This window comes from Abramis brama (genome assembly GCF_963993115.1).
Source record: "Abramis brama genome assembly, chromosome: 11".
NCBI lineage: Eukaryota > Metazoa > Chordata > Actinopteri > Cypriniformes > Leuciscidae > Abramis > Abramis brama.
This window is the reverse complement of record NC_139973.1, coordinates 33,949,077-34,021,165: the sequence shown is the minus strand read 5'-3', so window position 1 is coordinate 34,021,165 and position 72,089 is coordinate 33,949,077. Positions and strand designations below refer to the sequence as shown.

The window sequence follows — 72,089 nt, the reverse complement described above, 5'->3', positions numbered from 1 at the left end:
GTACTTCTTTGGCAAAGTATGTCCCTTGAATCATCTTTCATGCTAGAGTGGGTCCTGTGGTGAGAATTCAACTTTCTAAGAAGGAAGTGTCTGGATGTGGCAGCTCACAGTTTGAGGTCTGTAATACCTCAACTATCCATTGGCAGTTGCTAAGCTGGTGCAGGACCCCCATGGAAATATGAAATATTGACAATGAAAAATCTTTGCTTATGGGCAAATAAATAAATAATTAGGCCTAAATTATGTATTTGAATTGCATATTACATTTCCATCCATTTGGATTACGTGTTTTTAACAAACCAATAAATGCATATTTGTCAAGTCACCTTTATTTAAATAGCGCTTTACACAATACAGATTGTTTAAATGCAGCTTTAAAGTGATAACAGGAAAATAATGCATTTCGGCTGTTGTTCAGTTGAAGTCAGTTCAGTGTTGATTCAGTTCCATTGTAAAGATCATCAATTATTAAATCAGTAAAATTAATCTACAAAGCAGTTCTGCAAAAAAAACATGTCATTGTCCAGCTCAGTTCAGATCTCACACAGCGGCGTCAGTACAGTCAGATCAGTAATATTGTTGAATATTAAGTGTTTTTTCAAGTTTTTTTCAGTCATAAATAAATCAAACTGTTAAGAAACAGGTACGATTTCTGTATTAGTATTATTAAACTGACTGGGTTTTAAATACACAATAACCAGGTTTATATATCTATCAATAAATCCAGTTTGTTTTAATCTCATACATTTTAACTAATTCAATATCGCTTGTTCCACAGCCAGCCATATTCTAACCATGTTCATATTTTTTGACTAAATTTAATTTTCACAATGAACAGGTTTATGCTGATTCTAAATGATTTGAAATTTTCATGCATGCAATAAATATGATTATTTAAGCAAAATCAAATAGATGCAAATAGTTCAACTTTAAAAGAAATCTTACCCATTTCATTTATGTATGACTGACAAATAATCACAACATTAAGTTTATAGGGTGTTAAAACTAATTCAAACGGGTGGAAATTTTATTTACGTTTTAAATACATAAATCTTACATTTAGGCCCCAAAATTCTTAGGCAAAACTATTTCCACTTCTTTGATGATGTTTTAGTGTTGATTTGAAATGAGTTGAAATGTTTTTGACACACACTGTTCAGACAAGTGCTTGGGTGGGGATGAATCTGTCTTTAGGCCTGTTGTAAATGCATCATGCTTTAATTAAATTAAAACAATATATTTATTTGCCAAGGGTGATTTGATGTACACCAACCTATTAAAAAAACAAAACAAAACAGTTTTAATGCAGCTCAGAGATGTGTTTTCATAATCCCTACAGGCCCTGATGTGTTTGAATGTTTATGGGAATATGTAAAACATGGGATCAGGCAAACTCATGTTGATATGTTCCCTCTTGTGAATAATCTGCAGCTCTGGATGTGAATCGATGCTGCTCTGCTTCATATTTTTTAATTATGTCACACAGTATTGGTCTCGTATACTGTATCATTTTAGGTTCTCTCCTCCCTGCATGCCTGGGATTAGCCTATTGATTCTTCAAAAATAATAATTAAGATATGAATTAAGATAGAATTACTAGTTATGAAATGCAGTTACAAATAGGCTTGTTATAAGAAAATACCTTAAAATAATTTTGAAAATGTTCTCTTTTTTTAAATTTGTTGTCATAATCCTCACTAAATTGAGTTAGATCTGTGCAGGAAACAAGCAAAAAAACATCTCAAATGTATTTTGAATTATGTTTGTAACATATTCAATTTGCAATGTTTAAAACTTTATTCAATATATTCTTAATACCTTGACATTGCACTGATCTTGTTTTAAGGATTTTTTTTTATCCAAGGCTCTGGCCAAAATTATGAAGTGTCCTCTTCTAGAGAAATATATACAATCTTACAATCACTATTTAGATTTGAGTTGTTTCAAGAATATCAGAGCGATGTAACAAGGATCAACAGAACTGGCTGGCCATCTCATGAAATGCGTCTTTATAGCACGCATTGGTTACACTTTATTTTAAGGTGTCATTGTTATAGTGTAATTATGTATTTAAATACTGAGTAATATTAAGCAACTACATACTTACTATAGGGTTAGAGTAGGATTTGTTTGAGGGTTAGTTGCATAATTATGCATAATTTACTGTTATTACTATGTAACATATGTAACAAGGACACTGTAAAATAAAGTTTCCCACGCATTGTATTTATCGTGCAATTTATATGCGAAAATTAGTTTTTACGTGCATATGATACATGTGAACACTTGTTATTCAGCAGTTGCAGAGAGAATGATTTAATCTCAGATGAATTTCAGATTACGCAACTGTTTCGGAAAGTACTTAAGAAACTCACTTAATTAAAACAAGTCAAAAGCAAAATACATGCATCATTGCAAAAACCTGATTTGCAGAAGATTGAGATTGTTTTGTTGGTCTCCCTTTACCAAACAATGTCCATCACCATAATTTAGTCATTACATGCATTTCAGTTGAAATGTAATACAGTTCTCTGCTGTTTAGAGGTAGGCCTATGTATCTCTGTTGAAGCCAGTTGCTATATTGTGGTATATGTAGCCTACTTCCTCAATCGCTATCAAGTCAAGATTCACTATTCTCAGTGGAAATGAAATTTGCATAATTTCCCACCATGCCGCAGGCTTGTTCACATTTACCTGTTTATTTTTGGTGGAGTGGGGCCTCTGAATGTTTTCTTGCAGTGCTGAGGCTGAAATTATCCTCAGATTTAGGAGGAGAACCTCTTCATGGCTTTGCATGTGAACTCACTGGAAATAAGTTGAAATGACAATCTGGAACATTTTTTGGGGGAGATTTGCATTTTTCTGTGGAAACATTTTTCAGAAGGCAATTTGTGGATTTAAAACAATTCCTATAACATCAGAATGTATCATTCACCCCATTGCCCTATGAGTTCATGAATGAATACATTCATTAAAATTTAATTTGCGGTATAACACGGAATGCCACAGAATTGAGCAAAATTTGGATAAATTAAAAGTAGGGCTGTAAACTTAATCAAAATGAATTATTATGGACTAGAGTCTGTGAATATTAAACCGCAAAAATACACCTAATTTAAAAATGAAGTCTGCTTGTTTTGCGTGTCTGTGTGAATGAGCAAAATTTTCATCTAATATATAGGATGTTGCGCTTGTGGTGTTTTCAGCATCTGCCATCTCAATGTATGCTATATGAGGACATGAACACATACCCTGCATGAACACTCATGAAGTGACTCCGGAGCTGAAGTCCATGAGTCTCTGGCCTTGTCCCATATGGCACACTTCATCTGCACGTTAGGTCTTGTGGACATACAATGGCTGCCACGCATCAAGGTTCTTCCCTGGCAGCCTTGTCTATGTTGTCTTTGTTTCAGGTCTCTATGTTTGTCTTGTGTTTGAGCACATGACTGTCTTTGTTTGTTTGCCATGTGCTCCTCGTGTCCCCCCTCCTTGTTTCCATTACCACGCCCCCTCGTTTAATCCTCCTCTAGTCCTCATTTCACTAATTGTCTTCACCTGATCCTCATTTTTTGCTTAGCTTTAGCTCTTGTGCGTAGTTTGGGTTTTCTTTTGTTTTAGAATTGTTTTTTTTAGGGCTGGGCGATATATCGCATGACATTGTTAGGCGTATTTTGTCAGTAAAGCCGGTTCCTTGATTAGTAGTAAATCGCCATCACCTGCTTTCAGATGAGCCATATCGCATTAATTATCACAGGCGATACGTCCGTGATAATTAATGCGATATGGCTCAGCTTGTCAGTGAACTACGGCTCTGTGTTGTAAATGCCGCTCCATCTGAAAGCAGGTGATGGCGATTTACTACTAATCAAGGAACCGGCTTTACTGACGAGATGCGCATAACAATGTCATGCGATATATCGCCCAGCCCTAGTATTTTTTGTTATTTTCTTATTTTATTCTTACTTTTCTTTGCAATTCCAGTTTTTTATTTCTGGGATCTTAATTTGTGTTTTACTCTATTTTCATTTGTTTGCTTTAGTTATTTTATTTCTTTCATTTTTGTTTCTCTAGTCATTGATCTTGTCCGTTTAATTTTGGTTCTCTTAATTGTTGCTATATCTTGTCTGTCTTGAGTCTCGTCTTGTGCGTTCCTGTCCTGTATCCTGAGTTCCCTGGCCAGTGACTCTTAAAGGAGAACTCCGGTCAGTTTTAACATTGAGTTCATTTTTTTGTAAATTCGGAGTGCTGTCAATACAGAGAACATGACAAAAATCGGTGTTGCCTACACCGTGTTATCCTCTTTTTAAAATTTGCAAAAGTTGACTTCAATGGGGCAAGTTTTAAACCTGCTTTTAGCCTCTTAACATCCTTGATGTGTCATTACAAGTGCACAGCCATTTGAGTGATTCCTTCAGAGTGAACACGGGTGAATCTGACTGCAGTAGATGTGAAAGATATGAATAAAAATGATGTTATTTCAACCAGCGCACATACCTGTATTTACATCCTGTTTTCGGTCGAAGTCCATAGTAATCAATTGTCGAGTTCACGTGTGTGTAACTAAACCTATGCGCTCGACAATTTTACAAAAAAATGAGCTCAATGTTAAAATTTAAAGTTCTCCTTTAACTGCCTGACTGGTGCAGATCTATAACTCCAGTTTCAAGCCTCTGGGTCTGTGAGCCTCTTCCTGGTGGCAAGACTGGTGCTACACCTGAGATCTACATCAAGCTACGTGTTCCTGCTGGTCTTTCCTTAGGAGCTGCCTCTATTGTACTCCCGTCATCGCCAGCTTCCTGACGGTCTCAGTGGTCATCCGTCCTGCCTGTCGTTGTGTCATCTGCCCTGCCCTAATGTTTGAACTGTGGTTCACGCTTCACTCTCCCTGCTGTCTCAAGTCTTCAGTCTTGTTAATAAAACCCCCTTGTCTGCTCATTTGCATCTGGGTCCTATCTCTTGCAGAGTTGTGACAGACGTGTCCGTTGAGTCCATGCATTGTCATGCATTTATCATTTTAGGTTTCAGAAGCGTGCTCACGAGTTAGTATTTAGTTCGTATTTATGAGACAGTGAAGTCGTAATCACAGTGCTGTGCATTCATTACTTTGGTCAAAGTAAGATGAATGTAGTTTTACTACAAAAAATCAGAAAGATTTTTTTATGATGAATAAAGAATGCGCATCAGGCGTGTTTTTGCTTTGTTTTTATTCAACACATAAAAGTGCTGTAAATTGAATTGTTACTGTCGTATTTTGTACGTGCGCTAGTTTTAGTGTAAAAAAAATCACTGTCCATATTTTCACTGACATGCCCGTAAACTCGTAAACGAAAAGCCCCGATATACTCACAGCGAAGTTAAGGGGTAAACAAAGGGGTGCAAAATTGTCCAGAAAGTTTGCTTTGGCAAGCTGTTTCGAACTCCTGATTTTGTTCAGAATGATCAGTTCTTTCTTCGATTATATATATTAAATATTCAAAGTATATTGGGGCCTTAAGGGCTTGAAGAAAGTTTAGAGTTGCCCACTTTTAATTATGACTTTAATGTTCCTTCAACTCGTAAATATGATATTTCCGACATGAGTTGACCTCACCCGATCCTTTAAAATTGCCTAGACCAAAGGCCTCAAATTGAGCCTTTAGAGTCGACCTGTCTCCAAAGCCGTATCCCTTTATTAGCTATTCTCATCATATTCCCTAAAGCATTTCTAAGTCCATTCATCCCTCTCTCCCTCCCTCCCTCTCCCCCTCTCCCGATCATCTTCTCTCTCATTAGTTGTGCGGCTCTGACAGCGGTTCATAAATCTTTTGCTGAGAGAGGTGAAAGAGGTGAAGCTGAGGATGTCTCTGCACCCCTCCCACCTCACCTGCTGTTATGTAGCGAAGTGTCAGGTGGTCCCAGGAGACACACATGTTTTTATCTCTGTGCTCAGTTGCTGAATGAGATGTGCTGCATCAGTCAAGCTGCTGCTGTCCTGCTATTAAAGATACGATGTGTAACTGTTAGCATGGAGCCGTTGTTGCCTGAGGGAATTCATGCTAAAAAAACGTCTCGTGAAAGTCTCGTCTCTGAAAGCACAAGGGGTGGAGCCGTTTGAAGGGAATGTTGTTGTTTGAAAGTGTCTGCTTTTGTTACAAACGCTCATTCGACAGCTGGATGTAGATTATGCCTTAAAGGCGGTGCTCATTTATTTGTTGAGATAGTGGGATGCTTCTGATATGGATACAGACAGGGTGATGTAAGTCTTCAACAAACTCGTTCATCAGTTTGTGGAAACAGAACTGACACTCTGTTGCCTTGGTAACCATAGATTTCAACCCCCTTTCCAACCCAGCACTCTCTCACACACTATTATACCAGGGGTGTCAATTATTTTTATCTGTATAGAGTGCAACAGTCGGGTTCCAAAAGTAAAAACTCCATTCATTTTCTCCATAGGGAAATTGATTTTTAACGATAACGTAGAAACATTTAAAGACAGCCTTACTGTTAGCTACAAGGTTGTTAATCAATGGCCCGCATTATTTCAACTTAATTTTAAAATAATAGTGTTTAACAGTGGAATTTGTGGTGAAAACTACATTACCTGTACAGAAAATTCCACCAATCTTTAGATCTCTTAAGCTCCGCTAACTCCCGACCGTAAATGACATAAGTCGGTCTCCCTATGCTCTCAATATACTTAAAAATTCTTAATATGCATATAGTGCAATAAATATATTGATTATGTATATAACGTATAACATTTTTAAATTAGTAGTTTTATATTTCTCCATAATTTTTTATTTGACTATGCTGTTCACAATGATTCATGGGATTGTAGTTTTTTTCCCTCCAGCAAGCAATTTTGCGTTTAAAAAAGACGTCTAATAGCCGTCCAAACACAGCCCAGAGTCCAGACGTCTAAAACAAGCCAAAATTTGGGCTGTCAGTGAAAATTTTGTAGACGTCTAAACCATATAGCCCAATAATTTTTTTGCTGAAAAAGTGGGCGGGCACTAATGCACTCTATTTTGTCCTTTTCTCCTATGACTGTTCTAATAACGTACTCAGTTCGTAACGTCGGTTCCCTGAGATAACGGGAACGAGTATTGCGTCGCTAGACGCGATGGGGAATTGCACAAGCCAATTGGCTGAGCAGTGTAATCTGCACAAACCTATGGCGATGCAGCGTATCTGCGCGAACCAATCAGCCCACCAGAATGGGCGGAGCATCCGTCCATATAAACTGGCTCATCTCGTCTCAGGGAACCGAGGTTACGTTAGTAACCGAGTACGTTCCCTATATCAGTATGTTTCACTTGTCGCAAGACACGATGGGGAACCAGTCCAATCGTTGATTGCAGAATGACAATTGTTCTAAGGCCCTAGCCTAAGACACTCGATATAAGGGCCTTAGAGGGCCTTAGGGCTAATCAAGGGCAAGGTATTCACCCGACTATAAAAAAGGGGCTCAGACCCTGAGTCGGAGCCTCCAGGGGAATACTAATGGACTGAGCTCACTCTGAGGTCAAACCCAGCTAAATAGAGAAGACTCGTGCTTGAAGTGTAGGAACGTCCGAGTTGTAAAACCTGGCGAAAGTGGACGGCGAGGACCAGCTGGCCGCCGCACAGATGTCGCCAATGTATACGCCACTGACCATGCCCAGGAAGAGGCCATGCCTCTTGTGGAGTGAGCTCGCACAGGCCATTGCAATGGCGTCTACTATCCAGCAGGATAATCTTTACTTTGTGACCGGATGCCCTTTGTGCGGCCTCTGAAACACACAAAGAGCTGCTCTGAACTGGGCAGAGCACTCTATATACTCTTATAGGGCCAAACGGGGCAGAGTAAGTGTAATTCTTGCTCGTGTGTTGTATAGGTTTGGGTGATAGGCCCATACTATTGGGAAGAGGAAAGTGCTCTCTTTTCGAGTATTTTTGTTTTTTATTGTGTTCTCTGTAACAGCGGTCAATAATATATAATATAATATAATATAATATAATGCCGAAAATGCCTTTTATGCCGAAATGAAATTTAAAATGTCATGTAATAAAAAGGTATTACAGAGTCTTGAAGTTATCCTTTTTTGATGATATTTTTTCATAGATACTGTATGAGCCTACATTAAGGATTTAGTAAGTTGGATTTTGAAATGTTAATTTTAGTTTAATAAGTGAAATTTAAATCATTTCAGCTCACTTTATAAGGTTGATAGGAGTCTGCAGATTTTGAAGCTACAGGCAATGTGTTCTGACATGATTGTTATGATTGTTTGTGTGTGTGTGAGTCTGTTACTCCCTAGGCTCACTGTCACCACATAACATCTACTTTATAGTTGCACAAGCCGCTAATATAATTCAAACAGATTTTAATGTGATTGAGGGCTTGTATCTGAATACACATGGGACGTGCTAATTGGTTGCCATGAAGTATTTATCAGATAAACGAGAGCCAACAGTCTCCCCAGCTGGTGCAGGCTTGTCGACTGTGGGTTCGCCTGAGAAATGTGTGTTTGTTAGATCACACTGTGCTTGTGGGAACTAAAGGAGACAGCAGAGATTCTTGAGTAGCAATGTTTGCAATTACAACATGCTTGATTGTGTTACACCTGCACATGTGCATATATGTGTACATTTGTGTGATCATACTGTAGTTTTCTAAAAAGAGGACACAGTTTTTCATATACCTTTTTCTTTTCAAGCACCTTTTACCTTTTTAATGGTCAAGTAAAAGGCCTTTTCTAAAAAATGAAAAATTCTAAAAACATCCCTCTTCGGGTTGTGGTACACACGATTCTTTTTGCTGTGAAATCCATAAATTATGAAATCTAAGCATTTAAATATAATCTTACTAAGACATACTACTGGAAGATATAGAGTGACTGATTTCTATTGCCTATGCATTTTATCTAAGTGGTCTGCTGGACTGTTATAACGATCTCATTTACTTTACAAGCTATCAGAATTTTATCTTTTTGGCAATATAAACGGGCCCGGTTCCAGAATCAAATCACTGAGGGTGCTTCTGAAATTAGTGAGGGTCCTCTAGTAAAGTGCAGATGTAATGTGTAAGCAACGGCTCCACCATAAAAAGAACAGCAATGTACAGTGAGACATTTAAGATTATTTATACGAGTCATTACTTTTACAAATAATTGGAATAGAATTTCAAAAATATTTTGTTACGAATATTAGTCTGCATTTACGTTGCTTAATGCGTATCTATTTTGATATGCCATATTTCTGTCCCATGCTATGTTTATCACTGTCAAATCATTGCAATTTCGAGAGTGAATCCTGCATTCATATGTATATGTAGATGTCACTTCAGAAACTTTGCAGCATGTAACTGGCCATCGGTCCTCTGAGCAGCATGAAAAACAAAACTTTTATTCAATGCATTATACAGTATAGCCAATAAAGCGAGCAAAGTACACTCCCTTTATAAGCACTAAAAAGTTGTCATTCATCTCAGTTGATCGATACCTCACAAAGTTCCATCAACCGGTCCTGCATATTATCAACAAATGCACCAAAAGTACATTTTTGCTCAGTTTGGACCTCTGAATAACATTAAGGTGTTTTTTCCTCTTAAAGTTTATGCTCCATATTATCACTATATTTTACTATATGAACCATTTTTTTTGTAAGGGTGTCCGGCGTTCTTCTTCCAAGTGATGAAGGTCTTCAAATTTTCTTTTGTAATTCTTTTGTGAATTTACATTTTTGTTTGGGCATTGAACAGTACAGCACAGCTTTGGTTCTGTGCTTCTTCCAGACCTCCCGCAGTTAAACGTATCATGTTCTCCACACCTGGTGACTTTAGGAGCGCTAATGGGGGTCATAATCACAGCAGAGTGTGCAGAACAGAGTCTGACACCTGGACCACATCTCGCTCCCCTTGTCCTGCTTCCAGGTGAGCAATTACAGGACCGCCGGGAGCCTCTTGACACACACACATTCTTAATCCAGCTACTTCTTATTCTCACACACACTATCCTTCCATTACCGGAGGAGTGAGTGAAAGAGAATGCTCTATCAGTCTGTCTGCCAGCCGAGCGATCCATCATTTATATGGATGGAGACAGGCAAGGTGGGAGTTTTTTCCCTAGCTCTGTCCTCTACAGTTTGAACACTTTCCTTCTGCTACTGTACATCTGTTTGCCCTCTCTGGTCCGTCCTTCACTTTGCCTTTTTCATCACAAACCTTGGACAGTATAGGTCCAACGATCTATGGATTTTCTGTTTACGCTCTTTTCACTCTTAGGTTGTCTCTCCTTCTCTTACTTTTCTTTTTCTCGCCATGTTTACCCAGGTTTTACTTTTTCTTAGTCCTGCCTTATTTTTACTCTTCTTTCTGTTCTGTATATATTTCCCTCTCTTCAATCTTTACCTTAATCTATCTCTCCCAATTTTGCCTAGAGGAAGAAGTATCTCATTTTCTCCCCATTTATGATAAAAGTGAGGATGTATTCTTGGACAATATTAAATATTAATTCACAATGTGTATTAATAATGCATTATTAATATCCTGTGATGGCAAAGGTCTTCTGTGGAAAATTTATCAATTTACCTGGATTATTTTAGGTTATATCCTGAGGGAGTGGGGATCAGTGGAACACCTTTTGCAGGATGACAAATGTCATGTTCTTTTCATAAAAATTTGCTTTATTAATGACACAAACTCCTGGTTTTGCTGTAAGTGCATAAAAGCTCAGGATAAAAAGGGTAAATGGGACACACAGAAAAGGTTCTTCAGATTATTACAATTTTCTTTACACAAAAAAAAACAAAACAGTTCTTTTAAGAACTGATCACTGAAAGGTTAGGGAACCAAAAATGGTTCTTCAAGGGCAATGCTGTGAAAAACCTCTTTTGGAACCTTTATTATTAAGTATGTTGTTTTTGCAAATATTTCCCTAATTCATTTTCAATTACCTGAGCTTGCAGGTTCAAGAGGAATATTCATCCGAAATAAAGGGAATGAGAATTTGAACAATGCTCTATCCAGAGGTCTCACACTATAGTTTATCCTTAAACCCCACACGGAGGTATTTCATATCTGGGGGAAACTATCTCTTAACATTCCCATTTTTTTAAGTCGTCTGGTGCAGGACCAACTCTGAATTACACAATTTGACATCTGCCATCTTCACAGTTTTGAGTCAATTTGAGCTGTAATGCCATGTGACTAAACAGCTGTACGAAAATGACATCATGACAGTGCTGATTGGCTGATGGTAACACAACAATGCACCTTGTCGCAAAAATGAGCTGTGATGTGAAAGGCAGCAAATAAACATATAAAAGTCATGCTTTTAAGAACCAACAAAAAAAAACTGGTTTGCACTGACAAACAATGTAATATATATCTAAAAAAATTGTTGATATTAAATAAATCAATGAAAATATTAGGCTTATTTATATTATGTCCATTTACATAGGTGTCCATGAGCAAGACACCTAACCCCAGCTGCTCCCGACGAGCTGGATGGCGCCTTGCATGGCTGACACCGCCGTCGGTGTATGAATGAGTGAATGAATGGGTGAATGTGAGGCAATATGTAAAGCTCTTTGGTGGCCATAGGTCTGTCGAAAGCGCTATATTAATGCAGTCCATTTACCATTTATATTATAATCAACTCCAGCACCTTTTTTTCATATCATATGATGTTTTATTTACAAAGTTCTGGAGGAGCACGTTCAGATAATTAACCTAATTAACATGGAGGAGCGCATTCAGTCAATCAACTCAATTTACAAGATAAGAGGTAAATATACAGCAGAATTTCCTCTGTTCCATGACTGTTTTCCAGCATCCCTTCACCACTCAATCTCCTCACTTCTAACTATTCATATCCTAACCTGGGATGGGGGAGTACTCTGAGTTCGGGCCAAATTCCGAGCTCGGAGCCCTCCCCAGCTCGGACAGCACGCCAAATACGCATATCCTTTACTCTATATAATTATATGTAAGTGTGAACTCGTAAAAAGTGAATTGGTGCTGTATTATAGGCCTATAAATAACATTGGACCCCATTGACTTTCACAGTAAGGACAAAAAAAACTGAGACAATTTTTTTGTGTATATAGACTTCACATTGTTAATGCATATAGGCATTTTGGGTATGTGATATAAATGATAACAGAATTTTCATTTTTGGGTGAACCACCCCTTTGATGGGCTACCTGCTATTTTCATGGATGTAAACACCTGATTTATACTAAATATTGTTCTATATTTGTAATGGTTCCGGTTTTCCTGAAATTCCAATAAGGTTAAATGGGGCATTCCATTAGATTCCTCCGTTGGTTTCCTGCCTGAAGAGCGTATTTGAATATCTGTGTAAATGTGTGTGGAAAAAAAAAATAGGTTCATATGTCTTTGTTCCAGTTGACAAGTACCAAAGGGACCATTCAAAGACAAGTCTTTCTGGAAGAAGCTCAAACAGTCTAGCTTTAGTTACAGCTGGAGAGAACTATCTGCAGAGAGAGAGAGAGAGAGAGAGAGAGAGAGAGAGAGAGAGAGAGAGAGAGAGAGAGAGAGAGAGGAGAGGAAGGGAGGGAGGGAGATAAGAGACCGAAGTGCTGAAAAGAGAAAGGATGAATGGAACAGGACCACATGTTGGGTTGATGTGACAAGCATGCATCACCAGTGGCTCATTCTCCAGCGCTGGTGTTCGGAGTGACAGGAAACCGGAAAATACTTCTAGATTAAACGGTAATGTATATGAACACAACATAAACACAGAGTTTGATGTTCTACCTACACTTTTTTAGAATCAGTCTAGCTACTGGAGCCACTAGACTGAGAATTGTGGTTGCGTGCAATATGTGTTCATGTGGGAATGAAGCAGTGCGTAGATAGCATGTTTCGTGTGTTTATGTGGTGTTTTGTTTAAACCAGGACAGCTGAAACATCAGTGCGTTCCAGTCTCTCATGTGTTCTCATTCTTTCTTTCTCTCTCATTAAAAAAGCAGCTGTAAAGTTCCCTCCTCTATTCTGAATCACAATCCATCTGCCCAAGGAGCTTTAAACATCTGTGTACAACAACCATCAACAGCGGTGTGGAAAACAGGAGGCTGTTGAAGGTGACTGTGAACATGTTGTCGATCTCAAACCGGAACCTTTTGGGCTGCACAGACCTGGAGTGCCATGGAACTCTTCAACTGGACCATCAGTTCCGTGAAATAATCGATGTCGCATTTGAAAAAATAGTCCTTTAATGGCCCTGAATGGGACGACTGCTGAACTCAGATCCTCTGGGATATCGACTGAGATTTTGAAGGACAAAAGCGCTGAACATTGGCTCATGGAGCAGAAGGTGTCTGCAGTTCTCAATAACTCAATGGATTTCAATTGTAGTGAAGACAGAAATAGGTCGGTCGATTTGACCTTTAACGGCCAGAAGAACTGGGTGGCTCTTTTGATTTCGCTGGTCATAATCATCACAGTGACAGGAAACATTCTGGTCATCATGGCAGTGAGCTTGGAGAGGAAGTTACAGAATGCCACCAACTACTTCTTGAGGTCTTTAGCCATTACAGACATGCTTCTGGGTATCCTTGTAATGCCAGTAGCCATGCTGACGATACTCTACGGTGAGTTTCTTTACATTTTTACATATCATCATTTGCAGTAATACACAACAGAAGTCTATGGGACAAGGCATTTCCTCAAAATAACTGTTAAAACAGACAAAGTTTTGAAAGTATAGCCTAAAGACATGAACATTATTCATGTTAACATAAGGCTAACGTGATACAATGGATTACTAACCTTGCGATGCAAAGTTGTGTTCAGTCTTTCAACTCCCATCATTCAATTTTAAGCCAACTAATATGCACAAGGATAGCACAGAGAGAATGTTTACAACAGGGGTGCCCAATCCTGTTTTTTGAGATCTACCTGCCTGCAGAGTTCAGATCCAGCCCTGATCCAACACACCTGTCTCTAATTATCAAGTGCTCCTGAAGAACTTAATTAGCTGGTTCAGTTGCGTTTGATCAGGGTTGGAGCTAAACTTTGCAGAAAGGCAGATCTCCAAGAACACGACTTTATGTGCAAAACTGCAATAACGCATGTAACATTTTGCGAAAAAAGCACCGTTTCCATCCAGTTGAAGAGAACAAAAACGTCACTTCCTGATAAACTCACTAAGAAAAATGGAAGCTGATGCAGTAGGAGAAGCCACTATATATAATAATGTTTATATATATAATATATTACTCCAGAGTGTGTGCAGACGAAATGCAATAAACGTGTTCCTGTCTTGCTTTCTGAGGCGGATGCCTGCTGTTTGGGAACGCAGTCGTATAAGACAGTTCTGGGAGGACGACAGACATTCTGGCAACTCGGCATTTCAGAATGACCAAAACAGCTTTTTAGATGCTGTGCAATGAGATCAATCCACTGGATGGTCCAGTTATGCCGTCCCATTGCAAAGCCACATGTCTTTTTCGATGCACATCGAGGAAATGATTCGTAAATGTGTTTCAATCATAATCAAATTTTTTTTTACCCGACTCAGTTGAGCGCATAAGGTTTTTATGAGCGTTTTTAGAATTTATGCGCATCTTGGCATTTCTAGGTAATGTGTAATACTTTTTGAATAAACATATTAATACTATTTTAACCAAAATAAGCACCAAATATCCATAGTTAAAATAAAAAATGTTGTTTTTAAAATTAAAATCAAGCAAAGATTTACTTAATTTTACATTGTATAATAATAGTGGGTAGAAAAAGATACACTGTCAAATTAAGGACAACTTTTTTTATTCAATTTCGGAAACAACATTTTGTCTGTCACTATTTATCTCACACAGTATATCACAACACAAGAGTCCAATTGCATACACAATAATAATTTGTTACATTTATATAGCGCTTTTCTGGGTACTCAAAGCGGGGGAAGGGGGGAATCTCCTCAACCACCACCAATGTGCAGCATCCACCTGGATGGTGCGACGGCAGCCATATTGCACCAGAACGCCCATCACACACCAGCTTACTGGTGGAGAGGAGACAGAGTGATGAAGCCAATCAGTGTATATATATGGGGATGATTAGGAGGCCATGATGGACAGGGGACAATGGCCTAATTTGGCCAGGATGCCGGGGTTAAACCCCTACTCTTTTTTCCGAAGGACATCCTAGGATTTTTAATGACCACAGAGAGTCAGGACCTCGGTTTAACGTCTCATCCGAAGGACGTTGCTCTTTGACAGTATAGTGTCCCCATCACTATAATGGGGCATTAGGACCCACACAGACCACAGGGTGAGCACCCCCTACCGGCCTCACAAACACCTCTTCTAGAAGCTGTCTATTTGGGTGTCCTTGGCAGCAAAACGTAAAAAAGAAAAAGAAAAAAAGATTTAAATAGCTGTAGTTCAAATAGTAATTTTATTTTGTTTTTAGCATCTACTGCCAAAAATATCGGGAATGCCTGAACTATTAACAACATAGGCGCATTTTCCTTTGTTTTTTCAAACAGGGAAAAATCAACCATAATTATTTTCTGCCATAATCAACACAACAGCATGGGTGATGCCATTTCTTAACATAGATAGATCATAATTCTGACCTCTGTTATTGTCGACAACATGCCCCAGATGCTGTTGAGAGACATTAAGTTGTTTAGAAGCCAGATCATTCCTTTAAACAACACAAGTTGTGTCAAATGGTTTTTTATTTGAGCTGTTTTACAGAATCAGCACTCATTAGATGTCTCCAGTGAGTTTCTTCCATGTCAAAGGTGTAAATTGCAAACTTTCTTGTGTTATAACATTTGTATCTCTGGAAAAAGATGTATAAACAATAATTAGGCCTCCATACATTTTGCTGGAAGGTGATTTATTTCAGTGGATAATGAGTGTGTGTTGGGCCGTCTGGTGTGTCCTAAATTAGTCTGCTTGTATTCACGCATGGGGAGAGAAATCCCTCTTCCTACTCCTTCCAGCGCTTTGATGAGAAATTAATTATGCAGTAACGATGCTGCGCTTTGGTGTGTGTTTATGCAGCAAAAATTGTTATGCTTCCTATTTGATGTACTGAATAGTTTGACCAAAGAGAATAAAACACGCCACTCCCTGTTTCTATCAGACGTATGTGTTTTTTTTGGTGTTATGACAGCTGGCGTCGTATGGACAGAATTCTGATAACACACAGCTAAATTATTTATTTAGCTTCTTTCTTCTTTTACTGGTGGAGTTGATCATTTATAGATCAGAATCTGACATGAAAACCTAGACAAAACAAAGTCTGCCTAAAGCACTCATAACACATTGTTTCTAAATCAAACATGCAAACACGCAATGCAGAACTCATTGTGAGTGACAGCAGCTACAAGATCCTGTATCATCTTTTGCCCCCTGAAACAGGTTATTCCCGCATGATGTAATGTTATTATATAACCGGTTGAGATCTGTTGAATTTATATAGCCTACATGAAACTCCAGGCACTGATAAAAACAGGGCTCTCTGTTTCAGCTGAACCTGTTCTGAGAGTTCTGGGAGATTCTATGACTTCACAGTTCGAAGCACACCATTGAGTGTGATGGTGCTATTGATGACTTCCACTGTCTCATCAGCACCCGAGAGTCTTCTTTTCTCTCATCTTTATTCCAGAACACATTTCTTTGTGTTTAGATTCAATCTGTAGACACAGTGGCTTCCAAAACATCATGTTCTTTGTAAGTCAGCAAACTAAAAGGCTGATTCTCATGAAATACAACACTTTATTTTGCCAGTGACTACTGGTACCTTCCTTTTTCAAGATTATTATTGGTGGTAATGGACTTGAAGAAGCAAAACATGTTTTGGATATGAAAAGTTCAGATTAACAGTAGTTATGTATTAGCACAGTTGTGTGTCAGCAATTACTAAACATCTCAGTTCTTGCTCCTGTATAGTGCAAATTCCATTTAAAAGGGTTATTTAATATGTTTACTTTTTATTTTACCCTGAGGTCCAATTATGATGTAAGTAAAGGTTTTGGTAGCACTTCATTTTACAGTCCTGTTCCCCATGTACATACTATGTACTTATTATAGTAATTACAATAAATGGGTAATAACTATAGGTACTAACCCTGAACCTACCCCTAAACCTAACCTTAATGCATGTAGTAGTTCTTAGGTTAGTACACTGATGTCCCGTAAGTGCACATACTGTAAAATAAAGTGCAACCAGGTTTTTTGTATCCCGAACACACACTTTACAACTTTTCACCCTCTCTCTGACCCTTAAAATTAAAAGTCTGTTTTTATTTAGTTTGCTGCTGTTCCTTAAGACTCTTTTAAGACCATTTGAATGCCCTCTTTGCCCTTCCATGAATGTTTGGAAGATTTAAAATGTTTTTGGAAGAAGTCTCTTATGCAACATTATGATGTAAAAAGAATAAAACAATATTTAAGATTCTGCACTAGCCTACTTGTAGGTCACTAATCAAAAACAAGTAAATTTGTAGTTCTGACAATGTGAACGTCCTGTACAAAAAAGTCAGATTTACTTGCTCCATGAAGGATAAATGTTGACCAATGAATATTCAATATTATATGACTGTAACCAATGACACACAAGTATTTGCTTGACCCGAATGTGACACTTTTTGTGTCTCTTATGTGTTAGGTTACACCTGGCCACTCCCCCAGGCCTTATGTCCTATCTGGATCTACCTGGACGTTCTCTTCTCCACCGCCTCCATCATGCACCTGTGCACCATCTCTCTGGACCGATACATCGCCATCCGTAACCCCATCCACCACAGCCGCTCAAACTCTCTTACTAGAGCCAGAGTCAAAATCACAGCAGCCTGGACCATCTCTGTGGGTAAGTTCAAGATCGCTCAAAGCCAGTAGGAAATTGCTTTCCAGCTCATTTCTGAAACGCTAAACAACTGAGACTGCATCTATTAGCACTGGTATGCCAAACCATAGCACCAAGCTGTCTTCTTACTCTCATTTTTGTCTCCATCTGTCTCAAGTTATCTCCATGCCTGTCCCAGTTCTCGGCCTGCACGATCACTCCAAAGTCTTCCGGAATGAAAGCTGCCAACTGACGGACAACAATTTCGTTCTGATTGGCTCTTTTGTGGCGTTCTTCATCCCGCTCATCATCATGGTCGTCACCTACTTCCTCACCATCCGTGCTCTGCAAAGCGAAGCGACTTTGTGCCTGGACCAACTCGTTGTGCGGCCAAAATGGTCGTCCACTATACTCCTCCCTCGTGGCTCGCTCTCCTCCGAGCGTCTCTTCTCGCGTTCGTCTATCTGCCGTGACAGGGCTTCCAGCAGTCGCTCCATGCAGTCCCTCAGCAATGAGCAGAAGGCGTCTAAAGTGCTTGGCGTGGTCTTCCTTCTGTTTGTGATCATGTGGTGTCCATTTTTCGTGACAAACGTGATAGCGGTGGTGTGCGGCTCGGCGTGTGACGAAGATTTGGTGGGGGGACTGATGAACGTGTTTGTTTGGGTGGGTTATCTGTCATCGGCGGTCAACCCTTTCATCTACACGCTCTTCAATAAGACTTACCGTGCCGCTTTTGCCCGGTATATGCGTTGCCGCTACCGTGAGGAGAAGAGGCCTCTGCAGATGATACTTGTCAACACCATCCCTTCTCTGGCATACAGTACCTCCGGGATTCCCTTGAAGGTAGAGAACTCATTAAGGAAGAGGGCAGAGGGCAGCCGGTCTGGGAGCATCTCCAACACAGATAGGTCAAACTCTGGAAACACACAAAACAAGCAGGAAAGGGATGAGGTAGTAAGCCATTTGTGAGACTAGAGCCAGACTCCAGAGGGTTTTTAATTATGGCTCACATCAACAGACCTTAGAGACTGTCTTTTTGAAGGTGTAAAATCTTGAAAAATTAAGTCTTTTATTTTCATGTGTCCACCTGTGCAGCATAGCACAGTCAGCAGATGGTACTCCCTACGGCTCAAAGCCAAAAGAGAAGACGGATGCTTTAAATTGTTCCAACAGCAATAAAGTTTCACAACTCTCTTTGTGGGACTAACCATAAATTTCTGTTTATTTTGTACAAGATTTGTAAAAAAAACTCACTGTATATGTTTACTTTACACAAATATCCACTGTATGAATGAAATTTTCTCACTTTATCTTGCCTCTGGTGAGGAATAGTTTTATGTTCATTAATTTATTATAGATTGTATTGTGAAGACCTGTTCATGATATGTGGGTAGATTAAATAAATCGTACAAGGAAGATTTGATCGCTTTCTTGAGACAGACTGGTTTATGGTCTGTTCAAAAGAATGGGATTTGGCAAACGAACTCGCAAACAATTCACCTCGAATCATTAAATGCCATCTGAATGAAAAACAAATGCAGACAAAGTGAAGGGGGAGGCCAATAACAGACCAACTTGAGACACTGAGGAGTGTTAAATGAAAGTGTCTAAACAGCATTTGATTTTTAAACTTGCCAGACGTACAAAACACTTTGTTCTCAACAGATTTGTTTGGACATAACATGGCAATTCTGGTGGGTGAGTGCCTTGTGTCAACAACCTTGGCCACTTCAATTCAGGGCTGTGTATCACCAAATAATTTTAATTACCCTGCAAAAAAAAAAGCAGCAGCATGAATTCCATGTTGGTCCAGGCAGGTTAAGGCTGGTAAGAGCTGTTATAGTGCTGGTCTAGGTGGACCAGCATGGTCATGCTGTTCTCAAGTAAAATTCAGCTTGTGAAGCTGGTTTACCAGCACTCCCACTCCCCATGCTGCGGACCAGCAAGCAGCAGCCGGCATCCCCATGCTGTTCCCAGCATGCAAAACATGCTGGTGACCAGCAATGCTGGATTTTCAGCAGGGTAGTCTGGAAAGGCTTTTTAAATGACTGCATAATTATATTGAGTATGTAAAAACTTATAGCCTTTATACTATATATATGGAAAAATAATTATGATATACAATGATGGATGATTTTTGGACTTCATTTATCATTCTACCAAATGCCAGTGTGTGTGCACTGGTTGAATTTGTAGGTTGCATTTTCTGTGGCTACAGATGTCATTGCTAATTAAAGACAATTGAAATTTCATGACAGTCATGTGACTGTGATGTGAGAGGTCAGATTATCCACTCATCTAAGCAACGCAACACAACGTGGACATATACTTCTCTGACTCTAAAGCCAATGTACGGATCCACCTGGTGTACAGTATGGGTAAGGTAAGATCTGGCGTAGTAGTAAATCTCTTAGATTTAAGAAGCTTCTTTGGCCAGCACTTCAGACTGAAGATAGGCCATAGGTTTGAAAAATGTGATTCTTTGTGTCAGAGTCACTATTAAATTAATGTTGAACCATAAAAGACACTCTGAGACCCTTTACAAAAAGTACTGTGGTGGTACTTTTATCACCATATTTAATACCATGCAGGTACTTTGATAGGCTATATAACAGCCATGGCCTACAACAAAGAATTCATATAGCTTAAAATGTGGTATGTCTAATTTACTCTAAGGTATTTTAAAGGATAAAGTATATAGACGTTTATTTACCTTTTAATAATGTAAATAATCATGTGCAATTATTCCGTGGGTAAATGAGATCAGCAGTGCCTCTCATTAGCGCCAGAGATTTTGCAGCACGCATGCGCCCTAGTGGAAAACAAAAATACTACATCTGCATCATGTCTCGCATGTTTTTGACTTGCTCGCCGATGGTTGGCGCTTTGTTGCATTGCTCGAGTCGTTATTAATTCACTTTTAAGCTCTCCCAGATTTAATTTTTCTCTTAAAACGCTAGCAAGAAAAACCACCACAGAAATTTCCTAAACATTTTACTTCTCTACATTAGCTATGCTATGTCTATAGGTTGATTTCGAGTGATTTTATCTAACTTTTAACAATTTTAAGATGGAAATTTGTGTAACGAATGAGAATCCCTCAATTATCACATTTATTTTTAATCAAAATGACTTTCAGCTTTGCTATATGTGAGACTAAACTGTTTATAAACTGTTTATAAGTGACTATCTGTAAGCGACTGTAGGATAGTAGGCCTATTCGGAATAAAAACAAGCACAAAAAAAAAAAAAAAAAACTTGTTGTTGGGGCTAAAGAAAAGTAATTTACTGACCGTCAAGTTGTTGTCCCAAACCTGTACGTTCTTTCTTCTGTTGAACACAAAAGAAGATATTTTGAAGAATGTTGGTAACCAGAAAGTGACTGAACCCTGACTTCCATAGTAGGAAAAAACATACTATGGAAGTCAATGGAGTCTGTCAGCTGTTTGGTTACCAACATTCTTCAAAATATCTTCTGTTGTGTTCAACAGAACTTAACTGATCCAATCAAAATGCAGATTATTTTTGTGAAATATGTCTGTACTTTTATTAGCTTCAAGATTACTTAGTTAATTAATGAAATAATTGTAATCAAGGCAGCCTTTTTGGTGTCCTCGTTTGGACCATTGGGAGGTCTACAGTGAAGTGTTGTTTCAACTGCCAAGTTTTGGAAACACGTGGAAGTCATGTCGTGAGAGTGGTGTGCTTTGCTCGGAACTGATTTATACCATTTATTTGTTTTAGTTTTGCACTCGGTAACATCATTAAGTTTAATCATTGACAGTAAATGTGACGGGTAAAGGTTTGCCCGGCCGCGGTGGCGGGTGCAAAATCCATAGCGCGCGATGACACGCGGGGCGCAAAACCTGCGGAGATTTAAATGCGCACGGAGTCACGGACCGTCACGCCACAGGACAATCCTTTCACTCAACAGCAGCGATATGCCACAAACTGGCGCTTTTTGTTTTTCGGTTGTTGGTTAAAGAAGGGTAATCTAAGTCTTAGGTCTACTGGAACACCGCTACAATGAATAAACTCAGTCCTTTCAGTAATCTCGCCAAGTTTATCTCAAAGTCGTCTGATAATGGGCCAGTCAGTGTGGAGAAGCTCTGCATGGAAGACTGCAAACCTTTGTGCCGCTGCGAGCCGGACCTTTGCGTTTGTTCTTCCCCACAAAATAGTAAAGATGGACTGAAGGAGTATAAGGTTAGTTTCATTCATAACAATTACATAAAGTTTAATTAAGAAAAGAAAAAAAACTAAAAATTATTGTGTTTATTTTTTACAGTACATATTGTCTGTGTAGCCTATGTAGGCTATTATACAGTTGGCTAAAAATTTGGACTTAAGCTACACAAAAGTGTGTGAATTTCATTTGGTTATATTAAAGTGCTAGTAAATTTAGAAGTAACTTCTCTTATGCTTTTTGGCCATTAATTGGTCTTGCAGTGATTTTTGTGGATGTATGAAGTCAGTTGTCCTGAAGTTAACAGGCTTTCAGCATATGCCTCAAAATATAGACATATGCACAAAGTGTCAATTCTTTTTGTTTTTATTTCAAATAAATGTATTTTTATTTTAAACATACATCTATATTAATTTATTTGAGTTATACATTTGAAATGCTTAGTTTGAACTAGTGTGCTATCTTACTTTTATCTTTTATTATGTAATGCCAAGATTTGAACTAGGTGGCCATAGATAATATAGGTTATATATTTCCACTTCTTGAATGAGCGTTAACTTCTAGACTTTTAAATCTGTATCTATTAGTAGGTTAAATGTCCAATTCAATGACATTAATATAAATACAAATAGCAAGTAAAGAATGAACGACAACAATTGTTGCCACTGTAAAACCTTTTACAGTCTTGACTCTTTTGGCCACAGAGAAACTTTAGCTCTTTCGATCTCTGTTGCATAAAAAATGCATAAAGTACAAATAAAAATGGCACTTTGGATCAAATTTGATCAACACTCAGTTGTAATCATGTAAAAGTCATTGAGTAGTAAAATAGGTGGAGTAAATTCCAAGTCTTGTGATTTGATTGTTCAGTCAGACAACCTTTACTAATCTGCTCTAATACTTCTCTGTGTGTGTGTAGCAAGTGCTTTGTTGTAGAGCCTCAGATTTAGAGCCAGTTTATTGGGTTCATTTGAGTGTTTTCACTAAGAATTTTTAATAAATGTTTAAAATGCCTTGAAGGTAGAATCACGTCAATGATACAAAGCGACACATTATATTTCTCAACTGGTATGTAATATCTGTAAGCTAATAAGTTGATGCTCAGTTTCTCTGTTTGTTTAGGAGAAAGGAAGTCCACGGGAGGGCTGGACCCCTGAAAAACATGCTTTTGATAATCTTGGTTATGAATCAGAGGGCCCCGCTGGACTGAAGCGCAATTTGGGCCACCAATTAGTGGTCGAGGAGACTGAGGTGAAGATCCGGGTGCAGGGAATGACATGTCAATCATGTGTTCAATCTATTGAGGAGCGCATTGGAAGTCTTCAAGGTGTTGTTGGCATCCAGGTGTCTTTGAGCGATAAAGAAGCCTCTTTGAGGTTTAACCCTGCAAAGGTTACACCTGAGGATTTGAGAAAATATATTGAGGATATGGGGTTTGATGCTTCACTTCTGGTCTTGCCAAGCCAGCTACAGCCTTTGACGACTGATTGGTCTGAGGTGACATTGGGTGTAGAAGGGATGCATTGTGGGTCATGTGTAAAGAACATAACAGACACCTTGTCGAGAATGTTAGGTGTGAACGCTGTGTTTGTTTCACTGGAAAAAGGAAGTGTGGACCTTAGATTCAACCCATCTCTGCTAACCCTGGAGACAGTTAAAGGGTTCTTAGAGGAGATTCCACCAGGGAATTTTAGGGTTTCCATTCCTGGTTGGAACTCTACATTGAATTCCACGAAAATTCCACTCCAGAGTGTCACCATTGGAATTGAAGGGATGACATGCAACTCTTGTGTTCAAGCCATAGAGGGAATTGTGTCCCAGAGAGCCGGGGTACGCTCCATAAAAGTTTGCTTACAGGAAAAGAATGGAATTGTGACATTTGACTCCAGCGTGACCTGTCCAGAAGAACTGCGGGCAGCAATTGAGGACATGGGATTTGAAGCGTGGCTGGATCAAGGTAGTGAATACATATTATAATACATATCTCACACAGTGAAGATCATCTTTCTCACAGGGACCACTAATAGATATCTTGTCTAGACAGTGGCTTCTTCTCTGCCAGCAAAATCTGTCCAGAACAATGGTTTCCTTGGTTATCACACAGGTTGCCATTCTAGAATAACATGAAGTGTACTTGAATGACTCAAACCCAGACATGGCAACCTTTAAAAGGGAAAGTGGGTGAGTTAATCGGATTAAAGAGGCTTTAAGTAGACTGCTCTCTCCCTCTCTCTCTCTCTCTGAAATATTCATAACTTTTTAACTTTGATCCCTAAACATAAAGCCATTTAAAAAAATATATTCTGTAGGATATATATATATATATATATATATATATATTGGAATACATATTGGAAAATATATATATATACACACACTATAGCAAGCTACAAGCAGGTTTATTATGTTAGAGACTGATTTTGTTTGGCTAGCCACCATTTCTATCCCACATGTAACAGCGGCTCACTTCACTGAACATGTCACGGATTGATGATGTAAAACTCCGGACGAGTCTTCTTGTGTGCATCTGTTTTTAATGCGTCTTGACTGCCGTACAGTTTGACATTAATATCAACTGAAATCCTACAGTGTGACATGGCTTTCAGTGGGGATCATTTTCTTACAGTATAAAGAAACAGTCGTAAAGGACTGTTATAAATCATCCAGTGTTTACCCGGCTTTAATGGTGCTCCAGACAGTCATGTAGTGTGAGAAGAACAGCGATCCAATGACTTTGTGCAGTGTACCATCATAAATAAACTAAAACATAAAACTTAATAAAAACGTATAGACATATTTAAAACAACAAAACAAATAAAAATGACAAAAACACTTAAAAATTTAAAATTAAAATTAAAACAAAAATATAAAAATAAAATCTAATTCATAATATTAACAAAAACTATAATAGTGCATCAATGATAAAATAACTGGCTAAAAGAATTAAAAAAATATATATTCTTCACTTATGTTCAGTATGCACATTAAATGTCTTCCATACTGTGCACAATTATTTATCTCTTTCAAAGATTCTGGAGTTTGTGAAGTTCCATCAAGCAGTCAGATGTCAAGTGGTGTGAAACACCTGCCCTCACAAGGCCACACATCCAAATCTTCACTAAGTGAAATCACCAAAGATAACCTCTGTGGCTCAGAGGAAAGAGAGACACAGAAATGTTTTGTTCATGTGACAGGAATGACCTGTGCATCCTGTGTGGCCAACATTGAGAGAAACCTGTTGAAACATGAAGGTAAAAATGGCATTCAGGATTAAGAGTACTTTTTTGAACTGTATTTAAATAGCTATCAGTATTATATAATAAGCAACAGTGGTTTGATTTGTATGTGTATTGATTGTCTAGGTATTAAATCCGTATTAGTCGCCCTGATGTGTGGAAAGGCAGAGGTGAAGTATGATCCCAGGCTTTTGGACCCAGCACAGATCATCCAACTTATCTCTCGCTTAGGGTTTGGCGCCTCAGTGATGGAAGAGAATACAGTCCAGGATGGTGTCTTGGATCTCTCTGTGAGTGTCTGGCAGTGTTATTAATATAACTTAAAGCGATAGTTCACCCAAAAATGAAAATTCTGTCATTATTTACTCACCCTCAAGTTGTTCCAAACCTGTATGAATTTCTGTCTTCTGCTGAACACAAAAGAAGATATTTTGAAGAATATGGGCAAACTTGATGGACCCCATTGACTTCCATATATAAAAAAATGGGTCTAAATATGTTATTCTCTTTAGATATTTGAAACTGATATATATTAAACAGATATTGTTTTTTGTATTTAATATTTTTATAAAAAATTGTATCACAAGATTCTCAAAAATGTTGTTACCTCTAAATTATTAGTCATTTTTATTAAAACAATATGACTAACAGCCATTATCAATTAAATTGAGTCTTTTTTACTTAAAGGCACACTGTGAAGGAATTGTGTTTTTGTCAAACAGCGACCCCTAGAGTCGCTATGGAATACTTGCACTGTCGTAAATACCCCTCCACCCCCCCACCTCCCACCCTGTACACCGGTACCTGCATCGGGCATGGAATAGGCACAGATAGACTCCGAAGACATGATTATTGCAATTTATCATAATAGTTTGCAAATTGTGCTCGTTACACTATTTACAACCTCTACGTTAGGCTTATTTATGTCCTGATAATTATGTGAGATATTAAAAACTGTTCTCATGATAATCGCAAGAATCAACGTCAACAGCGTCGTCTGATATCCCTCAGGACTACGTGATAAATACACCTCACAACACCTGAGGTCAGCTGGCTGCGGTTGCCAATAAAACGAAGAAGAAGAAGAAGAAGAAGAAGAGGTCAGCTGGCAAACTAGTTCGTGAGGCAAGCTAGGCAATAAAACATAACGCAAAAAACACGTAAGAGAAACGAGTGTTTTTTTAGCAAGTCTGTTAACAGCTCTGATAATCGAAAGCTAGCTAGACATATGTGGAAATTATTGGACTGGTCTAATTATCAGCAATAAATGAATGAACAGCATATAAAAAAACATACTGCAAGCGCAACAACATACAACATAGAATGCAAACAAGAATGCAAACAAAATTTATTTACTGGCCACTTCATGCGTTTTCTCAGATCGGATAGCTATCTGATTTATCAAAACGATTCTATTTACACCTGGTCACATAAATGTGTTTTTGCGAAACGGATTTAAAGGCAGGGTAGGTAGGATTTATTAAAAATTAAAGATCCAAATTTGTTAAAACTTTCTATATATATCAATACATAATTAAAATGTAAGAACTCTGAAAAAAAGAGTATAAAAATCAAGTGACTCTAGACCGTTTAATCTGTATTAAACACAGCTCATTATTTCGATTCGGGACGAATCAAAGGATTGGCTTAGGCGACTGTCACTCTCTCGCAACCATGGCAACCACCCTTTTGCCACACAGCACCTACCCACTTGCGCGCGACCGTTTGATTTGAGGAGTGCGAGAGGCACGGAACCTGATCACACCTCCGTCCAGTAGATGGCGGTAATGCACTATGTTTGCAAGCTGCCAATAAAATCTATCGAAGAAGAAGAAGAAGGCACTGAACCTAGGAATACCAAAACAATGGCAGAGAAAGAGCAATCTAAATTTACAGTACCGGCATATGCAGTTAGTGAAGGCAAACCAGGCAAAAAAATGCCCCTTCCCCTCCGCTTGTCTCAGGTAAATAATGCGTCCTCTAGCTCAGCGGTCGGAGTCGCGCGTTCATGTGTTTTGGGGACGTGGCTTTGGAAGAAGCACAGAAATGAGGGGGTGGAGTGAATGGAAATAATGAGATGTCTTTAAAACAGTCGTGAGAGGTCTACAGACACTCGATTTTGATACTTTCTTTTTCAGAGTACTTACATTTTAATTATGTATTGATATGTACATAAAGTTTAAACAAATTTGAAAAATAAAATTTTTAGACCATTTCTACCTACCCTGCCTTTAAATCCGATCTTCAATTCCCGCGCTGTATGCAGATTTAATGGAGTGCACGTCACCGAAAGCAACAGATATGAGCTGCATTTTATTGATCATCAGCTAAAATTTCTAAATCAAAGACCGCAATAAGAGAGACCAGTAACAGCCCTGGTAAGATCATTTCATTTCTTTACTTTTAATGATGATGACTGTGTGTTAAGCGTCTGCGACTTACTTTCACTTTGATTTGCGATAGTTTGCACGTTCTCTTGATGAATAGCCTATGCTCAGTTGCTCATCTGCGGTGATGCGTGTTCCAGTAGCGTCGTCATATCTGTCTATAACATATAGCCTATAACACGCTCTCACACGTTTTTATTTTTAGCATTTTTGAGAGGAGTACAATTTACATGATGCATTTACACTTGTCCAGTTTCGTCTGGAATGCGTCTCAGACCTCCTCCTGAAGTGGTTTGAGCGATCGGATTCAAATCCGTCTTGAATGCGTTTCGGAGGGCATTTACACCTGGTCTTTTCACGATCGGATAGCTATCCCATCTGAGAAAACGCATGAAGTGGCCAGGTGTAAACAGCCCCATGACAAAAACATGCGCACGAAAGCCGAAAACAAACGCTGGTTGGCCTCTCACGTCCAAATTTGACGAAGTGGTGGGGGAAGTGACGTATGCCGTAAAGCAGTCGAATTTTGTAGTTCTTTTTGTGCTCTGGTTACTACCCGAACCCCGAAGTTACATAGTGCCAGTAAAAGCGATACAGACCCCGTCAGGCTATGGCAGACGTGTCATTCAACCTATTGTAAGTCGATGTACCATCACAAGGGTCTTGGAAATATATTATGAAGGTTGAAAAGTTTCACAGTGTGCCTTTAAAGGAACAGCTTTCACTTAAAATATATTTTATACATGGTTGTTTGAAACACAAGAAGAATATTCAGTCATAATAATATAATTTATCGATATCACACAAATTAAAACTAAGTGTATTGCAGTCTATGGGTTTTTTCACCCTCATATATCTGCCAAATTTCAAGTCATCTTTCCCCAATAAATGTATTCAAACATTTTTCACTGCTTAAATTAAAAAGTTATTGTATTTACAGGAAACATGATCTCCACAAAAGGCAAAACATTATATATTTGGTGACACTTTATTTTACAGTGTCCTTGTTACATGTTACATGTACTTACCATAGAAATAATAGTAAATTATGCATAATTACATGCAACTAACCCAAATTCTAATCCTACCCTAACCCTATAGTAAGTACATGTAGTAGCTTAATATTACTCAGTACTTAAATATATAATTACACTGTAACAATGACACCTTAAAATAAAGTGTAACCATATATTTGAAAGAAAAAGTATAAAAAACAACAACAACCTTTTGTCCTCTTTATATATACTGTATATATATATATCTGATGTAGAATTCAACTAAAGTATGGTTTGATGTCAGCAATTTATAGGCCTCTGAGCTTGTTTCAGTCTTGACTGATATTTCATCAGGTCACCGGTATGACATGCGCTTCCTGTGTCCATAACATCGAGAGCAGACTTTTAAGGACAAAGGGAATTCTGGAAGCCTCTGTTGCTTTGGCGACAAACAAAGCTCATGTGAAATTTGACTCAGATTTGGTAGGCTCTCGAGATATCGTTCGAATTATTGAGGTAAACTTATATTTATATTATTGACAAGCATGAGTTTTTTATTTAACATTAGTGTCATTTTATGAATTTATTGTTGTTATTCCTTTTCGTTCATTTTATTTGTCAATATGTCACTCTCTTCTTTTCCCCCTTTCTATAGGGTTTGGGTTTTGGTGTGTCTTTAATAAAAAATGATGGACTGAACAACACACTGGATCACCAAGAGGAAATTCGGCAGCAAGTATCTTTTTCAAATTTAACCTCTCTTATTTCTGTGTTTGTGTGTGTGTGTGTGGTCAAGGTAAACCCTACGTTATGTGGACAAAATGTCCCTACAAACATGGCAATATCCTTTTTTTTTTTTTTTTTTGGCCCCCATGAGAAAGCAACTTATAAATCACACAAAATTATTCTTTTTTAAAAATGTAAAAATGTGGGTTGTGTTTAGGAGTAGGGTTATGGTTTGTGGATAGAATATTCAGTTTGTATAGTATAAAAATCATTATGTCTTTGGAAAGTCCCCATAAAACATAGAAACCAGTGTATGTCTGTATAATAGTGTAAACTGCTCTATACCTGCAGATGGAAGCATTCGTTTCTGTTCAGCCTGGTGTTTGGGATCCCCGTGATGGGTTTGATGATCTACATGATAGTGATGGACAGTCAACACAAGGAGCATGGTGGATCCATGCCTGTGGACCAGAACATCCTACCTGGTCTCTCCATCATTAACTTGGCCTTCTTCCTGCTCTGCACACCTGTTCAGGTACCTCCACTGCAGGTTATGGAAGCACATTGGGTCTCATATATTAAAAATGGCCTATTTATATGTATGATGGATCTGCCATGAGCCTTAGCAAATCACGCACACACACACAAAAAATGTGTCCATCGTCACAAAACAGGGAGCAGTGTGGTCTTCAATTGTAGTGTCACTTAGTTTAATTAGTATACGTTTGATTTAATTATTTAATTATAATAATAATGATTAAGAAGAATATATATGTATAGAATCTAATATTTATAAACTACCGTTAGGGCTTTTACGATTTTTTAATATTTCTGAAAGAAGTCTCTTATGCTCACCAAGGCTGTATTTATTTGATAAAAATACAGTAAAAAATAGTAATATGGTGAAATATTATTAAAATTTAAATAATTGTATACTATTTTATTATTAAAATATATTTTATTGAATTTTAAAGCTACACTGTGTAGGATTTTCTCCCATCTAGCGGTGAAATTGTATATGACTACCAACTGAACATTACTTTCTAGCCCCTCCCATTCCGAGGGTGTTTTAACTCCTACGGTGGCCGTATTATTTCAAATCTGCCGGCAGTCGTGAGTAGTATCCCCCTCGCATTCGTCACGATGCCACTGAGTGTAAAAACGTGAAAGGCGAAGCTTGAATTTCCAGGTATGTCCCTCTTTGTCTAATGTATTTTCAAGATGGATGCGCAACATGGCTGCCGCCATTCGAGCGACTCGCTCATATGTATTCTAAATAGCAGATTATACACTTACGAGAATACTTAATTAGTTGGTTGAAGTGATTACACATTAATGAGAATGTATAATTTTGAAAGAACAAAGTATTTTTTGCTAAAAATGAACTTAAAATATTACACAGTGTAGCTTTAAGCATCATTACTCCAATTTTCAGTGTTATTCCACACAAAGCTTTGGAACAAATTACTGAATAAATGATTTAATGACTCATTAGTTTTGTTCCTGAATGAATGGAGTTTTTGAATTAATTGTATGAGTGAATTATATTAAGAACTCACATGTAAAGGAAGTCGCTTGTCGCCACCTACTGGCCTGGATGTAATCTGTAGAAAGATTCACTGAACAATCCCCACCACTAATGCAGAGACTGACTGGAACATGCACTGGTTTTATGCACAGATGTGCATGGCTAATGAATAAAGACCCATTATGAGTCAGCAATTGTAATGATTAGATGTTTAGTGGTTCAGATTTAGTAGTCATTACTAATGTTTTTTTTCATATTAGTAAGTGGTCTAATATTTTACTGTGAATATTTATCATATAAAGGTCATAATAGTTTGAGTGACAGCCGATGAATCTTTAATAGTATTTCACTCTCTTTTTCTGATTTTTCTTTAATCTCATTAAGTTTCTAGGTGGCCGATACTTCTACATACAAGCATACCGTTCGCTAAAACATGGTGTAGCCAACATGGATGTGCTCATTGTCTTGGCAACCACCATTGCATACGTGTATTCATTCATTGTGCTGATCGTGGCCATGATTGAAGGAGCCAAACAGAGTCCTCTGACATTCTTTGATACGCCTCCGATGCTTTTTGTGTTCATCGCTCTAGGACGCTGGCTGGAGCATGTTGCCAAGGTAAAGAAACATCAAGAAAACTCAAATGATCACTCTTTAGGACAGTAACGTTTCTGACAATGGCACATTTTAGGGGATATTTGAAGCATGTTATCAAGTTGAATGTTTTTAATTAGTTCATATGAAATTAGGAAAATTCATGGCATATCAGCCTAATACCCTAATGGCAAGTATGTATTTCGAGATATTAACCGGCGCTTAGACCCAAAACAGAAAATGGGGATTAAAGAGATAATTCTAGGTGATCTGGCTCTTCAAAATGTCTTTAGTTGGTGTCAACCTAATGTAGTATATTAAAAAATTGGTCATTATAATATATTTTGCATTAGTCAATGAAATAAAGTTTAAATAAAGCCAGTTAATTTAGATGTTACCATATAAAGGACTTTGTTTTGGTTACATAACAAACATTTTTTTTTTTTTAAATCCCTTATGAGGAAATTAGTAAGCTTTTGACTGGCGGTCATTTCCATTTACATATTTTAATATACACTTATCTTGATATTTCCCACACAACCTAATTTATTAGCAAACCATATATCACATTATTGGCCTGCATACTGAGTTTTTTGATTGCTTTTTACATGCATTTTTATACATGCATTTGCTTTTTACATGCAACAAAAATCATTGTATCAGAAAATGCTTATTTAAAACCAAATAACGTTGATTTAATAGATTTTTTTTACATATATTTACAATTATTTGTTTATCTTGTGGGATGTGAATGCATGCAGCTTAACGGCAGCAGTGGTTTATGACCCTTTGTTTATGTCTGGTGCTGTAATTTCTCTGTAATGGATTCGCTCACATGCTTCAAATGGGTGCTATCATTATGTCATAAAAATGCTGAAATAATGAATTGCTCTTTGCTGACAAAATGAATTCCCCAAGCTGCTCTGAACTCTCTTTAGTTTAATCAGTAACAGGAACAGCCACAAATATACTGAAACTTCTGTTTTGATAATGCCGTACATACGTTTTTACATTTCTGTCAGGACCACTACCGTCAAATATGATTGACAGTTAGCATACAGTTTGGATTGGCGGTATGGTTCTGTTCTGGGCGAGAACTCCCTGCGCATCCATGCAGCCTAGCATGGATAAGAGCAGGGAGAGCAGCAATAACCCCCCTTGGGGTAAACAGAACAGAACCAACATGAACATTTGCAAATATATTTAATTCAAGATTTTAAAGTACAACATTATTCGATAATTATTCTGATTCAAGGGGAATCAGAATGTCAAATCCTGACTGGGCGAGAGGAGGAGCTGGGGATGGAGGAGGGTAATTAGCTCCTGAGAAACGCGATAGCTGCTGATAATACTGAAGGAGCTTATATATGTATATGGTGATAGGCGTCGTATTCCTATAGGTAGATGTGGATCAGCTGATGCGAGCTTGACTAACGTGACCTGCCAGAACTAACGCTACGCTTGATTTTAGTACAAAAGCTGTGCTATATAAAAGTTAGCATCCTAGCCAAAAACTGTCTGATTTTTTTTATGCCATTTATCTGAAATAGATTATACCGATATAACAAACCGGCAGCAAATAATTTATTCAAATATAATTTTTATGTGCATGTTCTTAAGATGATTATGCATGATAAATTAACTTGTTTTCCTATATCGGAGTAAGATCATAAACGGCTTTAGCATAAACCGATCGATTTTTGCCCCTTACCCCGATTTCACCCGGCATTAAAACACATTTACCTCTGTTCTGTCAGCTTATTGTAGTGTGTGTGTATGATATGTGACAGGAACTCGTCCTTTCAGAGTGAGTGTTTCACGGTAGGGCAGGAGGAAATATGACATGTGACATATGGTTCTGGGGTTCTGCAGTTGGTTATTATTATTGCAATGATGCAGCAGCCTTTCAAAAACAGAAAACACAAAATCTAAGGTTATATGGTCGGACTGTTTATGTGAGCTTACATTTGAGCATCATTCTAACCTGAATGAGATAAAAACCTATGATGTTTGCCTTTATTTTGTTCTTTCAGAGTAAAACTTCTGAGGCTCTGGCTAAACTCATGTCACTTCAGGCCACAGATGCCACTGTAGTGTCCCTGGGCCGAGACAACATCATCATCAGGTTCAGTTCACTCTCTAGACTCTACTGAAGTCATTATATAAGCCTTTAGCTAGAAACTAATCATATTTCAGGGGTGCTCATAAGTGAATTGGATACTTGGTATGACTGATAGCGGAGGTCAGGAACCTTTTTGACATGATGTGCCGTTTTTGTTTTTTCATATTTTGATATCAACCTTCTTATTTACAGTAGATGTATCAAATTTAGTCTTGTCAAAATGAACACCTTGACTCCTGTGAAAAAAAAAATCCTCCAAGGACATGCCAGCAAACCCGAACACACAAAATGATTGACAGGCAAGGAGCACTGCTGTGAGTGTGAGGCAACAGGAGCAGGGTTGAGCACCCCTGACATGAATTTGAATACTGAATGGTGTTGATTGATGTGTGTGCTGTGTTGCATGAGACGTTTGCAAAATTAAACTGTAAATTTCCTTTCATGTGTCAGAGAAGAGCAGGTATCTGTGGATCTGGTGCAGAGAGGTGACGTGGTGAAGGTGGCACCAGGGGGGAAGTTCCCTGTTGACGGGAAGGTCATTGCAGGCACGTCCATGGCTGATGAGTCCCTTATCACTGGTAAGACTTTGACTTAGTGGGGGTTTGTGTGGTTTAGGATGTTAAATTTGTAAACAGTGTCATAGTACATACATTGTAGGTTTTCCCAGTGATTCAGAAACGTCATTCTGATTTTAAGTTAAAGGTGCAGTGTGCTTATAGTTGTCTTTGCATATTAAGCTTGGATAGGAGAAAGTGTCTTAACATAAAAAGTACACAAATGACCTTTGGTGAAAAATGAAAGGGTTAGTTCACCCAAAAATGAAAAGTCTGTCAAAATCTTAGTCTCATGTCGTTCCAAATCCATAAGACTTTTATTCATCTTCAAAACACGAATTAATTTTTTTAATGAAATAGCAGAGATTTCTGTCTCTCCATTGAAAGTCTATTTACCCAAAACTCAGCGAACAGTGATTACAGCATTCAAATTTGGTCATGGAAGCTCAAGCATGATCAATGCTTATTCAGAAGACTCAGATTGAACTGCTCAATTCATATGGATTTATTTTACGATCTCTTTATGAATGTTTTGAAGCATCATAGTTTTGTGTGAATAGACATTTACAGTAATAGAGGGACAGAAATGTCTCAGATTTCATTAAAAATATCTTCATTTGAGTTCCGAAGATGAGCAAAATTCTTATGGATTTGGAACGGCATAAGAGTGAGTAGCTAAACGAACTGTAGCTGACAAAATGTTCCTTTTTGAGTGAACTATCCCTTTATTTTTTCATATGGGAGTTAATACTCCCATATGTTTGAGCGCCTGCTCAAAGTATGATTTTTAGTTTCTGGCTTCAACCTCTGCTTTTTCCTAGTGATCTGTCATGTTCATTAGTTATATTAGCATTATATTGGTCCAAGGGTCCAAAGCTGCCTGATGAATCCTAAGAATCGGAAATCCTAACTGAAAGTCTATTTATCATTCCAGGAGAGCCAATGCCGGTGATTAAGAAACCTGGCAGTTGCGTGATTGCAGGCTCTATTAACGCTCATGGAGCTCTACTAGTGGAATCCACACATGTAGGGTCAGAGACCACGCTCAGCCAGATAGTCAAACTAGTGGAAGAGGCACAGACATCAAAGGTATTAATTCATGTACACAAACATGGTACAAACACACTCGGACATGTGTGCAAACAAACCTTTGCTTTTAGAGGTATCAGCAATGTAATAAGAGGCCGAGAGTAAAGAAAACCTGCTAATGGACATGCATGTGCATACAAAAGCAAGTTTCCTTTCCTATTTAAATTTACTTGAGCTTGCCGTCTTTTAAAATACTTATTCATGATTAATCTAAAAATGTTTATGTAGTTTTTCTATGTTACATGGCAATGTATATGTACATGTACATGTGTGTAGTTAAAATGTAATAGAAAAATAATACAAAAAAATGTATGTAATTAAATCAATTCAGGGAAAATTAAATAAAAGGCATTTTTATAAGGACATTTGTGTGAACAGAAGAAATGTAGGCCTATCTCTAAATTAATAAAATCTGGTCAAACTATACAAGTAAAAAAAAATATATATATATATTTACTTTCAATTTGTCACGATTATGTTGTGTTTCTGTTTCATTTTCAAGGACTTTTAGTTTATTGTCGATTCTTGTGTTTGCCTTTTGTTTTCATTTGTTGCCATTGTTACTCATTGTTTTATTGATTACACACACCTTTTCCTCAGTTGTTCATTAGTTCCAGTGTATATATGCCCTCAGTTTAATTTGTTCGTTATCTGGTGTTGGTTGTGTTTAAGTGCACACCGTTAGGTTGCTTTTCTCTTGATTTGATTTATTTTGTTGTTGGATTTCAATCTTTTGTTTTGTTTACTCTCTTCTTCCTCCTAAGCCCAGCCGTGACACAAGTTTACCTTCACATTTATTCTTAATTTTCACTTTTATTTTTACTTGGTCTTATAATCTATTAAAATATTTATTCATGATTAATCTAAAAAAATTGTATGTTGTTAATTAAATTCAAAGACAAGTAAATATAAGGCATTTTTTAAGGACATTTGTGTGGACAGAAGAGAATTAAACACTAAATTAATAACATCTGCTCAATCTGTTACTTTAACCTATTTTTTTTTTTTTACATATTTGTTAGAAATAAATACATTCTTACTTTAGATTGTTGTAATTATATAATTGTCCTCTTCTTTTGGCAGGCACCGATTCAACAGTTAGCCGACAGATTGAGTGGCTATTTCGTTCCGTTCATAGTGGTCATCTCCTTGCTAACAGTGGTAGCATGGCTCATCATTGGCTTTCTGGACTTTGACATTGTGGCAAAGTATTTCCCTGTGAGTTACAGTAATTCATCAACTGTGTGTAAATGCTAGCATGTGTGCGAGGAGAAAAAACTAGAAAAAGTCTCTAACCTAAGTATGACCTCTACAGGGTTATGAGCAAAACATCTCCCGAACAGATGTGATCGTCCGCTTTGCCTTCCAGGCCTCCATCACAGTTCTGTCCATTGCGTGCCCCTGCTCTCTGGGTCTGGCAACCCCTACTGCTGTTATGGTGGGCACAGGGGTGGGCGCTCAGAATGGCATTCTCATAAAGGGAGGAGAACCCCTAGAGATGGCCCACAAGGCAATGCTCAACACTAATTCCTTCTAAGTCTGTATTTATTAAGCTGACATCCCGGGGTGCAGCGGTATTGGAATTTTGCTGGATTTGTATTATGTATGTATATACTGTATATATTTTTCAAAGGTTTGGGGTCGGTCACAGTGATCAATTATTCAGGAAGGACATGTTAACATAATCAAAAGTGACAGTAAAGAATTTTATATTGTTACAAAAAAATTCTATTTCAAAAACTGCTGTTCTTTTTAACTTTATTCATCAAAAAATCCTGAAAGAACTGTTAGTTTTTACAAAAATATTTCAGCACAACTGGTTTTAACATTTTTGATAATAAGAAATGTTTCTATTCAGCATATTAGAATGGTTTAGCAATAATGACTGGAGTAATGATGCTGAAAATTCAGCTTTGCCATCACAGGAATAAATTACATTTTTAAAATATATTCAAATAGAAAACTGTTATTATAAATGGTAATAATATCTCACAATACCTTTTTTTTTTTTTACCGTTTTGATCAAATAAATGTTTGATTGGTGAGCATAAGAGACTTTCAAAAACATATTGACCACAAATTGTGTATACTGTAGATACATAATATATAAAAATCCAGCAAAATATATGGTCTCTACAGGCATCATTTATAAAATAAACATATAATACATTTATAATATAATTTGAAATATACATCTATTATATATATATATATATATATATATATATATATATATATATATTCTATTTTTGTCTAAAACTGTATAGTATCTGTATTCTTGTATATAGAGACATAGTATATGCAGTTATAAATCTAGCTCAGACAAAAATGTTCAGAGATTCTTTTAGGATTCACTGGGTAATCCGTTAAAACTGGACTCTCTTCCCTGCTGCTCCTGCAGGTCGGGGCTGTTATGTTTGATAAGACGGGCACCATCACTAATGGTGTGCCGCAGGTGACCCGAGTACTGGTTCTGTGGGACCGAGCAAGGCTTCCTCTTCGGAAGGTTCTGGCTGTAGTGGGCACCGCCGAGGCCAGCAGTGAACATCCACTGGGCATAGCTGTCGCAAAGCATTGCAAAGAGGTTTGGAAAAGCCACCACACACAACAAACTTTGAAACTTCAGGACAGAATCACATGATCCAGCTGTACAAACAAAAGTCTCCAAAATTTAGGAAAAAATTGTTTTCCACCCACTCTGTTTCCATGTCTGTTTGATGAAAGTGCTCTTGCAGGTTAAAAGAGGTTTCTAAATCTGTCTGCTTCTAAATCTGTCTCTCTGTAGGAGTTGGGAACAGAAACTCTGGGCTCCTGCCATGACTTCCAGGCCGTTCCAGGCTGTGGAATCAGTTGTAAAGTCTCCAACATTGAGGATCTGCTGCAGAACAGCTCAAAGACACAAGAAACAAACACACCCGCAGCAAAGCAAACACCACTTGTCACTATCCAAGGAGCCACCACAGATGAGAGCAGCTTGGTGGCAGGCACAGATTCAGGGTCAGGTAAGGTAAATGTGGGTTATTGGTGCCTCCTACTGTGAGCTTTGTGTATTACATTTTCAGAGCCTTTTTCCTTTAAAAGGGCCTTTTTCCATAGATATTTTATCATTTTAATATTTCCAGCAGTTAACATTGCTTATGTAGTTTTAAAGCATAAAAGCTTTGTTGTGTGTCAGTTATCTGTATTTTCATGTATTTATCTATTTATTTATTTCAGTGTGATTGTGGCTCAGATTTCCTTGAATGAATGAATCTCTTGGTGTATGAAGACAGATACACAGTACTGATATATGTATATGTGTTTTCTCAGATTGCCCCTCATACTCTGTTTTGATCGGGAACAGACAGTGGATGTTGCGGAACGGTTTGGAGGTCACATCTGATGTGGATGATGCCATGAGCAGCCATGAGACTAAAGGACAGACGGCCATACTTGTGGCCATTGATGGTACCGCCCAAGTTCATTAAATGACCTTTTGTGTTTATTTGCATGTTAAGAAAATAAGTTTAGTCTAACAGACATTTATTATTAAAAATAAAAATGTTCTTATGTTTGTAACGGTTTGAGGCTGTAGAGAAGCGCACAACGTTAGAGAAAGAAACTTAAACAGTTTTTTATTATAATCCACAAGGAAAACTTAGGAGATAAACTTGGATAACAACCATGTTTGGCATTCACGCAAACAATACTGGACCCAGGAACTGAGACACAGGGCTTAAAATAACAGGGAAAACTAATGAGTTAACTAATAGAACAACAGGTGAATGAAATCAGTAATTAAAGGGATACTTCAGGATTTAGCAATAAGCGTTGTATTAGCAGAAAACCTGTAGTATTTTCAAATTACCGTGCTTTCTACCCTCATATCCCCCTGAGACGAGAGATTTATGTATTTTTTGTCTGGAAAAAATCCTCCGATGACGCAAAAATCGTCATCTTGCGTCATCGGAGGATTTTTTGGCCAGAGGCTAAAGACTACAGCCAGTAGTAGGGGCTGTCCCGCATGTTTTCAACCTGCCCATAGAGGGTGGGATCTCACTCACAGAATGTACACATAGTGTCAGCCATCTTTTTTTGGAAGCTAAGCTAGCAGGCTCTTTTTCTGTGGAGAAAGCTGAGTAGTAGGAGAAAGCTGAGTAGTAGGGGTTACCATCCTCTTTTTCCCGGACATGTCCGGCCGTCGAGATCGTCCAAAATGTCTGGGATTCGGCTTTTGCTTTCTGCAGTCACCATTCATTGTTTACATGCACACCTTTTGTTTCAATCTAAATGAATTCATTCCGATTGGTGAATCTGAATGTAGTATTTACATGAACGCTAAACAAGTGATCGGTTGATGTGCCTTTTAACATTGCTAAGAAAATTCCCGCTCCTCCATGAGAGATACGAGACCGGTGCTTCTCACAGACGGTGCGTCTTTGACTGCAACGCGTCCTGCTCATCGGTAATCACGCCACCGGCCTCTCATCATTCTCCCGCGGCCCTCAGTCTCGTCCTGCTCGCCACAGTAAATATAATGAATGGCGACTGTAGAACGCAAAAGCGGAATCCTGGACATTTTGGGTGATCTCGAAATCCCGGACAGACTCGTCGTCACGGAGACTCACTAGTAGCTAAGCCTTGTTGTTTAACTGCGCGCTCTTACCGGTAGGCGTGGCTTGGGAGTGGCCTCCTAGGGCAGCGAAGCAAATGCATTCTGGGAGTTGTTGTCTTTCATCCACATAAGCCAAAAATACATTTTCTGTCTTTTCTCAGTCTAGAAAGCTCCAAATTCAAAAATAATTTCACATTTCTTCTACATAAATGACCCATTTTAAATACACATTCATCTTTCCAGAGGTGAAGTATCCCTTTAAAGGAACAAACTGGCACACACTAGGAAACTAGGTCGGAGAACACATGGCTGGGAAACGGAACAACACAACGAACAAAACATATTCCTGAAAATATTAAAGGTGCAGTAAGCGATTTCAGCAGTAAGGGGCGTGTCCACTCATGAGGGGGGAGGTGCCTGTGCTGCATAGCGTGTTCATGGATTTTGGGGCGGAGCTATCAAGATAGAGGTGTGATCCTTTTGGTTAGGGGCGTTTTTGCTTTTGTGATTTCAATTATAAACAATTTCTCAGAAATCGCTTACTGCACCTTTAACAGAACTTGCCAGTGTGTCTAATTTTAAAATGGTCGTATCATACTTTTTCCGCCTGACGTCCATTTATAATATATTTTGTATTTATTATTCATTAAATCAAGCTTAAAGGAATAGTTCTCCCAAAAATGGAAATATGGAAATGACTTTCTTCTTTCAGCCGATCACAATAGGAGTTATATTAAATAATATCCTGGCTCTTCCCAGCTTTATAATGGCATTAAAGTCTGGATTTTTGAAGCTCCAAAAAGTGCATCCATCCATCATAAAAGTAATCCATACGACTCCAGTGGGTTAATAAAGGCTTTCTCAAGCAAAGCAATGTGTTTTTGTTAGAAATATACCAATAGAAGGGTGACCTCTGACCCGATGTATGGCGTATGACGTAGGCGGAAGCGCAGAGGATAGAGCAGAACAAAACACCAGCCACGAATTAGAAGTCTATTACTGGAAATTTTAAAGCTACAGTCCATAGTTTTTCCTCTTTGTTGCCATCTCTGTTCGAAATCTGCAATTGCAGTTTTTTGCGGAATTATCAAGTTTACGTGTGTTGTGCATCGGCATGGCACAACGTGGATGAATCCAATGTTTTGAGGAGAATGTGTGGCTGTCAGTCACCGCGCCGGTGTGGATACTGTCATTTGGAATCACAGATTCTACTTTTTGGAAGTATGACCAACATAAGAATTTTCACCGGAAAATGTCATCTGAACAAGTAACTTTTATTCCGACCAACTAAGGGGGAAAAAGCATTGCAGTAAATCATGCTGATTAAATCTAACGATCGCTTATATCACGTCAAACCGTGCAAATTATACTTTGTTCTCAAATTGTTAATGTTAACAACATCAGCATTGCGTGACTACATTAATGTGTATTAGGGCTACCTGTAGTTCAGTTTCCATTTCTGTCCAGTCTAATTTCTAATTGTCAGAAATTGTCCGTTTTCAAAACACGGAGTTCACGCCATCTTTCAAAAGAGCTGCCGATATTTATCCTTGTTTTCGCATGGGCCCTGTTGCAGTCTGTTTCTTTTTCTGTAGCCACTTTGAAGTCCGAAGTCTTTTGCATTTTACAACAGGTGAATCTCCAGTTGTCACTGGTGATTGTCGTTTGAACCTTTCTGGATCCACCATCAAATTGATAAGTTTAATTACAGTGAAGAAAATAAGTATTTGAACACCCTGCTATTTTGCAAGTTCTCCCACTTGGAAATCATGGAGGGGTCTGAAATTGTCATCGTAGGTGCATGTCCACTGTGAGAGACATAATCTAAAAAAAAAAAATCCAGAAATCACAATATATGATTTTTTAACTATTTATTTGTATGATACAGCTGCAAATAAGTATTTGAACACCTGTCTATCAGCTAGAATTCTGACCCTCAAAGACCTGTTAGTCTGCCTTTAAAATGTCCACCTCCACTCCATTTATTATCCTAAATTAGATGCACCTGTTTGAGGTTGTTAGCTGCATAAAGACACCTGTCCACCCCATACAATCAGTAAGAATCCAACTACTAACATGGCCAAGACCAAAGAGCTGTCCAAAGACACTAGAGACAAAATTGTACACCTCCACAAGGCTGGAAAGGGCTACGGGGAAATTGCCAAGCAGCTTGGTGAAAAAAGGTCCACTGTTGGAGCAATCATTAGAAAATGGAAGAAGCTAAACATGACTGTCAATCTCCCTCGGACTGGGGCTCCATGCAAGATCTCACCTCGTGGGGTCTCAATGATCCTAAGAAAGGTGAGAAATCAGCCCAGAACTACACGGGAGGAGCTGGTCAATGACCTGAAAAGAGCTGGGACCACCGTTTCCAAGGTTACTGTTGGTAATACACTAAGACGTCATGGTTTGAAATCATGCATGGCACGGAAGGTTCTACTGCTTAAACCAGCACATGTCAAGGCCCGTCTTAAGTTTGCCAATGACCATTTGGATGATCCAGAGGAGTCATGGGAGAAAGTCATGTGGTCAGATGAGACCAAAATAGAACTTTTTGGTCATAATTCCACTAAACGTGTTTGGAGGAAGAAGAATGATGAGTACCATCCCAAGAACACCATCCCTACTGTGAAGCATGGGGGTGGTAGCATCATGCTTTGGGGGTGTTTTTCTGCTCATGGGACAGGGCGACTGCACTGTATTAAGGAGAGGATGACCGGGGCCATGTATTGCAAGATTTTGGGGAACAACCTCCTTCCCTCAGTTAGAGCATTGAAGATGGGTCGAGGCTGGGTCTTCCAACATGACAATGACCCGAAGCACACAGCCAGGATAACCAAGGAGTGGCTCTGTAAGAAGCATATCAAGGTTCTGGCGTGGCCTAGCCAGTCTCCAGACCTAAACCCAATAGAGAATCTTTGGAGGGAGCTCAAACTCCGTGTTTCTCAGCGACAGCCCAGAAACCTGACTGATCTAGAGAAGATCTGTGTGGAGGAGTGGGCCAAAATCCCTCCTGCAGTGTGTGCAAACCTGGTGAAAAACTATAGGAAACGTTTGACCTCTGTAATTGCAAACAAAGGCTACTGTACCAAATATTAACATTGATTTTCTCAGGTGTTCAAATACTTATTTGCAGCTGTATCATACAAATAAATAGTTAAAAAATCATACATTGTGATTTCTGGATTTTGTTTTTTAGATTATGTCTCTCACAGTGGACATGCACCTACGATGACAATTTCAGACCCCTCCATGATTTCTAAGTGGGAGAACTTGCAAAAATAGCAGGGTGTTCAAATACTTATTTTCCTCACTGTATATTAAGTGCTGTGAGAAAAGGCTATAAATCTCCACCTCCAACATCCTCACACTCAATATAACCTACTAGCCGAGACTCCTTCTTTATGTGTACAGATGTGACGTAATGACGCAAAGACATGCTCGAATTGCAAAAAAAAAAAAAACATTATTACAAGCTTACCGTTTTGAATCGAGCAAGCAGATAGTTTTGAACAAACTGGCTGGTTATGTACTTGCTCAAATTTATTTGGTATAATTTTTAACCCAAAAAAGTTACGGACTGCAACTTTAAAGAAAAATGTCAGAGGATTTTGATATAAGAGTAGCTATGTCATACGTCGGGTCAGAAGTCACCCTTCCGCCGGACCTCGACTCTCTTGTGAACAGACGTATGGCTGTTGCCAGAAGCCAGTAATTATAGTTTATTAAGTTTTAAATATGGATATTTTTCTTACAAAAACCCATTGCCTTGCTTCAGGAGGCCTTTATTAACCCACTGGAGTTGAATGGATTACTTTTATGATGGATGGATGCACTTTTAGGAGCTTCAAAAACAAAGCTATTTAAAGCTATTATTAATTATAACTCGGATTGTGATCGGCTGAAAGTAGAAAGTCATGTACACCTAGGATGACCTGAGTGTGAGTAAATAATGGTATAATTGTCATTTTTGGGTCAACTACTCCTTTAAATGTCAAGCTTTTTTCTCTCAAAAGTCTTCACTCTTTTTCCTCCCCCTTTCTGTGTCTTTTTTTTAGGTGTCTTGTGTGCTATGTTAGCTGTGGCAGATACTGTAAAGCCAGAGTCGGCTCTAGCTGTTCACACCCTGTGCAGTATGGGAATAGAGGTCTTCATGATCACAGGAGACAACAGACGTACAGCCCGGGCCATCGCCACACAGGTGCATATCAATACACGCATTTTGCCTAGAACCAAATAAAATATGAGCAGGAATTCATATAACACAAAATAATATAAAATATCACAAACTGGATTCAAACTCAAGTCATTCACACATATAGCCTGGCAAGCCAGACCTACATCAAGATGTTAGGTCTGGAAACTCACCATAGACGCGGTTTAATCCGAGGGCCGGGATAAACGGCTGCCTTTCAAATTCCCTCTGCACGCAATAGGACAGCGCTTAAATCAACCAGGGGTGCGTTTTCCGAAAGCATCGTTAGCCAACTATGGTCGCAAGTTCCGTCGTTACCAATAGAGTTCAATGGACATTGCGATGAACTTGCTACCATAGTTGGTCAACGATGCTTTCGGGAAACGCACCCCAGAGCGTTTTCCCAACAGCGGAGCTTAGTTGATAGATTCAACTTTTGCCATATCTGGCCGGCAAAACGACGAACACATCTTCCTTTTTTTAAGAATGACTTAAGTGCCGTTCTTTGCTCTTTTCTCAAAGAAAAACTTAACTCCAAGTCCTCCCGAGTCGCGGCCAAAGCCGATTCGAAAGACCGTTGTTCTCCAGCAGCCGTCATTCTTTGTTTTCAAGTGGCAGCCGTCGCAACTCTGTCGTCATAATTATGTTAAGCCCGCCCCGCCTACTCTATACACGACGTGATTGGCCTGACCAGAGCCCGTCTACGGAGAGCCTTGGCACTTCCTATTAGCCCCATTGCATCGATCTTGGTTGCAGTTCCATTAGAATTCCACTGGAGGTGATCGCGGGCGAGTGCAGACTGAATGGGAGTCTATGGGGCTAGACGGCTAAATGTGTCTCTTTCACCCGATTGCCGTTGAGAAATCTCAGATTTTATTGTAGGTTTTGCAAGTTCAACATGGGTTATAGGTCGAAAGTTGAATGAACGAGTATTTATTTCTTTTCGATTTCTTACAGGTTGAGTTGTTGTTGCCCATAACACACTAGCATTCTGCTAATGACGTCAGCATTCTGACGTCATTGACATTTTAAAATACTTTTTAAACCAAATAAGTGACTCTAAAAAATCTAACACCCAGCAATGTGTAATTTCTTTGCATCTCCTTTCGAATACAACATTCAAATTACTAGACAAAAAATTATATCCTGAGAAAAGTGGATTTTGAGGGTTTTTCGCCATAGACCTCCATTCATTCTGCACTCGCCTGCGAGCGCCCCCGCATGGACAGAGATGTGTTACTGCAGCCAGTCCAGAAACCGGAAGTAAGCAGAGAGTGCCAATTCTCTTCCTATTAGACATTCTCTGGCCTGACCCAATTTAGGTTTTTGCAGCTAGAAGGTCTATTGAGAGTGCCTAGACCCACCTGGCTGCGAAATACATTTTGCTGCCGCTAGGGTGCGTCTAGATTTCTAGGCTATCACACATAAGCACCACCATTCAGAATACTGATGTTCATAAAGGTGTGGTCATAATTACATCTGTTCTGTAAATTTTCGCAGATGAAATCCAGTTATTTTAATATTTCAGAAATTTTCCCGCGCATATTTCACAACAGTTTCAAGTTGGTCACGTTGATTCGCCGCATTGACCAACAGAAAGCGGCTTTGTTTGAAAGTGACTTCTGTGTGAGCTGTGCTTTATACATCACTACACTATTAATAATGACCTTTTTTCATCTGCAACCAGCATTTCTCTAATGTGACCGCCATGTTCCTGACATCCAATTTGCATTTTGTGCTTTTGTGTCTTTGATTTTGATAGTATTTACACCAGAATACACCGTTTTATTTTACAGGTAGGCATCAGGAAGGTGTTTGCAGAAGTCTTGCCCTCCCATAAAGTGGCAAAAGTCCAGGAATTGCAGGAAAGAGGTCTGAAAGTTGCAATGGTGGGCGATGGGGTCAATGACTCGCCCGCTCTTGCCCATGCTGATTTAGGCATCGCCATAGGAACTGGCACTGATGTTGCCATTGAGGCAGCAGATATTGTCCTTATACGGGTGAGTTACCCAATTAAAATAGTTTTATCAGGAAATAAAGGGGAAATTCTATTAAAAAAATTCAATTATGTTTTGTGTTGATGTAGAATGATCTGCTGGATGTGGTGGCCAGTATCGAGTTGTCTAAAAAAACAGTGCAGAGAATCCGGATAAACTTTGTGTTTGCTCTCATTTATAACTTGCTTGGCATCCCTATTGCAGCAGGTAAACAGATCCAACCACACTGGTTCCAATGTTTTCTTACATTAGTGAGTACTGTGTGCATTCAGTAATAGATGGATGTGGTTTACTGGTTTGAGCCTGATTTTCAGGTGTGTTCATGCCTGTCGGTCTGGTGCTGCAGCCGTGGATGGGCTCTGCTGCGATGGCAGCTTCATCTGTCTCAGTGGTGCTCTCCTCTCTACTGCTGCGACTGTGAGTGCACACTACAGTACACCATCATGATGTGGTCTTCACATTCTACCCGCATGCATCAGTGAACACTTTATAGCTCTTTTCCAAAATCAAGAAAATTTCCCATTTAGACATCATAGGAGTCCTGACACAAAGGCTTTTTAAACAGTGTGCAGCAAAATAATGCTGCCTTATAAGCTGCACTGAATAAAATGTGTTGTCAGGTAACCTAAAATGTGCTTAAATGTGTGTTAGCATCACAGTTGTTAGATTAGCAACATGCTAACACCAGACCGTGGCTGCATCCAAAATCGCATACTTCTCTACTATATAGTAGGCGAAAAAGAGTATGTGACAAAAGTACGTCCAAATTCACAGTATTCATAAAAGATTAGGTAAAAAGTCCACGGATGACACTTTACTATCCCATGAGGCCACGGGAGAGGATTTATGAATGGTAGTGAAGCGACATAACTGACGCTAATAGGTCACATGATAATGAAAACATGACGAATGTAGTATGTCCAGATTACATTTATACTACACACATTAATACTATATAGAACATACTTTTTTAGTGGTCGTGAAGTAATTACTTGTTCAAAATAAGTACCTACTCAAGAGAGATGCGATTTAGGACGCAGCCCCGTTTTAATTTGTAAGCAAACTTAGCCATTTTTAATTTGAATGTGTTACATTATTACAATACAAGACCGTTTTCATCCCCGTCTTGTTTCATTCATCCATCAGAAGTACACAATCCAATGGCTAAATATGCAGTAATGAAGCACACAATCACTCAAGATGGTTTTAATGAGTTGTTAGCTTAGCAAAATGCTTACACCTGACTTTAGCATAGACTGTTAAAAAAAGATGGATGATGTGTTTCCGCCTCCTTCCCATGTAGAAAAATTAAGCCAAAATATTGCAGAAACGGTCTTTGCCGATTGTCACCCGGAGCCCGAGTCTGCGCAGTATGAGGTGGAGCCGCCCATATTCCCGCATTCTCAATCGCAAGCACAACGTTTTTATGACATAAAATAAATAACTAAAACCAAACTTAACACCTCAACATGTCTGTCTGTAGTTTTTAGTTAGGCTCGTGTCCCATTCGATTACATGGAGATGGTGGGATTTATACTGCAGCCAGCCACCAGTGGGCGATCAAAATTCTTTGGCTTAATTTTCAGGAACTTTAGGTGCGTTCATGCCATGTCGTAATTGCCGTAATTACGAGATTCCAACTTGTAAAAGCGTTCGAACAGCTTTTACGTTAGACAGCTTCGAGTGGAACGTCACATTGTCATCTCGAAATTATGGTAATTAGGACATGGTATAAATGCAGCATTTCTTTTTTTTTAACCAAATTTGTAAAAGCAGACAGCCATTTTCAACTTGACTGTGCAAGACTTCCAGTGTCTGCCACTTCCAATTACTTTAGCTGTACAAAAACAGTCCGTAATGCTGGTCGATGTTACAAAATGACATTTGTAATCGTATTATTATAATTTATTAGCTTATTCATAAACACTTGAGCAAATAGTTTTACCATTTACTGCACTTTGTTACTCATTATAACCTATAGCAGCTAATCAAATAGAAGTCTTAATATAAGTAACTTGTATATATAACTGTGCACTTCACATGATGAATGATAATTCAAACTTATTATGCTCCATTTCGGTTAGGATACTGTCTTGGAGGGTAACTGCCCATGTTGAGGTTTTGGAACAGAGCTCTTCATCATTCCATTTAGCCTTCCCATGACACTGTAAATATCCTTCTCTGTCTCTCTTTTAGCTACAAGAAAACATCAGTGGAGGAGTACGAGTCCAGAGCTCAGAGTCATAAGTTCAGTCTGAGTCCATCTCAGGTCAGCACCCACGTAGGACTGGAAAAGCGTCGCTGCAGCCCTCTTTCATTCAGCCGAAGTTTGGACAGACACAGGCGGAGCTTTTCAGGCTCAGGCTCCTCCTCCCTGAAATCAAACTCCTCCCACCCCTCCACGACACAACCATACAGCACCTGGGGAAGGAACATTGTGTAAAGCAACTAGCCATGAGTAGACTTCATCAGATGACAGTTTGCCGGGATTATTTTATCATAGAACGACATATAAATATAAAAAAATTTTTTTTAACAAATTTTATATAATTTTACAATTTTAGATTTCGGTCGAAGTCCATAGTAATCGATTGTCGAGTTCACGCGCGTGATCATAGGTAACTAAACCTATGCGCGTGAACTCGACAATCGATTACTATGGACTTCGACCGAAAACAGGATGTAAGTATGTGCGCTGGCTGAAATAACATCATTTTTATTCATATCTTTCACATCTACTGCAGTCAGATTCACCCGTGTTCACTCTGAAGGAATCACTCACATTGGCTGTGCACTTGTAATGACACATCAAGGATGTTAAGAGGCTAAAAGCAGGTTTAAAACTTGCCCCATTGAAGTCAACAGGGTGCAAATTTTAAAAAGAGGATAACACTGTGTAGGCAACACCGATTTTTGTCGTTGTTCTCTGTATTGACAGAACTCCAAATTTACAAAAAAATTTGCTCAATGTTAAAATTGACCGGAGTTCTCCTTTAAGTTGTCTGCTGTCTATTTGAATCAGGATTAGTGATATCAACATTCTCTTTTGATTGCATCGGAGAATGGCAATGTACGCGTTTGTGATCATGCATGTAAAACCAGTTTCATTTTGTACTAAAAGGGTCATGAAAAATTACTTAAAGCTTGTTTTTTTTTCTTTACTTCTTTAATACATCTAATGGCAGAATCTAGAAGCCAGTTTCCAATAATGAATACAGTAAGCAACCTTACATTGGTAAAATTCTGGTAAAATTTCTAACAGCATTTGCTTACTAGATCAGATTATTTAAAATTGCTCTCTGGCGGATTGGATTGATGGATATGGCGGAATGGATAAATGGATTTATCGGTTTGTACAGCACAAGGTTGATTTGGTGCACGTCCTGATTGATTTTTCCGAGTTAGACGCGTTCTTCGGTCATATTTTGTTGAACCTTAAACAACATTACTGTCTGAAAATGTATTCCTAACCCTATGCGTACCCCTAAACCTAACCCTACCCACAAATTATCCCTAAAATCAGAGGGAAATGATAGTTGGATAACACTGATGTAGAAGCACCTAACCCTGGTTGTAAGCCTAAACTTGACATGAACTTAAACTCATAAACTTGTCCCTCAAATCTGATTGGTTGATTTGAATGTTGTTCCTGGATCAACAAAGATGGTTCTGCTGATTTGGCATTTCTTGGCCAACAAGTGTCTGTTATGTTGAACATTTGACAAAGGGCAGAGTGTCCTGCAGAGTTTGACACTTTAATTTTAGAAAAAGTGGATATGTTTATTAAATATACAGTTAGCAGTGTAAAACGAGCCTGTCCATGGGTTTTTAGATACAAAATAAAGTGCATGGTCCCAGCATGGCCTTATATGTGATATTTGTCACTAGTATTGCAGTTACATAATTACACTACAATACAGTTTTAAGTTTTCATCCCCATCCTGTTTCGTTCATCCACCAGCAGTACAATCATATGGCTAAATATACAGTTATGCAGCACACAATCACTCAAGATGGTTGTCAAAAATACATACTACTTGTAAAAATGAAAAGTTCACATTTTTGGCCCAGTGATATTATATGGGGTTACTGTATGCTTGGATGACTAGTTTAAGCCTGCTACTCAGATTCTCAAATTTAGTCAGATTGCTTAGAGTATTGCTAATGTAAAGTGGTCATCATGAGAAATGAAATGTTCATTTATTTTAAATAAAATGTTAATTGTACCATTAAAACAAACTGTAACTTTCTCAACTAATGTTATATGATATATTTGGTGAAAAAACCTTAGGGGACAAAATAAAAAAATAAAAATAACAAAAGAAAATGTAATATTACAAACAAACAAAAACACACAAATGATATTAAAATATTATAATAAAATATACTATTTAAAAATGAATGGTAAAAATTATGCTAAAAATAATACACACCCTTTAAGAATTTTTTTTAGCATTGCATGCAAAATTAAAGTGTGTGTGTGTATATATACCATCTATTTTTGCATCATTTCATTGTAACCTAAACAAAAGCAAGATAATGTTCCTTTACTCACAGTTATAGAACTGAGCTCTACTGCTTTGCAAAGGCTTTAATACACATAAATATGCATTATTGTAGGTTAATCTATAGATATCATTCATTTTGAGAGGGATATACAGAATAAATTAGTTTATGACAGACATTTGTGATAGTAAATTCTCATATAATACTGTTCGTTTGAAAGTTGGTACTATTATTATAAAGCAATTCACAGCGGCCTGGTATATAAATAATGTTTGTAAATATGCAAACCTGTTTAAAATCATTATTACCATTGCAAATACTTCAGTTTGACCCTACCCTACAGACTGACATCAGCTTTATGAGGATACAGACTGTATTGCTTTATCAGACCTGAAGGGTCACTAAAGGGCTTTTCACACTGCAATTATTCCCGGGTTCTCCTTCTAAACCCCGCTTTTAACCCCGGGTGAAGGGACATTTCACACTTGTAATTTAGAAGCGAGATAAGTAGACCTACCGCGTTTTACCCGTGGTTATGAAACCCTGCCCCGGAGCAAGCCAGGGTTAACACCGCTTTTGCAGTGTTAATTACGGTGCCAATTGCCAAATGTGCAGTTTGACATGAAGCAGTGTTATAAAGTTACGGCTAGAGGTTTAGTAACAAACAGCCAATTGCGTGCCTCATATTCAAGTGATTTATACAGTCACAGAAACACCGCATGAGACTTGTATAAACTGTAGGCTATGTTTCAGCGTTTGAGAGGAAAATGTCAAATGGTGACAAGAAACACCGTTTCATTCTTACCTTTTATAGTTTGAAAAGTCCATTCAATATTAACTTGATAATACAGTCGATAATATAGAATGCGCAAGGCCTTTATGCAAACAGATCGCGTGCTGCGTGCGTTCGTCCAATCAATGACACTGACACCGCAAATAAGAATGTTAACCCACGGTTTAGGAATAGACCTTATTCAAAGCAGCGCCATGTTTGATTTTTAACGGGAACGAAAGTGAGGCTGTGAGGGACAGAAATTCATCTCTTCAGTGGCTTGTACTGTTATTTAATGTGTTTTTGGATTGTTCTGCTGACAAAACACTGCAAAAAATATCACTGCAATAAATTTCAGTAGACAAAAAAACTCCAAAAAACATGAGCTGTGGAAAATTATAAGTGACCTAACAGCTATACAGCTTTTTACAGCAGGTGCAATTGAAAACACGGTAAGCCTATCCCTCACAGCCTAGCTTTCAGACCGGTCATGGTGCTGCTCTGAATAAGGTCTATGTACAGTGTGAAACATCAGCTTATGAATACCCAGGATTAATTGTTAAACGTGAACCAAGATAACCCAGGATTCTATTTCCCCAGGGTTTAAAATGACCCACGATTTACTATTTCAAATGTGAAAAGCCCTAAATAGTCCTGTAAACATCACTAAATAACCATGTTTTCAGTATCACATATTGTCTTAGGTTTTATCAACATATTCCTCAACTATTTGTTAGCATTTGAGATGTTTCTTGTTGGACATATCGTTCCATATTCTCAGTATCTCCTCTGGTGAAATCTGATGTACAGTCAAAACTTTTCGGTAGCGGCATAGACTATAGGTCATTTTCCAGTGATTGAATCCATTGTTCTGGAAGGGCTGAATGCCTAGTTTCCGCAGGCAAAGTCCCACGTACACATCCTCCAGATGTAGGAGTCTCGTATGAAGGGAGGTCTTATAGAGCAGCTCCGCCATGTCTCCGGAGAACACGTATCCAGTCCCAGAGCAAAAAGCAGGGTACCTGCTTTCAGGGTAGAGCTCTCTAGACATGAACCACTTGCTGTGAACATCACGTATGGGTCCTCCGTTTATCACGCGCCCCGTGAAAAAGCGGTGCCTTGGTTTGGTGTTGGGTTTCAGAAGGTTAAACACTAAGTTGTCCATGTTGACAAATATATCACTGTCGGTTTTCATGACGTACTGTGCATTTGGGCAGAATGAGGACACCCACCGCATCCCCATGAGAGTCTTCAGGGTCAAATTGTGGTAGGAATCCACAAAGTCCTCGACTAGGATGTCATGGAAGATCTGGCTCTCTTGTTCCACCATCTGGTTGAGCACAGGTTCAGTGCTGAACCCGAGAAGAAACAGCGTCACAATGCGAACATCGCTGAATATGTTCTCATCTCCCCACGTCTCCCGGATCGCCTGCCGGGCGTCAAACTCCTTGTGGTTGGTGCTGATGAGGAGGACAAGAAAGGGAGTTGTGCCTTCACATTTTTTGGGCTCATTGATGAGGAACTTGAAATTGTGTGGGTTCAGAGTACGTGTGCGGATATTGCTGAGCGTGTCGTTCTTCGAGAGTCGCGGGAGCGGCTTGCGGACGAAGGTCATCTGACCCACGTAGGTGGTTGAGGGCCGGGAGCCGCTGAGATACCACAGAGCACTGGCCCAGCAGACCACAGTCAGCAAATACAGGCATGACACCTTGGATGGCATCTCGTCAGTGGCTGGATCACCTGCCAATCACACGTGTTCAGCCCACAGGCCAATCACGTGTAGTTATTTGGAAAACATGGCTCAAATGAGCACAAGCCCTCCATCTTTTGATGTCAGTGCTGGTTTAGTTTTGCTCAGATGTATTCGTTCTGGAAACACAAACATTACTTAACATTTTCCTCATGTACCAAATGCCACCAATTATCTCTTGTTATTTAAATAGATATCTATGTTCTTTCATATGCAGTTATTGAAAAAGGACAAAGAAAGCATTCTCTTTTCTCATTCTAGATAGGTGGTTCTCAACCAAGTGGCCAGGACCAATTAGGTGCATCAGCAAACTTCCAAGGGATGACTTAAAATTATTTGTAGCACTTTATTTTACAATCCTGTTCCCCATGTACATACTATGTACTTTTTATAGTAATTAAAATAACTAGGTAATAACTAGATACTAACCCTGAACCTTCACCGAAACCTAATCTTAAAGGGATATTTCACCGCTGGAAAGATGAATGTGTATTTAAATTGGGTCATTTATTTAGTAGAAATGTGAAATTATTATAGAAGTTGGTGCCTTCTAGACTGAGAAAAGCCAGAAAATGTATTTTTGGCTCATGTGGATGAAATACAACAACTCCCAGAATGCACTTGATTTGCTGCCCTACGAGGCCACTCAGTATCGGAAGTATCGGAAGAAATTATACAACTAGGCTATAGTTGACTCGAAACTGAAAAGACGCCGTTTTATCGTGAGATCCCCCTATGGGCGGGTTGAAAACATGCGGAACGAGCTCCTCCTACTGGCTGTAGTCTCTCGCCTCTGGCCAAAAAAGCCTCCGATGACGCAAAATGACAAATTTTGCGTCATCAGAGGTTTTTTTCCAGACACACAATACAGAAATCTCTCATCTCAGGGGGACATGAGGGAGGGAAGCACGGTCATTCGAAAATACTACCAGGTTTCTACTGATACAAAGCTTAATGCTAATCGGTGAAGTATCCCTTAAACACATGTAGTTACCTTATATTAACCAGTACTTTCTTAGGTAAGTACATGTAAGTGCAAGTACTGTAAAATAAAGTGCAACCAGTTATTCAAATTAATATATTATTATTATTATTATTAATTCAATTTATATTAATAATATTACTAATAAATTAAAACAATTCAACTTTATTAAAATGCTTAAAAATACATCAAATCTAGAAATCATATATCCACCCCTCCCTCCCTCCCTCCCTCCCTCATTAAGTATCTATTTTTGTTTATAAAAACAATTAAGAACAAGACAGCTTTTTCATAATTCTAATAGAAATATCCCATCTAAAATTGTGTTAGACAATGAGCAGACTTTGAGTCAAAATGATTAAGAACCACTGTTCTAGATGTTTCTAGAAGCTTCTATACTCTTCTGATCTGCTGAGATTTGAATCCACTTCATTATGATTGACCTTCTAATCACTGTGGGTCTTCACTGCATTGCGTCTGTTCCGACATAATTAATAAAGCATATGGGGTGGAGTGGATAGAGATGCTCAGTTCAGGTGCAGCCGAATGCCAAGCTGTCCTCTTTAGGGGGTTTGTTGTCTTCCCAGATTTGAGTGTGAAAGCGAATCTAAAACAGAAAAACAGAAAAATATAGAAAAATTAAATGTATCTGAATGTTGTATGTACTGTAACACACATACACACACACACACACACACACACACACACACCTGATATCACATGATCATCATTCTAGCCCTCTCAGCATCTTAGGATCTCCAGTTACTGTACTTTATCTGATTTATTAAACAGACAATTCTATAAATATAATACTTACAAAAATAAACTGTACGCAAGTATAAATTTGTTAGAATTAGACATGTACAGTAAATATCTTATGGACTTCAGTATAATCTTTATAAAACCATGTCTATATATCCAGGATATTATATAAAATGAATAGTATAAATAAAATAATAGTAAAACCCTGTCAATTGATTAACTATAAGATGCTTTACTCTATACAGTCAAAATCTGTAGATCTAATCAGACATTTCATGTCATTTTACAGTAAAATACTGTTAAATGTACAATATTGGAAGTGAAAAAGAACATGTCGTCATGTAATTTACAATAAAGTAAATTGACATTCCTAGAATTTTCTGTGTGACAGAACCCATTTGATGGTTTTTCATCAATTAAACGTTTATTCTTAGTGCTTTGTTATTAGTTATGTACATTATACTTTTATGTCACATCTTATGTTGTTAAATTAATATTTATTGTGTATTTTAGTGTTTGTGATGATGGTGTGTATTTGTGTGTGACACCATGCACCTTCTATAGGCTATATTAGTATTAACTTGTGGAAAAGCTACTTTTGTGTGTGTGTGTGTGTGTGTGTGGAAAATTACTGATGAACTAGTCAACATGAGGATTTTCTCATTACCACCTGTGTTTTTATGGTGGTTGTCTTTTAAAATTTTGCTACGGTGTTTTTTGTACCGTAAAGTTCTGACAATCTCAGCTGCCTTATTTTAACTATAAAAATCTATCTATCTATCTATCTATCCATCCATCCATCCATCCATCCATCCATCCATCCATCCATCCATCCATCCATCCATCCATCCATCCATCCATCCATCCATCCATCCATCCATCCATCCATCCATCCATCCATACATACATAGGGCTATCAAGCCATTCATTTTTTTTTTATCTAATTACATGATGTGAGAAATTACCCCAAAAAGATGATTTAAAGTCATTATTGTGTTAAATGAGAAAAGCACTAAAAAGACATTACAAAAAGTAGCTTTAGAAAGAAATATTTTATTTGATTCAACATAGAATTTATTACACATAGACTTTTAGGCTACAACGGCAATGATTTATTTTTTTCAGAAGCTGCATCGGAATTGGTATTATATATATATATATATATATATATATATATATATATATATATATATATATATATATATATATATATATATATATATATATATATATATATATGTACACAGACCAAAACAGTTTGGTTACCAACATTCTTCAAAATATCTTCTTTTAGGTTCCACAAAAGAAAGAAAGTCATACAGGTTTGAAACAACATGAGGGTGAGTAAATGTAAAATAAATAAACTCAATTTTCATTTTTGGGCAAACTATCCCCAAAATATGATATATTTTTTTTAAAACAAATTATGAAATGATACTCTACTCTATAACTAAAACTGCCAGTAAGTCACTAAATCATTAATTCATTCGATTTGTTCAAACAGTTTTTGAATGGCTTTTAAATGGCTCTCTTTATAAATGGGCCTTTGAATTTAAATGAACTTTTTTAAATGACACATTTCTCTCAGTTACTCTATTTGGACTAGACCAACCAAATGTGTATATATTAAACTTGCATCTGTCTGCTAATTACCCATGCCATTTAAAGATGATTATATATGACATATCGTTCACAGTATTTATTTGAATGGAAGAAGCCAGATGTTGCAACTGACCCCGACCCAGGGGACGGTTGCAACATGTTAAAAATACCTTAAATTTCAATTAACTTTAGCTTTTTGTCTCAATGAGCATAGAATTCTGAAAATATTAACTGTTTTAGGCCTACAATAATATTATAGTATTATTTATTTATACAATAATATCATTGTAGCCTATTATTTATTTATTTAGTCATATTTATCAAATAACAGTTATTGAGTTTTGTTTGTTTATGTGTAGAACATAGGCCTACATAGATTCAGTGTGCATGTGTTACAGATGCTATTCAATCTCTCCATATTTCAGTGTCAGACAGGAAGAATTTAACAATTTGCAATGCAACAAACTTTTATTAAACATGCAATTTATAACTTGTTGCAACCGTCCCCAACCCTATCAGCCATGACAGAACATCATATGCCTGCTAGACACACTGATTTTGACACATGCTAACCATGTCACTTAGAAGTCAACACAACAATAATTCAAACTAAGTAAGTTTTGATTAATTCATACAAAATGTCAGGACAGAATTACAAAAATACATCTCATGAAAAAATTTACTTTCATACCTCCAAAACAAGCTTTGTTCAATAAATGCAGCAGCAGATGTTGAATATGTCTACTGTCTTCTTGGTGGGGGGAGGGTCTAACTGTGCATGTGCAGTGTGAGTGTCATCACTCTTGCTTCTTTCTGATTGGAGAAAAATTACATGTTGCAACCATCCCCTGTTGCAACAGTCCCCAGTCTCCCCTACTTTTTAATGAAATCCCCCACAAAAATGCACATAAACAGATGGTGCTGCGGGTGGGACTGTAAACTAAAGGCAGACCTGGTGAAAAGATCTATCTGTCTCTATTACAAAATTGCACTTCAGCAGATATTATGCACCTGAAAACACAAAAGACGAACAAACAACAACATCAGCAGCAAATGTCTGGGAAGGATTCCAACAGCAGAGCCAGAGGCGATTTGCGAGCCCGTCTGCTCCCTCTGAACCTCACTTGGGAGAGAAAAGCGACTCATCCTTTTTTTCTGGCCTGTAATGTTTCTATGAACCTCGATTAACCTTGGTTAGATACCGGAGAGACTGGGCCACTGCTGTTTTCTGTGTTAGTCAGTATAAAGCATCTTCAGCACATAAGACACCTAGCATAATTTGCCACACCAATGTTATTTTAGTATCATATATACAGTAGTGTACAGTACTATTATAGTTTGTATAATGTTTGGCTCAAGGTCATGGTGCAAAGGACCCTATAAGGTTGATTTTACTCCGAACCATCCCTTTAACAACATAAACTAAACTAAAATAAGAAATATTGCCTTGGCAAATAGCTGAAAAAGTTTACTTTTTTAATATTTTATTTCAGTTAATGCTTATTTTATTTCAAGTAATGATTTTTTAAAAATGGTTTTAGTTCCAGGTAACGATAATAACCCTGTGCCACACATACTACAGATATTCTGCAATCTGGACTGAAGTGTTTCTTCCACCTTTTCAATAAAAAAAAAAATCTGAATAATAAAGGGGTATTTAATGCAATTTAAGTCACTTTTTTGGATAAAAGAGTCTGCCAAATAATTAAATATAACTTAACATACAGTGCATATAAAAAGTCTAAACACCCCTGTTATAACAGCAGGTTTTTGTGAAAGATAAATCAAATTAGAACTTTAATTTGACTTTAACTTTAAAAATGACTGTCTATGCAATGCTACAGAAAACTATAGTACAAACGACATTCATGGAAGGACAACAACCAACAAAGAACAGAGGAAGCAAGCGAACAAGACACACCTGGGAACAATCGGGGACTAATCACCGGGAAAAACTACAACAAACTACAACAAACTACAAACATGGCACTCAGGACAGGAAGTAAGATAAAAGTCTGGGGACAAACACTATGACAAAATTAACCACATATTTGTACACATCTTTTTATAATTGAAAAATGAAGTAATGGCCTCTAAAAATTCAGCTTTGCCATCACAGGAATAAATTACATTTTAAAACATAATAAAATACAAAACAATTATTTTAAAATGTAATCATATTTAAAAAAATTACCGTTTTTACAGACAAACAGCACTTTCTAATCTAGGCCTAGGCCTTTACAGGTTACAGGCATTTGATAAAATGTTTATTAATAGGTATGTCAAATCAATGTAAGTAGAAATAGCAAAGGATGATGGCAGAATGGAAAGAGATTTGTTGACTGATAGATAGAATGATGGGTTTTGGTCCTAAAAATAAGACAGGGTGCAAGAGTCTCCACTATACAAACAATATTTTCTTCATCTTGATTCCTCCTTCTTTGCATCAGATCAACACCAGCCTCCCTGTCCTTTTCTTTATAAAGGTCAGATACATGCAAATGCTGCAAATGCCACAGTATGTAAGCTAAAGAACAACCTCTGAAGTGATACACATTACATACTGATTTAGCAAGTCTGTACTTCCTGGAACTGTGTGTGTGTGTGTGTGTGTGTGTGCGCGCGTGCGTGTGTGTGTGTGTGGACAAATCATAACATTACCACAAAGATGGCAATATTCAAAATCCTTGTCCTTGTGGGGACATTTTTTGGTCCTCATGAAGAAAACAGCTTATAAATCATACTAGGTGATGCAGAAAATGTTCTGTATATGGTAGGTTTAGGGGATAGAAATAAAGTTTGTACTGTATATAAATAATTGTCTATGGAAAGTCCCCATAAAACATGAAAACCCAATGTGCATGTTTGTGTGTGTCTCTCTAGCAGTAAATTTGCATATGCATGAAATTGTTTCTGGGTCATTAACCATTTCCTCTGAGTATATCCTTGTGAAAAAAACTTGTGCTTAATTGTTGAATGTGCACTTCAAGTGTACTTCAAATCAAAGTATATATAAAAAAAACTGTAATTACAGATTATATATTATTGATGAAATAAAATGCCACTTAAATGTACTTAAAGAGAATACTTTCATGACTCAACACACTTAAGTACAGTTTTTTTAATCACTTTTTAATAATGCCAAATTAAAAGTTTTACTTTAAGTACATTTAAACATTAAATCAGTCTTTTGTGCATGCTTTAAAGAATTACACTTGTCTGAAAACATTACATACATACATCCAGAAAACTATCCAGATTGTTTCATGGCAGCTAAGAACACATAATATATATATATATATATATATATATATATATATATATATATATATCCTTCTCAATATTGGTAATTTCTCTCTCCTTCATCTTTAAATGGATAGATAGTTTACCCAAAATATTAAATTCTGTCATCATTAACTCTCATGTCATTCTAAACCCATACAGTGTTGCCCAGTCAGTTAAGACTTCACTTAATCAAGTATTCCTTAAGCACTCCTTTAAATTCCACTAAGCACCTAAAACGACTGAGACAAATCAGACACAAGTATTTGTTATATTTAACAAATAATCTTTAAAACCCCTCACCGACCACAAAACAAGGTGTCTGTTACAATCCCCAAAGTAATAGAACCAGGCCTCTAGTTGCCATGGTCTTATGACTAAAAAGAATGCAGAGCTCATTTGAAGTCATTTGAATCAGGCCATAGGAAAGACCCATAGCCCTTAAAACAGACTTTCCTGCATTAATTTATTGACGAACTGATCTATAAATGAACATGCATCCCAGGACATTGTGTGTATTTGTTATTACTGTCTGGTATGGTGTCTCTTGTATTGCATTTTGTTCTATGCATGCATCATGATAGAATTATTAGATAATGTACCCTATTCCTATAATCACTCGAGACATATACAATCATGCATCCCATTTCCCTATGTGGTCACACATTCTTTTATAGTGCTTTTGCTTGTATCAATCCTGTGATGAATGTGTTATAATTATTCGATTAATTAAGATCACATATATATTTTTCTGGGTATCTAAGAATTTGTATTTTGATGCCCTGCATGATTGTGTATATCATATGTTTATGTCTATGCAGCACCCAATCCAGTTACATATGCAAATGCCCTGTAAGAACACAAAGAGCCGTAAATCTTTCCCTCCGAAAGCTTAAGTACGATTGGCTCACTAACCCCTAGGAGGAGAGGAGATCCTCAGAGATTTAAAGCCTCCACACAAGTTCCTCCTCTGCTTATGCTGGTTGCTGTACGTGTGTGAGATTAGTTGTGTTTGTGATTTAGTTAATAAAACTTGTGCACAATACATATTTGGTTCTGATTCTCTGCTTGCCGCAAAGTCAATTTAACGATTTCTGGTCTTGTTACATCCTCTAAGCGCTGTAAAAATTATTTAAAGAAAAGGCTTATATTTACCTTTAAGTTTGTTTACATCTACCTTGTAAATATATTTTTTTTATTAAAAAGGTTACAATTACAACAACAATTCAAGTGTAATCTTTCTTTGTAAAAACTAAAGTATACATTTTATCATACATATTTCAAAGTTAAGGATTTGATTGATTATTTGATTACTTTATTTTTGACAAAACATAGGCTACTATATTTAACATATGAGCAAAAATTGGCAAACAAAAGCTTATTTGAGGTGGCAGATATTTTACAGTAAAAATGTATAATCTATCCAAAACTAATCAACGAAATGTTGTCTTTCATATGTCTGTAACATAGGTCTTTCGTTTTTATTATAAGAAATATAAATGTTAATTTGCAGTTTAATACGTTGCTTATACAAATACATTTTATTTCAACATATTTCAGTCGATTTTTACTCAGTATAGCAATACAGTTTGCTAAAAGCGAAACATTCATTCACACACAAAAACGCCTGAGTGTAACAATGTTTTTATGAAATATTAGGGCATATAAATGTTAATTTGCAGTTTAATACGTTGCTTATACAAATAGCCTACATTTTATTTCAACATATTTCAGTCGATTTTTACTCATGTCAGTATAGCAATACAGTTTGCTAAAACATCATCATTCATTCACACACAGAAACGCAATTTAAACTGTCTTTTTGCAAGCTGTGGTAAACAGCGCGCATCTCTGCCATTCATTCATTCACAAACAGAAACGCGATTCACTTGAGAAGGAAAAAAAACTTACTTCAGTATTCCTCAGCTCAGTCGGATCCTTGCTCCTCGAAATACCCGCACTTCTGAGGTACATTTTCCATTATTATTATTCCTCACAGCGCTGCGAGACCGTGTAAACATGTACAATGATCTGATTAAACGTGTGTTTTCTCGAGCTGATATGGGGGCGTTCACAGGTTTGCGTGGATTGCCTCGGTAATTTGCATTTGAATAGCGCGCGCTCTCCGTGGGCGGGGTCACATTAAAAATAATTAGATGAGATGAGAAGGACTGACATCTCGCTCTTTTCTTAAAGATTACATGAACTGAGAATATTTGTTTTTTTAATATAAATTACTTCATTTAAAAGAAGAGAATTCAAGCTTCATGCCTGTGTGTCTGTATGTCTGTTTGACTGAGTATTCGCTGAGTTATTGTTCATTTTCGGACGCGTTTCAGAATGGACTTAACTGACAGAGAGAAGGCAGAACTTGCTTCGTGTTTATTTTTCTTTATTTGGCAAAAAGCACAACACTTTGTTTTTATTGTGAGTATACACAATATAATACACAAAAAAACAGAGCAAATCACGCCGGCGTGATTGCCGACCTCAGAGGGTTAAGAAAGAATTATTTTTCTGTGGCCATGAAAATACCCTTTTCTTAAAATTAATGAATAATCAAAAGTGTTAGCTGGACGAACTGGTTAATTGCAATAGTAATTTAGCTACATCAAGTTAACCAGATTAACAGATTCAAATATTCATAATTGATCATAACAAGTTATGATTAATTATTCATATTTCCTCTTTGAGCTAATTAGTTACACAACAAACTGCATACAAAGGACTGTGGGATATCATATGCAGCGAATATAATATAATTTAATATAATAATCCTATGGCCTACTGTTATGGTATGGCTGTTACTGCTTTTTTTTGTACTTTTGGAGTGGTCACATAAGTCCAAGGGAGGCGAGTAGTCCGAACCCATGTGCATGACAAAACATGAATAAATACAATGAGGGCTATATATACACAAAGACCAATGACAAAATACACCTGTAAGTAGGGGTGGGCGATAACAACAAATACTAATTTTGTGTTATTTTATCTCATTTCTGTTATTAAAAATAAGAAAAAAGAAGCAAATTACAAAAAATAGGACAAATACAATATGAAAAAAATAGGACAAATACAATATGACAAAAATATGAATTAAACAAATTAAGTTTTTCAAGTACAACAGGCTTATTTAACATGTACATTAGTACAGAAAAAAAAATTAAATATTGTCTTCACTATATAAATGAAATATAAATGTATTCTTATTAAAGCTTAAAAAAGTTATTCAGTCAAGAGCAGTAGTCCAACACACCAAGAGCAAAAGAAGCACATGACCTGATCATATGACATGACAAGAAACATGACAATGAGAAAACTTCAAAATAAAAGACATGAAAACATGACAGTGAACCAACAACCATAACAGGAGCACAATCACCCGATTTTCCAATTTCTTTCATTGTATAGAAAAGTGTCCAGGATATTTTTCAAAATTCTTTCCTTTGTGTTTCATGGCAGAAAGAGCCATGGGTGGTTGGAATGACATGACGAGAGTGAATAAATGATTACCAAATTTTCAATTTTGGGAGAAGGAGAGAGATACTGAAGAAAGATATATTTTGTTTTCTTACCTAGTAGCTAATAATATATGCCTGGATATGTTTTGGGTCATAGCAGCATTACCAATGATAAATACAAAATACAAACTGGACATTTACATTCAGACACTTCATATTATTGGCAAATTAGACAGGCGGCTGAATACTGATGGATGGGGATTATGGTTTTAGACTCTAGCAGACATAATTTGATTCACATATTGAGTCAGCTTCCACAGACCATTACTGCTACCACTATATTAAGCTGTAAATGCACTGCAAAAAAGTCAGTATTTTTTTGGTTTGTTTTCAGTAAAAATATCTAATCATATTATAATCTTAAAACAAATAAAAATGTAACTGAATATATTTTTTTCTTACTCCACTGGCAAATCTTTCTTTTTTTCTTCTTTTTTCTTTAATTATAATTATAAAAAAACAAACAAACAAAAAACAGTCGATGTTGTATTGGTCTCTTCTCTTTCTCGCTGTCTGACTGACTCTGTCTGTTATGAATGAAAGTAAATAATGTCTGCCAGAGACTAAACCATATTTCTCGGTTCAATAGCTGCATATTTGTCATGTGTATAATTGTGTTTGCTAACGTAAGGCTTTCTGTGATTTACTGATCAATAAACAGATACTGGAAACGGATTCTCTCACTTATAATAAATCTTGAGGCTGTGTGTATGTATCCTTCCTGGCAATGGCTTCAACAGCAATGGCTGACATGTTTTTTCCCCCCACTCACTCATATTGTTAATTCAAAATAAACAAATAGCAAAAACATAATACATATATTTGTTATATATATAGAATTAAATTATATATAGTAATTACATACTCTCTAAAAAATCTAAAAATGCATGTTCCAAATCAAACCAGCTCAGGATTATTCAATTCAGTTGATGAGTTGGAATTTGAATTGATTTGGCCACGTTCCAAGGGACACAATTTCATATTTACATAATTACCAGGTTTAAAAAGGGGACTTATTAAAATACAAAGTGAATAATGCACGGGCCTATACCTTGAAGCCGGTTTAGGTGGCTAGCCCGATACGTTTCAGTTTAGTTTGCGCCAACCCTGGGTTTTAGGCACCATGAAAGTGGTTTGGATTTTAGCAGTGTTCATCGCCATAGTAACTTGCGCTCCACGGCTAACCTGGTCCGGGGCAGGTTATGCTCCAGGAAAGAGGTTGCAAACCGAACTTGGACCAATCAGCTGTGAACAAAGTGACATGTCTGATGCGATAAAGGCACTCCACCTGTTTCCACTCCAAATTAAAGATCACTTCACAGCAAATGATTTTTAAAGACAAAATCGTCCGGCTTTTAGTAATGCTTATTTAGAATAATAATTTTGTATGATTTAGATATTATTTATGTAATTATTGTACCCTTAATTGATCACACATGTACAATTTTAGTTGATCAATTATTATTACGCACAGTTTAACTGAATAAATATATAAAGGTAATATAAATATGCTTTAGAATCAATAGATAAAGCTATAAAATGACTACATGTGAGCTTAAATGTTACATTTTCTCTACCTTTATCAAATGTATAAACTAACTTCACAACTTTTACTTGCACTGATATAGCAAGACTTTTTATTTTAGTTGTCCTGTTTCATAGACAGCTATTTTCTTCTTGCTGTGCAAATTTGTTTAAATTCTTTATATTTTTCAATCTCGTAATATTCTGTAGTGAATCGCGCTGCTTCTCTCGCGAGAAATGAATCTCAGTTTCACTCTTTCTCAGCATGTGATTGGCTGTTCGCTACTGATGTCACACCTAAACTCCTAAACTCAGGATCAAAGCCTGAGTTGACAGAGAAAGTTGATGATCAGCATCATAGTACCAACAAAGCCTGGTTGGATTGGTTTGGTTTTGTCAATTCAAAACTAATCCTGTAACCCTGAGTTTGTTCAACTACCATCATGGTACAGGCCCCTGGTGCGTTGTGTGATTGTTTACTAGCGTATTGTTAGTAAATAATATACAATGACCTCAGAGAATAAAAAATGGAAATTAACACATTGAACACATAAACACATAAAGTCAATTAGTTCAAATCCCACATTTACATTTAGCAGAGCTCAAGTAAAAAAAAAAATGTAAATCAATATTGGACCACTTGCACTGAGCTTCGTGACGCACTTCCGTTTGGAAATAGTACATCTCACTTGTTTCCGGTTATGTTTACTTTCAATGTACTTGAGTTGAACAAATGCCACCTAAAATGAGTGTCTGAAATTTTTATAGACAGGAGAAGGTATATTCTGATGTTTACTGTGTGACGAATTTTCCAAACTCATCGTAACGAAGTTTTAATCCAAACCAAGCCGATCTGAGAAAGCTGTGGCTGTTAAAAATACGCCATTATTTCCCAACAGCTTCAGTGTTCGTCTAAACCAAGCGTGCCGCACAAGTGCTGAAAAGTAAAGCCAAAGCGGCTCGATCACCCCCCGGTGGCTGGTCCCAGTATAGGTCATAAAGCCCGACTCCCCATGAAGTCTAATGGACGCGATGGAAACTAAACAATCAAATTACACTTAAAATATATTTTTTTCAAAGATGTTTTCTGTCATTTTAGGGAGTTTTTATCACGCTGATTTAAGTTTAAGTGTTCGTTTTTTTAAATAAGTTTGGTCTTAGCAGAGCCCGTCTACGGAGAGCCTGGCCAATCCCTATTAAGTCCTATTGTACCGAATTTTGGTTGTAGTTCCACCAGAGTTCCACTGGGGGCGATCGCCCATGAGTGCAAAATGAATGGGAGTCTATGGAGCTAGACGGCTAAATGTCTCTTTCACCCGATTGCCGTTGAGAAATCTCAGATTTGATTGTAGGTTTTGCAAGTTCAACATGGGTTATAGGTCAAAAGTAGAATGAACGAGTACTTATGTCCTTTCGATTTCTTACAGGTTGAATTGTTGTTGCCCATAACACGTTAGCATTCTACTAATGAATGCTGATTGGTCAGTGAAGGACTGATTACGACCAGAGATACCGCTTGATGGCATCGTGGCATCCGAAGTGGGACCAGAATGTTAAGGCGGACTTTTTCGCCCAAGTTTTTTTTTACCTGTGTCAGCTGTGTTGTCAATGCCTCGAGAGAAAACAAAGTGCAGAGCGCGAAAGTGACTGAAGGACTGCCGTAAAGCAGTATCTCTGGACGTACGATGTGTATGACGTCATTGACATTTTAAAAGACTTTTTAAAGCAAATAAGTGACTCTAAAAAAATCTAACACCCAGCAATGTGTAATTTCTTTGCATCTCCTTTCGAATACAACATTCAAATTACTAGACAAAAAAATATATCCTGAGAAAAGTGGATTTTGAGGGGTATAGCTCCATAGACCTCCATTCATTCTGCACTCGTCCTGTGAGCGCCCTCATATGGAACCAGAGTGGAACTGCAACCAGTTCAGAAGCCGGAAGTTTACTGAGAGTGGAAGTTCTCCCCTTATTAGACATTCTCTGGTCTTAGTTAGTTATTTGATGCTCTGGGTGCGCTGAACGCTCTAACCGGAAACTCCCAATATGTACTAGGTAGAACTCGGAAGTAGTGGTGCAAGTAGTCCATAGGCAATGAACCAACGAGTCTCAGCAGGCGACAAACGTTTCATGGTCAGAAGCACTTTCTGTCTCAATACTGATGTATTTAACATTATTGGTAGCCTGTTGGGTTCTAATAAATGCTTTGATATACATCAGAACTGTTTCAACTGCACTTTAGAAATAAGATACTCTCCACTATTTCAATATTAATGTGGATAAGAAATGCTTAAACAAGAAAGTGTAATTGGTATGCAAGTGGGTTTGTTCTCCCTTAGCTCTGAGAGAAGCTGCTCTACTTAGATAGAAATCAAACACACACATGTCTGGTTCACCATCTTTGTGGGGACTCTCCATAGACTTAATGGTTTTTATACTGTACAAACTGTATATTCTATCTCCTTACACTAACCCTACCCCTAAACCTACCCATCACAGAAAACTTTCTGCATTTTTACATTTCCAAAAAAACTTCTGTATGATTTATAAGCTTGTTTACCCATGGGGACCTCAATTTAGGTCCCCACTGTGACACGAGTCCCCATGAGTCTGTGTGCATTCAGGTTGAAGTCCGCACCGGGATAGAAAAACAGGCACACACACACACACACACACACACACACACACAAACAGGCGCACATATCTTTGTGGGGACTCTCCATAGACGTAATGGTTTTTATACAGTACAAACTGTATATTCTGTCCCCTTACACTAACCCTACCCCTAAACCTACCCATCACAGAAAACTTTCTGCATTTTTACATTTTCAAAAAAATATCATTTAGTATGTTTATTAACCCATTTCCCTCATGGGGACCGCTGGCTGGTCCCCACAATGGAGGTGATCTCAGGTTTTACTATCCTTGTGGGGCCATTTGGTTCCCACAATGTAATATAAACAAACACACACACACACACACACACACACACACACACACACACACACACAAACACACAAACACACACCAAACACACACATTCATGTTTTATGAGGACTTTCCGTAGACATAATAATTTTTATACTGTACAAACTGTATATTCTGTCCCCTAACCATAACCCAACCCCTAAACCTACCCATCACAGAAAACTTTCTATATTTTTATGTTTTCAAAAAAACAAAAACAAAAAAACATGACATTATATTACCAGTTCTGCAGTAAACTTATTCGTCAGCAAGAGAAAGTCAGGGAAAATATATAGGAATGGAAATTTATACCTTTCACTTCACAATAACTATGAAATATCACTATAAAAAGTAAAAACACACTGACAGATGTAGATGTATTGAAAGTAAAATTTGAATGTAACTAAATAATTTTGCTATAAATGTGCAATCAAAAAAGAAATTAGGTGCTCAGAAAGATGTGCTATATCAGGGCCTCAGGGCGAGAGACATACGCTATTAAGGGCCCTAAATATTTACTGTAAAAGTCAAAATTTAAGTCAGCATCTCAGATACCTTTTGGAATGTCATGTCATGCCAGCTTACAGGGATGAGAAAACTTAAATTAGCTACAGTACAACAACTTTAAAGTATCCATAAAAGTTTCTTGATTATGCAGGAGGGTGTAATTGCTATAGCTCAACAGAATTAATCCCCAAAAGCACTTAATCAAAAGCATGTCAACCACCCAAATCATGGTAAAAAAAAGAAAAGAAAAGCTGACTGTATTAAGAGCATGCCAACAGCCTCTCTCTACACTAAACAAAAAGTAACAGACTGACAGAGGTCAGATCTGTAGGATGGCCTCCATTCAAACTGCACAATATGATGCATAGCAGCACTCATTTCAAAAAGCTCCATATAAAGTACCTAGTGTCACAAAAATCTCATCATCTGAAATGTAAATATGGCCTCCAGGCAGGGGTGTAGATCTCATTTGAACACAAAACTGTCTTCACAATATTGATTATACTATTGACAATTTGTTGCTTTCCCATGCTGTCCTCGCCCTAGGATCTATACCAAAGACTTAAAGAGATATTACTCACCCTCGTCTCGTTCCAAACTTTCTTTCTTCTGTGAAACACAAAAGAAGATCATTTGAAACTTTTTTTTTTCCGCCAATACAATGACAACCAATGGGGTCCAACGTTGAACCAATTTAAAAAAAAAAAAATCAGGTTTGTAATGACACATGAGGGTGAGTAAATGATGACAGAATTTAAATTTTTGTGTAAGGTGAACTATCCTTTTAAAGACTCGTCAAATACGAAAACACTTTTCACAGGGTTAAACCATATGTCAATGTTGATGGAATACGATGGTTTATGTATTGTGTTTAGAATCACACACTTTCAGGAAAAATGTTTTTAAAAAGAGACTGAAAAAGTTGTAGGAAGCGTAACGGTGGTGACGTTTAAGTCATGCGACCATGGTATAGATCATTTATAGCCTATGTTGTATTTAGGCTTCAAAATTCATAAAAGTTGTTAATTTGTGAAGATTATCATGATGAACAAACTGTGCAAGAATTAGAGCTTTTTTTTTTTTGTAGTTGTCCAAAAGCCAAAGAAAAAAAATCCTTACCCTTTACCCTTTAAATTGGTAGAGGGAACCAGACTTCTGGGTTGGCCTATAAAAATACATCATCACTGCAACAGTCTATGATAATGCACGTTATTTTTAATTTTATGGGGAAAAATAGATCTTAATTCAGAGACTATTTTGTAGGTTTGAAATCAGTGCTAGGTGAATTTAACAGATGTGATGCACTTGTTTTTAGATTTACAGTTTACACTGGATTTAAATGTGTGATTGGTTATTATTCATGAGAAGGCAATGCCATTACCCTTTAAAAAACCTTTAACAAGTCAAACCAATGATCCAATCTAAAGAAGAAGTACTAGTATCACCTGATAAATAATTACTAGTAAAACTGGAACAGGTATCAGCAACAATTGCAATAGTTAGTCTACTAGTCAGTAGTTGTCAAAATAGTGAATAATTATCAAAATAATTTGGCAATAGTTACCAGTGACAACGGAACAGTCACCTGTCACTAGAGGGATAGTGAAAGTAGCAAAGAAATAAGTAGGCTAGTTTTATATATATATATATATATATATATATATATATATATATATATATATTACTAAATTACTAATAACTAAATAAATAATAAATTGATTAAATAGACCTTGTTGGAAGTGCAAATCTAATGAATATCTACTAGGCCCTATATATAGGTTTTATATATATATATATATATATATATATATATATATATATATATATATATATATATGACAATAATAGTCTATTTTGGACTGCATGCTAGTGATTTATATATTAGCAACATAACAATTTAATAATATTTACGAATGAAAATAGATGTATGCTGGTCTCTTAATAACAGATCACAAAATATACGCAGAGAATGCTTTGTGCATCGCTCCTTTCACCCAAAACCACAAACATAACATCACATGATCATTGTAGCGCTGCTCCTCTCACCTTAAAGAAAAGGACGCTCTACAAACGCAGTTCGACACACTCGGTAAACTAAAACGTGGCAATGCGAGGCAACCTACCTTTTCGGTCAGATTATCTGCCTTGGTGAAATCCAGCCATTTGTCTGCAAAGCACAAAGCGAATGGACTGTGTATTGTAGTGATGGGCGGATCGATCCTGAAGTATCGATACTTCGATACTGACGTGGTATCAAAAAGGATCGATCCTCACATAAAAATATCGATCCAAATGGGTGTTTTTTTACCAGTAATTTTTTATTAATTTAGCACGCAATTCAGTGCGTAAAATAAGCTTCTAAGTGGAAAAAAGCGAATGTTAGCGGATAATTGTGTAGGATAGAACTTTTTCTCCTAGTCATCTGGATACAAGACAAAACCAATCAATCACAGAGAGCGTTCGATGCTGGTGCTTCGCTGAGCTCACAGGCCCAGTGCGTTTTGGAAACAAAGCCTTGCTTAGATGACACAGAGAAACAATCGGGAGTTATTTCGCAATAAACAAACCAAAAGTGTGCATAACGGTTCAAAATGTTGACGTCAGTAAGTTTTTTTTAAAAATGAAATTAATATTTTTATTCAACAAGGATCGATGCATTAAATTGATCAAAAGGGACAGTCAAGGGTTTTACACTGTTAAAAAAAATCTACTTCATATAAATTGTTCTTTCAACTTTGTTCATCAAATAATTCTGCATAAAATGTATCATGGTTTCCACAAAAATATGAAACTGTTTTCAACATTGATAATAAGAAGAAATGTTTCCTGAGCAGCAAATCAGCATATTAAAAAATATCATCATGACTGGAGTAATGATGCCGAAAATTCAGCTTTGATCACATGAATAAATTACAGTTTACTATGGCATAGAAAACAGATAGCCTATGTTAAATTGTAATATTACAGTTTTTACTGTATTTTTGATCAAATAAATGCAGAAGAGAATAAAAAATCTTACAGACCCCAAATTTTTGAACAGTAGGCTAGTACTAGTAGGCTAGTACTGTAATTAGGGTCGTTTTGTAAAAGTCACTGACTAATAATTACAGGCGAGTTGAGAGCACAAATCACAAAATATTTAGGCCTAGTAGTCATGAAAACGTATTCAGATTTATCATATTAATGATGCATTCACCTCATAAATCATGACACACTGCTCTAGCACAGGAAAGTGCATACAAATTAAAGTGCATGCTTTTAAAATGAAAAAGTATTGGTATCGGTATCGATATCGGCGATACTGGCCCTGTATTTACTTGGTATCGGATCGGTACCGAAATTTGCAGTATCGCCCATCACTAGTGTATTGAACGAGCGAGCGGTCGAATGGTTGCGAGGTGGTGGTGCGCTGCATAAGGTTATAGAGCGCTGTCCAATCAGCAGCCCGCAGGAGGCGAACCAGTGCCAGCCAACCGGTACTACACCCTCACTTCTTACTGCAGCCTCTCTCTACAAAGACATCAGGTGAAGATGACGATTGCTTTTGATAAGGCAAGGCTGATTACTGAATTAATTTACCTTTCATTGTTAAGTTACCAGATACCACTTACGATAGTTAATGTAGCAAATTAATACATTAAAGTTACATGACAATTCTAACTATTTGACTGTAGCCTATATTAATCCACGTATTTGTAAAAATGTACTATCTATATGAAGTACAGTAATAATAATCATAGCTGCTTTAAAAACCTGACCAATTCGTTAGCAACTATTACGCCCGCCAAGTGCTTTTCTAATGTACAAGCATACAAAGGATAAATGATACAAGTTGTATTTTATTCCTTTAAAAGAAGTGAATTCTTTGGATTCAAAGACTGTCTATAGATATGATTAAGTGTCTCTCTACATTCC

At 37.5% G+C, this 72,089-nt stretch overlaps 3 protein-coding genes across 5 annotated transcripts; 2 read left to right on the top strand and 1 right to left on the bottom strand.

Annotated features, from left to right (window-relative positions):
• The first annotated feature begins 12,572 nt into the window (after positions 1–12,572).
• Positions 12,573–19,208, top strand: htr2ab (5-hydroxytryptamine (serotonin) receptor 2A-b). Its single transcript, XM_084129553.1, has 4 exons — positions 12,573–12,703; positions 12,964–13,584; positions 17,618–17,818; positions 17,973–19,208. Exons 2-4 carry the CDS (start codon positions 13,209–13,211, stop codon positions 18,761–18,763), a joined length of 1,368 nt encoding a protein of 455 aa, XP_083985679.1. The 5' UTR covers positions 12,573–12,703; positions 12,964–13,208; the 3' UTR covers positions 18,764–19,208.
• A 2,440-nt stretch (positions 19,209–21,648) lies between these two features.
• Positions 21,649–51,948, top strand: atp7b (ATPase copper transporting beta). Its single transcript, XM_084129552.1, has 21 exons — positions 21,649–22,000; positions 23,103–23,937; positions 25,010–25,231; positions 25,343–25,506; positions 28,953–29,114; positions 29,254–29,330; positions 29,676–29,859; positions 31,237–31,470; positions 33,480–33,571; positions 34,019–34,146; positions 35,057–35,211; positions 36,295–36,429; positions 36,527–36,721; positions 37,613–37,795; positions 37,997–38,213; positions 38,521–38,658; positions 43,864–44,006; positions 45,797–46,000; positions 46,087–46,204; positions 46,312–46,414; positions 48,194–51,948. The coding sequence occupies exons 1-21, from the start codon at positions 21,821–21,823 to the stop codon at positions 48,438–48,440; spliced, it is 4,116 nt and encodes a 1,371-aa protein (XP_083985678.1). The 5' UTR covers positions 21,649–21,820; the 3' UTR covers positions 48,441–51,948.
• A 40-nt stretch (positions 51,949–51,988) lies between these two features.
• On the bottom strand, positions 51,989–71,675 carry b3galt1a (UDP-Gal:betaGlcNAc beta 1,3-galactosyltransferase, polypeptide 1a). 3 transcript variants are annotated; one of them, XM_084129554.1, is made up of 5 exons: positions 71,535–71,675; positions 70,298–70,364; positions 68,756–68,783; positions 54,451–54,614; positions 51,989–53,144 (listed from the first exon to the last, which is right to left on the bottom strand). In XM_084129554.1, the coding sequence occupies exon 5, from the start codon at positions 52,993–52,995 to the stop codon at positions 52,009–52,011; it is 987 nt and encodes a 328-aa protein (XP_083985680.1). In that variant the 5' UTR covers positions 52,996–53,144; positions 54,451–54,614; positions 68,756–68,783; positions 70,298–70,364; positions 71,535–71,675; the 3' UTR covers positions 51,989–52,008. The 3 variants fall into 3 exon arrangements, with proteins under 3 accessions (XP_083985680.1, XP_083985681.1, XP_083985682.1); XM_084129555.1 differs by lacking the exon at positions 68,756–68,783; XM_084129556.1 differs by lacking the exons at positions 68,756–68,783; positions 70,298–70,364; positions 71,535–71,675 and adding an exon at positions 57,063–57,980.
• Between the last annotated feature and the right edge of the window lie 414 nt (positions 71,676–72,089).

What these genes read in the sequence shown, in the direction of transcription:
- htr2ab (XM_084129553.1), top strand. Translation starts at nt 13,209, where the DNA reads ATGGCCCTGAATGGGACGACTGCTGAACTCAGATCCTCTGGGATATCG. An exon ending in CATGCTGACGATACTCTACG is followed by an intron (nt 13,585 to 17,617) that starts GTGAGTTTCTTT and finishes CTTATGTGTTAG; the next exon opens with GTTACACCTGGCCACTCCCC. An exon ending in AGCCTGGACCATCTCTGTGG is followed by an intron (nt 17,819 to 17,972) that starts GTAAGTTCAAGA and finishes ATCTGTCTCAAG; the next exon opens with TTATCTCCATGCCTGTCCCA.
- atp7b (XM_084129552.1), top strand. Translation starts at nt 21,821, where the DNA reads ATGAATAAACTCAGTCCTTTCAGTAATCTCGCCAAGTTTATCTCAAAG. An exon ending in TGCTCTGCACACCTGTTCAG is followed by an intron (nt 29,860 to 31,236) that starts GTACCTCCACTG and finishes AATCTCATTAAG; the next exon opens with TTTCTAGGTGGCCGATACTT. An exon ending in AGGCACAGATTCAGGGTCAG is followed by an intron (nt 38,214 to 38,520) that starts GTAAGGTAAATG and finishes GTGTTTTCTCAG; the next exon opens with ATTGCCCCTCATACTCTGTT.
- b3galt1a (XM_084129554.1), bottom strand. Translation starts at nt 52,995, where the DNA reads ATGCCATCCAAGGTGTCATGCCTGTATTTGCTGACTGTGGTCTGCTGG.